General features: G+C 40.6%; 2 protein-coding genes and 1 pseudogene across 2 annotated transcripts in view; 2 read left to right on the plus strand and 1 right to left on the minus strand.

The window, feature by feature from the left end:
• Positions 1-7839: 7839 nt before the first annotated feature.
• BVES (blood vessel epicardial substance) lies at positions 7840-37188 on the plus strand. Its single transcript, XM_021693550.1, has 7 exons — positions 7840-8065; positions 11970-12094; positions 14912-15099; positions 15819-15927; positions 22022-22189; positions 23130-23271; positions 37064-37188. Exons 1-7 carry the CDS (start codon positions 7840-7842, stop codon positions 37186-37188), a joined length of 1083 nt encoding a protein of 360 aa, XP_021549225.1.
• A 22573-nt stretch (positions 37189-59761) lies between these two features.
• LIN28B (lin-28 homolog B) overlaps positions 59762-72089 on the minus strand; it is a 125297-nt gene continuing 112969 nt past the window's right edge. The window contains exon 4 of the mRNA XM_021693543.1: positions 59762-60131. Coding sequence (XP_021549218.1) covers positions 59762-60131 — 370 coding nt within the window. The remainder of the gene's footprint in view (positions 60132-72089) is intronic.
• Positions 71168-72089, plus strand: part of LOC110583139 — a 46105-nt pseudogene continuing 45183 nt past the window's right edge.

Consider the following 72089-nt stretch of genomic DNA (forward strand, 5'->3'; position numbering starts at 1 on the left):
GAATCCTCAAGCGGACACCATGCTTAGTGCAGAGCCCGTCACGGGGCTGGATCTCACCACCCTGAGATCATGACCTGAGCCGAAACCAAGGGTTGGATGCTTAACCAACTGAGCCACCCAGGTGACCCCTTTTATTAATTTTTTTAAAAAAGGAAAAGAAATTTAAAAAGTCAATGAGGTTGGTTGTGAAACTGGTCAATGAAAAATTTGATGAAACATTTAATGAGAGGAACTCAGGTATAGAAAAAGTCTAATTAAATCATTGCTTAACAATCCATGTTTGATCAGAACTGTCTGCCTTGAGACCATTCCAGAAGCAGCTATCGTCTCCATAAAATAAGATAATCTACACTGATGTCAACCATGGGCAGATATAGACATGAAAGACAATGCTACATACTTTTAAAACCAGTGACTCCCTGAGGTCTTGTTTCATTTTCACAAAACTTATTCTATCTGAACTTTGAAATCTCATTGAGGCTTTGTCCAAATAGTAAAAGCAGTCTAGGGTGCCCATAGAGAAAGGTAGAAATAATTATGTCAATTTAAGCTACGTGAGCCAGAGGTTTTTTTTAATTTTATTTTTAATTTTTTTAAAGATTTTATTTATTTTTTGACAGAGAGAGAGACAGTGAGAGAGGGAACACAAGCAGGGGGAGTGGGAGAGGGAGAAGCAGGCTTCCCGCAGAGCAGGGAGCCCGACGTGGGGCTCGACCCAAGGACCCTGGGATCATGACCTGAGCTGAAGGCAGAGGCTTAACAACTGAGCCACCCAGGCGCTCCTAGAATTCTCATTTTAAATTTTATAGAGCTATTATTCATATGTCAGTGATAAGAAACTTACATATAAAATTATGTTTTAATCCTAAAATGCATTATAGTGAGGCTTTTGGGTTTAGTTCAGTCTCCTCTTTCTATGAAACGCAGACTCAGAGAAAACACAGACTCTATCAAATGCCAGTTCTCAAGTCTTAGGATTTTGACTCCACTACTCTTTTCATAAAAATATACAATCTTTATATGATTTATAGGCCGTACAGGCATCTTATTCTGCTAGGTAAGGAATGAGTGTGTCCTATAACTGCTGACTCCGTAACCGTACCTCTGGAGTCTGGCCTTCCCATCTGCAAAAGCCAGAACCTGGGCTCTACTGTTTTAATAAATATGTTTTTAAATTACTATAAAAGTAACATGTAATCATTGTAGAAAATTTAACAGAAGGAGAAGCAGGAGGAGGAGTGGGAGGAGTTGGAAGAAGGGGAAAGGAAGGAAGGAAGGGAAGAAAGGAGAAAAAAAAGAAAAATCATTTACAACCTCACCACTCTGAGGTAAGGAAGGTACACATTTTAGAGCTTATCATCATGGATGGTTTCTAATATTCTACACACTCTTGTAACTTGCCTTTTTCTACTTAACATCTTTCCGTGGGAAGCAGTGTAGCTAGAAAGAGAAGGTAGCAGAAACTTGTAGCTAGTGGACAAAGGTGCAAGCTCTGGAACTAGAATTGCCTGGTTCACGTCCTGGATCAGCTCTGTGGCTGTGTGACCTGGAGCAGACAGCTCCACCTCTCTGTGTCCTCAGTTTCCCATCTATAAAATGGTGATGACAGTAGTAACTATTTCTTCATAGGGTCCATTATGGGGATTCAATGGCTTAATATATCTAAACCACTTATAACAATGCCTAGCACAAAAGTATACTCTGTATCAGGGGACAAGAGTAAAGAACTAGAAAGTAACTATTTTAGCCATTACTGGGCTTATGGTTTCTGGTGGAATCCTCCACACTACCTTTGTGGCACGAAAGCAGCCATAAAAGAGTGAGTATGGCTGGGTTCCTATTAAACTCAGTGGACACTGAGTTTGAATTTCATATAATTTTCACACGTCATGACATATTCTTCTTCTTTTGATTTTTTTCGACTGATAAAAAATGTAAAAGTCATATTAGCTCTTGGGCTGTACAAAAATGGACAGTGGGCTGAGCCTTTATACCACAGTTTACCAACCTCTGTTCTAAATAATAAATTCACATTATTATATTTCTAATATTTCTACAAAACATTTTTGTAAGTAGACTCCAGGCTCGACATGGGGTTCTAACTCTCGATCCCAAGATTTAGAATGGCAGGCTCTACTGACTGAGCCAGCTAGGAGCCCCTCTACAGCTTTTTTTTTTTTTTTTGGGCTGCTTAGAACAAGATTGTTTGGATGTTCTATAGTTTACTTAGTCCCCTATGGTTAGAATTTAGCTTATTTCCACTGTTCTTTATTATAACCTATTCTCCAATGCATATCCATGCATAATCTTTGTGCACATTTATTATTGTATCTACATCTTAAAATGTATTTAGTGGTAGCTACCAATTGGCTGGCAGAGCACCTAGAAAGAAACAGACTCTGAAGAAGTAGCCCTGAAAATTAACCTTGTTTAGTTGTAACAAATTTCAAACATGTTAGAGAAGGAGCTTATCAGTATAATGTATATTCATATACATAGAACTTACTATGTACCACATCCCATTCTAAGCCTTTTACATATATTAAATCATTTAGTCCTCAAAACACTCCTATGAGACATAGGTGCAATCATGATCGTTATCATCATCATCCCCATGGTACAAAAGAGGAAACCGAAGCACAGAAAAGCTAAGTAACTTTCCAAGGTCACAGATAGCTGGTGGCCGAGACCGGTTTCAAACCCAGCCTGTCCAGCACTAGGCCCCATGTTCTTGAACACTGTGTGGCCCTGCCCCTTCCCTGGAGGGATTTGGCGAGTGTGCACTTCCAGGTACCTACCTGATAAATGTACCTGTTGTCTTTTTCATGTTTAGATCATGTTTGGCATGCACAATCGACCTCATACTCTAATATTCGGCACAAATTGTATCCCACAATGGGACATTTCGAGTGGAAACTGAATGTCCATCTAACCTTCTTCCTCTTTTGTCCTCCAACCCTTCCCCCCATGCCAACTCTTCATTAATTTGCCCTGCATTTCTTACCCAAAATAGGTGTCCTCAATGAATAGTAAAGATTGATTGGAGCATACTTTCATATCTTGTTTTCCAACTTATGGTCCCAAATCTACCAAATTCACTTGGCAATTTCTGGTGGAGCTTCGCTTTAAGTGGAGGGCCCTGAACCGCCACCGGAATGCACATTTCGGATAAGTACCCTCCTTCTTTGAAAACAAACAGTGGCTTGTGTCAAAAGTCTCTCCCGCGTGGCCCCCGCAGCAACGGGGCTGGCTTGGGTGGCTTGTTCCGACCCCTAGCCGGGTTCCCGAGGACGGTGTCCTGCGTCAGTGTGAGCCAACCCGCCAGCCTCCGCCGCAAGGCTCGGAAGCTGAGTTGCGCGCTCTCCTGGCCCTTCCTGCTGGTGCTGAGATGCGAGCGAGTGTCCCAGAAAGGAGTTATGCAAGTGGGTCGTTCGACTTTGAGGGGAATGAAATTCTAGTTCTCATTTTTATCCTGCTTTATCTCCCTGCTGGGATCCTACTGCTGGAGTTATCCCCATGGAGATGAGCCACCAACGCCGCTGGTCCTAAGATGTTGCCCGCCCCCCCCCTCCACGCCCCCACGGACGCCCAAACAAGGACAGAATCGAGAAGTAGAGAGAAAACGGGGAAAGAAAAAAGCGGGTGTTTCAAACTGATCACCGTGGTGCAGACGCGGCGGGGGAGCTGGAGCAGCCGGGCGGGGAGTTGGGCGGAGGCCCCGGGCTCCGCCCGCCGGGGGGCGCCGGGGCGGCGGGCGCCTGCGCGGTGCAGCCCCAGCCCGGGCAGCCACCGTCGCGATGCCTATTTTAGTCAAAGCCGCTGCCGGCGCGGGGACCCGGCACCAGCCAAGGAGGCTCCGGACCCGCGATCCGCTGAGGCTTTCGCCTCGGGCGCCCGTCGAGCCGCCGCGTCGCTGTCCCCGCGCCCTGCCACTGTCTCCCTAAACTTTGGCCAGCACCGCCCAGGTTCGGTGCCAGGGACAAGCCAGGTAAGGAGCGGGAGGCGTAGCTGCCGGCGGCTCCCCCCGCGCGCCCGGCTATTTGCAGCCTCAGGCTCCCGGGGCTAAATCGGGAAGCAAAGTTGGACCGCTGCTCCGCTGGGAACAACTTTGTCAGCCCCCGAGGCTGCTGCGGGTTCTCCGCGCCCGGGCCGCCAGGAGCCCGTGCCCTCTCCTCCCTGGTCGAGCCCTCGCGGGGTTCCCTGTTCTTGGAAGCCGCCTTTCTCCCGCGTCAGGGGTCCACCGCCACAGACCCTCAGGTGTCAGCTGTTGCAACACGGGTCTGGCAGCGCCAGCGGTCCCCGGGCGCTCCAGCCCCCTCGGGTGCCGGTTCCCGCGCTCTGCCTCGGGCAAGCCATTGGTGAGCTCGGCATCTCCTCCTCCGACTGGACGCCCGGGGCTCCCGGCCCCTAACCCACTAAAGGCTCCTCCTCGCCCGCTATAGGGCCGCCGGGTCTCCTGCTGAGGCTGCGCGCCGCCGGGCGCACTGTGTGGCCTGCCCCGGCCCGGCGCTGGGATTGCCAGGTCGGGCACGGCGCTCATTGCACACCCCTCGTGGCCCGAGCGTTCGAGTCAAGAGGAACAGTAGACACTGATTCTCCTTTAAAGAGCGAGGTGAGCGGGTTCCCTGGGGAGAACCGATGGCTGGGGAACCCGTGAACCTCGCTACCCGCCCGCGCCCTGGTTTCTGAGGCATTGGGAAACGTGTTGTAGGTCAGACACGTCCCAGAAACTGCTTGCTTTGAAGCAAGAATGAGTGCGAGAAGACTCTTGGCAACGTAATACCCTTTGCCATTCCGCGGATGTACAAAGGTTCAGTTCGATTTACAGAATGAATCAAGTCTGCCAGCACGACTTTTGCTCATTGCTGCCTTTTCATTTTTGTAATTTGATGAAGGGTTAATGTTAGTTTCACCATGTAGCTATTTAATCCTACAGACACCTATTTGGAAAGGGATAGATAAACAGGACTTTACCAGAGCAGGTAATTAAAGGAATTAGACTCTGAAGAACTAATAGGAGAAAGAAAATTTCTCTTGATTCAGTCAAAATTAACCTGAACGTTTACCAGTTTTTCAGTCTAGCCTTCCTCCTTAGACTCATTGTGGATATAAGGATAGTTCAGTGTAAACGACTTAAGTCCATTAAAAGTGATCAAAGGGAGCCGAAACTAGTAAAATCCAGTCAATATAATTGACAATAGGTAACTGGCATTTCAAAATTGACATAGAGATAAATACACATAGATAAATAATAGACAGATATACAAATAAATAATAAATTATATAATAAATGTATTATACAATGTTAGCTATTCTACTAGCTGTAATACATATAGAAAATAAAATATGTACATAAATACCTATATCTTTAATAAGGTGTGGTGCATCAATATGTTGTAGGATGATCCCACCTTTTAAAAATTCCTATTGCTGGGGCTCCTGGGTGGCTCAGTAGTTAAGCGTCTGCTTTAGGCTCAGGTCATGATCCCAGGGTCCTGGGATCGAGCCCTGCATCGAGCCCCGCATCGAGCCCTGCATCGGGCTCCCTGCTCGGCGGGGAGCCTGCTTCTCTCTCTCCTACTCCCCCTGCTTGTGTTCCCTCTCTCACTGTGTTTCTCTGTCAAATAAATAAATAAAATTAAAAAAAAATTCCTATTGCTATTTCCCTGGTTTTTGTGTCAGTAGATCGTAGTTTTCCTATCATTTCTCTTGGAGCAGAAGTTGGTACCTTTAGTGCCACTTGAAGAACTTTTAAAAGCCTGAAATTGAGCTAGAGTGGATTAGTTGGTAATACAGGTGTAACTGGGTGGATATGAAGGGGAATATGTATTGACTAACTTATTATATAAATGTGTATTAGAGCCTCAAGCTATTAAAACTTGAAGGGGTTTCAAAGACCATCTAGTCCAGCTACCTCTATTCCCGGGAAGAAGCCGACCCAAGGAGCGGAAGTGACTTTCTTTAACTTATGTGGCTCCCCAGGGCTTTTGGTATAGAACTTGACTTTCTTAGTCCCCGCAACGCTGGGCACTTTCCTGTCTTTACTACTGAGGTTTGGAGAGACTGAAGTGATTTCTAAAAATGTTTGTCATGTCTGTGTCCCTTCTGTATGGCTTTCACCTCTGGCATTCTCTGCAGAGTCTAGGCCTTGGGTATACATAGATGAATATGACATCACCTCTGCCTCATAGAAAACACAGGATAGTTAGAAAAGCAAATAGGACAATGGAAGTAGAAGCACATTCTAAAGTGCCATAGAAATGTAGTTATTATTAGTTTAGGTAATGCTAATGCATAAGCTGACATTGACACTAGTTTGTGAGTGATAGAGGACCTTGAATATCATTCTCCCTCCTGCAGAAATTATAGGATTAATTCTCATTTGGTCCTTGAAAGCAAACTTTATAAATGGAATTATTCAAATAATGATACCTCTCACCCCAATAGGCTTATATTTTTATTGATTTAAACATTTGGAAAGTAGTTGAATTTATGTAGTTTCTTTCCTTTTTGCAGAAAATCAATATCTAAGTCAACTATTTATCTTTATGAACTATTTCAGAATTATATGAAGAGATATTTAATTGACTCAATCATTTCATTCATAGTTTGTAATGCATGGACTTTTTTTTTTTTATCATCTTGAGAGATGTAGTATTCTTTCAGATTTGTCTAATAACATCCTTTCAAAATGCCCAATCTATACCAATTATTCTACCACCTAAAACCTTTACTTTGATATGATGAAAAAAAATGAATGGAAAAATAAGGTTAATTGTGTGACCTTATTATGGAAAGACATATTATTAGATTAAATTTAAAGATTTTTTTGGTCCCCATTTGGAATTCTTTTTCTGAAATGGAATAATTCATATAATCTGTAAACCTACGTGGTTTTTTTTGTCAGAGACCAATTTGTATAGTTAATAATAGAAAGAGTTTTTTAAGAACCAGAGATAGAGGACAGGTAATTTAGTTAGGAAATGGTGCCACTTTGTGTTAAGGTTTAGGTAAGTATGTGCAAAATGTGTACTCTTTGAAATGTATTTGCTACAGATTTTAATATTAAATAGTTGAATGTATATTCATTACCTCTCCTACATATAAGTAAACCACAAGTTTACTACTTTTTAATTCGTAACGTGCTACCTAGTAGAGTTTTTATGGGAAAGAAAGTAGAGATTTAAATTGGATAATGGAAGGAAGAGTAAATTTTGTATCTCTCTGCGTATATATAAATGATTAGTAATGTATTTATTATGTGTATATATGATAATAGAGAATGTATATACATATGATACAATGATTTAATGATAGTATATAAATAGAGCCTTCTAAATATCCTAAGCCTTCAAACAGTAAATATGAGAGGGTTAATTTTTTTGAAAGTACTTAAAAAATCAGTTTTTCCAATCCTTTTTTCTGTGTTTGGATTCAGTGTCATAGTGAGAATGTGATGGAAGACTGTAATTGCTGTGGTTTATGAACATTGGTGATTGTCTTTTAGACTAGTTAATTGCTCGTTCCTCTTTCCCCCACCATGTATGTTTATTTGCAGATATATATATCAGTGAATAGTTGTGCACTATGCTAAATATTTTATATATTTCATTAGAAAGTCAAATGAGGTATTACTATCATCATTTAACAGATAATAACACTTAATATGTGACTGGTAGGGTTCAAACCCGGGTCTAATTCATAAGCACCAGAAAAGTCTATCTACCAACATTTAGTTCACAGAAATCATTTCGATACAATGCCTTTAGGGGTAGTAAGGTACAGCTGCCATTTTTATGATTGTCCTCTTGTTTCTTTGTTTTTACAGGGATTTTCAAGATGAATTATACCGAGTCCAGCCCATTGACAGAATCAACTGCAATAGATTTTACACCTGAGTTAGAAAGTATCATACCTGTGCCTTCCAATGAGACCACATGTCAAAACTGGAGAGAGATACATCACCTAGTTTTTCATGTAGCAAATATTTTTTTCACAATTGGGTTGGTTATTCCAACTACTCTTCACCTTCATATGATACTCCTTAGGGGAATGTTAACTATAGGTAAGAATACCTACCTAATCAAGACGTTTGTAACTTCTCTGGAACTGGCATCAGATAGGCTTTGTGTTGGGGGCTTCAGGGCATTTCTTGTCAGGTCTATAGCATACCAAAAATATAGGTCTCTGTCGGCAAATTAGCAGTACGTATATCAGGTAACTTGCAACGTAGGCCTTTACATGCCCTTATTTATTTTAGAGAAGACTGTGTGTGTTTTCTTTTTTTTTTTTTTTTTTTAAGATTTTAGTTATTTATTTGACACAGAGAGACAGCCAGAGAGAGAACACAAGCAGGGTAAGTGGGAGAGAAAGAAGCAGGCTTCCCACCGAGCAGGGAGCCTGATGCGGGGCTCAATCCCAGGACCCTGGGATCATGACCTGAGCCAAAGGCAGACGCTTAACGACTGAGCCAACCAGGCACCCCATGACTGTGTGTGTTTTCTATATTGTTTAGATTTTCCAGATATCAAAAACTCCATTTGTATGTAGGAGTGTGTGATCCAAATCCTGGTTCCACCACTTGCTAACTGTGTAACTGGGGCAGGGGATCGAACCTTTCTACCCCTTAGTTTTCCCACATGTCAAATAAGGGTTAAAATAATACCACCTCCTAGGGTTGTTGTACGAATTAAATGAGTGTGTGTGTGTGTGTGTGTATGCACATGTGTATGTATGATATTTGACTTCTAATAGTGCCTGGCACATAGTAAGTACTATCCAGTCTTAACCACTATTATTTAAATAGGCATTTCTTATGGCCTATAATGCAACACTGGGAACAAAAGTAATTTCCCAGACACCATAGTTCAAATAAAACTTTTTTGAGGGCTCCAGTAATCCTGATGAAGCAGGTTAAATTGATTCACATCAAAATGCCAAAACAATTGAATGAATTATTTTAGCCACTGATTCTTGACAAATTATGCTCTATGTGATTGTTTCTTTGGTGATTTATTTATTCAGGTGCATTTTTGAGCACCTATAATTTGTCAGGCAAAAACTGAAGAAGGCAGTGTCCATCTTTGAAGAAGATACTTTTGGGGGGGGCTGGAGAGAAACAGATGGGCAGTCATCCGTGAGGTGTTGGATGCTGTGATGCAGGTGTGCACCCAGGGCCAGGGAGAAATAGAGAGGGTAATAGGCTCAGCAGGAAGGCAGAACAAGGTCACACTGAGAGGATGACATTGGAGCTGGCTTTTGGAAGGGTTTCTCTGTGTGTGAATGTGTGTGTATCCAGGTAAAAGGTGCAGAGGAGAGGGAAATTCAGCATATTGAGGGAGAATGAAGAGTGACCCATTATGTCTGAAACACATGAAAAATGACAAGGAATGTGCAAAGTAAAGCCTGGAAGTGAGAGACAGGCTTCCAGTTATGGAATGAATAAGTTATGGGAATAAAAGGCACAGCGTAGGGAATATAGTCAATGATACTATAATAGTGTGTGGTGACAGACGGTAGCCACGCTTGTGGTGAGCAGAGCATAATGTATTGAGATATTGAATCACTATGTTGTCCACCTGAAACTAATGTAACATTATGCATCAACTATACTCAAAATGAATAAACAGTAGATAGATAAGTAGATAGATAGAATAGGAAGAGGCTGGAAGGGAAGATAGAAGGCAGCTTGTGGGACTTCTGTGTTACCTCTGAGTCAGGTAGGGATTGCAGCAGGCATTACAGTGTTGAATGAAAAACAAAACAAACCCACACCCTATAAAAAGGCAAAGGCTAATTATAAATTTTTCAAGATTTTATTTATTTATTTGAAAGAGAGAGAGTGGGGGCACGCACAGGAGCAGGGGTGGGGGAGGGGCAGAGACAGAGGGAGAAGCGACTCCCCGTTAAGCAGGGAGCTCAAGGCAGGGCTTGATCCCAGGTGCCAGGATCATGACCTGAGCCAAAGGCAGATGCCTAACCGACTGAGCCACCCAGCACGCTGCTAATTATAAATTTTAAGACACAGTTTTAGAGGTAGGACAGACCAAGGAGATCATCTAATCCGACCAAGAAGAAGCCTGGAGAAGTTAAATGACTCATCCAAAATTAAGACGGAGAGAATGTGGCCAATCCAGGGCTATAATTCATGTCCTCATGTTCCCAGTCAGTTGAAGCATTGTTTTTCCCCTGTCTTCTTTAAGTAATACTATTTTAAAATTCAAAAGAATTTGCTATGAAATATTATTTTAAAAACTTATAAAGTTTTACATTTTGGTCTGCTCAGATGCCCCAGATCATTCTGATGAAATAAAAATTGCAAATGGATAACTTTTTAATGTGGGAGGTTAGCTTTTATGTGCATGTATGTTGTTGATATATTTGTATCATATTGATAATTTTATTTTAAATTAAAAATGTATATTGACTCTCCCACCAAAAATGGATCAAAAAGAACTGGGATATTTTTCCTAAAGTGAGAGAATTGATAAAAAGCAAGATTTCCATAGGTGAGTGGAAAATCATCAAATGAAAAATTCAGATGGCTAGAAAATTTTGGTAAAATATTTGGGTTCACCAATAATCATGGAAATGCAAAGTAAAACACATAATTCCTCGGTATCAAATTAAGACTTTTCAAATTTTGTAATATTAACAACTTGATAGTGGCATTCCCAACTAGTAGGATTACAAATAATCTATATACCTTTGGGAAACAATTCTTCAGTCTCATCAAAGCTATAAAGTTCATTTCCTTCACTTACTGTCAGGTAATCCACCCTAAGGAAATAGTCAGAAAAACATTAATCTTAATGTATAAAGATGTTTTGGCGATGTATCAAAAATTTACACCCAAAAAATCTCATCTGTTTACCAGTTGGGAAATGGTTAAATTAGGGCTTAATCAGTTACAGTCATTAAAAACTATGTATATGAAGAATTTTAACAAAATAGGGAAATTACCACAATAAGTAAAATAAGTAAAAGTGGGTTTTAAAAATTTTATATACTGTAGGTTTGCCATCAGGTAAAAATACATCAAGACAGCAAGGAAGTATTAAATATCAACAGTGGTTTTCTCTAAGTGGTAGGTTTTTTTCCCCTTTAAAAAATATTTTCTATATAGGGCGCCTGGGTGGCTCAGTTGGTTAAGCGACTGCCTTCGGCTCAGGTCATGATCCTGGAGTCCCTGGATCGAGTCCCGCATCGGGCTCCCTGCTCGGCAGGGAGTCTGCTTCTCCCACTCCCTCTGCTTGTGTTCCCTCTCTCGCTGTGTCTTTCTCTGTTAAATAAATAAATAAAATCTTTAAAAAAATATATATTTTTTCTATATAAATTTTCTGCAACAAAGCACATTTTTCTTTTGTGGTAATAAGATAAAAAACAAAATGGAACTTAATGTGATGTTTGGCTTAGGTATTTTTTTTTTTTTTTAAGAGAGAGAGAGGGGGGCGCCTGGGTTGCTCAGTTGGTTAAGCGACTGCCTTCGGCTCAGGTCATGATTCTGGAGTCCCGGGATCGAGTCCCGCATCAGGCTACCTGCTCAGCAGGGAGTCTGCTTCTCCCTCTCCCGCTCCCCGCTCTTGTGCTCTCTCTCTCTCACTCTCTCTCTCAAATAAATAAATAAAATCTTTTAAAAAAATAAAAAAAAGAGAGAGAGAGTGCACTTGCACAAGCAGGGGGAGGGGCAGAGGGAGAGAGAGAGAGAATCCCAATCAAGTTCTATGGGGTGTTAGGGTTGGGGGGGGGGGGAAGTGCAGGAGTGGGGGAGGGGAGTGGGGTGTTTTTGGCCTGAGCCAAAATCAAGAGCCTGACGCTTAATCAACTGAGCCACATAGGTGCCCCTGGCTTAAGTATTTCTAAAATGTGTCTGGGGTTTTTTTAATATATATACAGAGAATAACAAATTCATTAAGCTACATGCTGACGCTATTCCAGACATCTAACACATTGACTTTGTTATTCAACAGGATGCACCCTTTATATTGTCTGGGCCACTCTCTACCGATGTGCCTTGGATATCATGATCTGGAACTCTGTGTTCCTGGGTGTCAACATTTTGCATCTGTCATATCTTTTGTACAAGAAAAGACCGGTAATTACTAAAATTCATTAATAAGGAAGAGATTTTAAAGTCAAAAAACTTTTAAAGTGCTTTGTTCAGACTTGAGAATGAACATCTAACATCTTTAGTCCCTTTAATATCATTTTTCTGATTTTGTTTATGTATGTCTGAAAGTGAAATATTTGAACACCATGAACTTTGTTCTACAAATGAGTCTTTTTAAAAGATGTATTTATTTATTTTAGAGAGAGAGTGCAGGTGGGAGGGGCAGAGGGAGAGGGAGAGAGAGTCTTGGGCGGACTCCACACTCAGCACAGAGCCCACGCAGGGCTCCATTCCACGACCCTGAGATCAAGACATGAGCCGAATCCAAGAGTCGGGCGCTCAACCAACTGTGCCACCCAGACACCCCTACAAATGAGTTTTTTAAACTTTTTACATCATTAAGACAATTTAGACATGAGAGGACATTTTTCATCATAGAACTTCATTATTTCTTTTGTCTATTGATATTTAAATGTCACTTGGAAATATCTTTGCCCAGCTGTAAAATTAATTACTCACAGGCAACTTCCTTGAACATACTAATGATTTACAAATAGTTCCTGCTATTTTGTAAATGTAATGACTTTATTTTTTTCTCTTTATGCCCAAAATTTTCATTTAAGGAAATCGTCATTTGGGGAGGGTTTTGCCAAAACATTAGTATTTAACTTTTTTTTTCAACTCTGATTTATCTTCTTGTGTTTCTGGTCATTCTAAGACCAAAAAGATGTAAATAGGATAAGAAAGCTGTGTGACTTCTAGAAATCCTTCCCCACATTGTTTACTAATGGTTCAAAGTACACACAATTATTCAGTAAGGTAAAGGGCCTCATCTTATATTCAAAGCCAGACATGTGCACAGAAAACTATTAGAAAACAAGACATTTCACAGGAAACAATAATTTGAATGATATAAATGATACATGTAATAGGCATTCTACTAGATTGTAACCTCCTCAAACGTTGCCACCCAGTCTGTTTTGCTTACTGTATTAGTTTTCTCTAGGTTACCCCGTGTAATAAACAACCTGAAAATCTCAGTGACAAATAACAGTGACAGGCCCTTTTTCTCACCCACCTTATAGGTGGGCTCTAGCAATTGTGTGTCAACTGTGATTCTGTGCTGTGTCTTCATTTCAGGGTCTCTGCTGAAGCAGCAGGTTCTGGTTAGACATGCATTCTTATGGCAGAGAAAGAAGTACAAGAGAACAAAAGAGAAAGACCTGGTGTCTCTTAAAACTTCTGCACAGAAGGAGCATACGTCACTTTTGCTCACATTCCATTGGCTAAAGCAAATGACATGGTCAAGCGTGATAGTGTGGGAATAGGCTGGGGTAAGGGGATGGATAATCCTTTTACAGGGGATGGTAGCAGCAAATAGTTGGGAATGATATCATCTCCCACCTTACAGTTGTGTTCCGCGTTCCTGTCAACCATGATTGTCACATAACGAGTGCTCAAAAAAATATTTGATGAGTGACTGCTTTCACAAGAAGAATTAAGAAGGCTTCATGAAGGAATTGGGACTTGAGTTAAGACTTGCAGAATGAGCAGATTATGAATTTGAGTCAATAGATCTTTCAGTTCCAGTGTTCATTACCAGGCCACATTGGCTAGTGTGTATCTTGAAAGTGGGACATATTTGTGAATCAACTCTTTTAAACACTCGTTACTAGCACTCTGAAGTAGAAGAGGTAGATGGTAGTGATAATGAGGATTACAATTTCTGAATATCAGAACTTGCTGGAACCCCAAGTTCTGAACATAAGGTTCAGAAGTTGCTGATGTGATGATGGTAGCAGCATCAAGTAAAACACCCACACAGTATCTGTGCTTTTGTTTCTTCTCACATTATAAGCCTACCTTTTTGAAAAATATAAATGCTGCTTCTTTGTTAAAATGAAAGACTGCAAGAGCATTGCAAAGGCTATAGTGACGTCTGAGTGGTTATCGTTTTCTGGATCTATAAGCTTTATGGTGTGACTGTCAGAGATTTCATTGGGATGGACGATCATTTGAACCCCAAAGTTCATTCCCCTGCTATACAGTTTTCCCAGACTAATGCTGGGCCCAAATATGGCGTGTGATCTGGGTCTTGTCTGACAGCAGAGGTGATTCAGCCATTTTGCTTTTCCCTTCCTCCAGTAGCCAGACTTAATTCTGTGGCTTCTCATTCTACAGAGTAGTTTACTTTAAGATGAAATTGCTGCATAGAAACCCTTTTACTCTCTTCACTTGGCTTCAGAATAAATAAATCAGAAGCAATGATTGCAGCTGTGGATGTTTGTTTTCCTAAATTGATGTATTAAACAATACTTACAATAGGCAAAATGCCTAATGCATGTATTTTCATAAATTTTTCCCAAGTTGATTCCTACTTTATGTGTTTATTGTTTTGCTATAACATTGAAAAGTTCACGTAATTTCTTTCTGTGAAACAAAATTGTTATAAAGACAAAAATGTTTCATGTTATTTATAGGAAATGCTAAGATTGGAAAGGTCTATGTTGTGGTTAACGTTCAAAACCTCCACAGCTGTTCTGCAGCGCATGGGAAGAGATGTGATCAATAGTGCAAATCTTTTCCATATGCTCTTGGAGTTGTTTAACTGCAAAAGTGCCCTTTGAGCATCTAAACTTCTGTCCCCACTTCCTGTCTGGGTACAAGTCCATTGACTGAAATGCAGAAGGGCCACGGTGCCTCTTGCAGATTTGTTTCTTCTCAAACCCGTATTGAGACGGCAGAAGCCAGTGTTTCGCTGTTGCTGTGTTACGGCAGCATCCGGTCATTGCTGCATTTCAGGTAAAGATTGAGAAGGAGCTCAGTGGCATCTACCGCCGATTGTTTGAACCACTCCGTGTGCCTCCAGATCTGTTCAAAAGATTAACCGGCCAGTTTTGTATGATCCAAACCTTAAAAAAGGGCCAGACGTATGCTGCAGAGGATAAAACCTCAGTTGACGACCGTCTGAGTATCCTCCTGAAGGGGAAGTAAGTGCTCTCCGGAAATTGAAATTCCCAGTTCGCCTTGAATCTTCGCATGTCCCCTGGGTAGGAAATGACTAGAAGGGAATGATACAGATCATCAGGTCACAGAGTTTGTTGGTGAAATCCCATGTTACAACTGTATTTTCGAATACTACCGAGTAACAGGTTAGAGTTACATAGAATTGACTACTCTGAATCTTGTGGATGTTAGGATTTCCACCTGTGAACACTTTGAACCTTTATTGACCCTTTTTTTAAAGTTAATGAGTCAACATTGAAGTAGGTTTGAGTTAGGCATTAAACTTCCAGAAGCTTGTGTATGTTTCACAGGTGATTTATTTTTGAATATCACAAAAACATAACTTCTAGGAATATTAGCCTTCTGAGGAGAGAGCCAGTATATACTGTTCTGACATAATTATTAATACCAGCCCTTTCCTTCTCAAAAGTATCTGATTTTGAGTAATAAATTTATGGTCACTCTAGCTATATGAGCAGTGATAACCATTGGAAGGCACATGTCTGCTCAATAGTGGAACCTGTCTTTTTTTTTTTTCTTGTTGGTGAAATTTATATTGAAGTAAATATTTATGCTTTGAATTATGTTTGTCCTCTGTGGAGTCTTTAAAACTTTAGTACAAAATACCAACCCATTAGATTAAGGATCGTCATGTTATTTGTGGAAATACTATGCATTTATTAACATTAATTTCTGTTATCAGAATGAAGGTTTCCTATCGAGGACATTTTCTGCATAACATTTACCCCTGTGCCTTTATAGATTCTCCTGAATTTAGATCAACTCAGATGCACAAAGGTGAAAAATTCCAGGTATGTTTCATCATGATTTTCAGAAGATTGGAACTAGTTCGTGTCTCATTTGATATTCAGAAGATATTAATAGAAAAGGGATTTATTGAAAAAAGAGATTTCCATATGGTACATATAGCATGATCCCATTTTCATAAAACTTAAACAAAATAGTATCTATGCATGCATAAAAAGAGGTCTAGAAAGATATATCCTACTTTGGCCATAGTGTTAACACTTATTTCTAGGTTGTGAGTTTGACTGTTTTTTAATTTTCTTCCTTTTGGTTTATTGGAATTTTTATAATTTTTCTGTAGAAAACATATAGTGCTTTGATTATGAGAAGAAAGGAAAATGTCAGCTGTGGATAATCAGTGTTCCTAAAACATGTAATTCGTTACTTTTGTTGGGAAAAAAACAGAAGCTGGCTTTACCTTAGAGATCTTCTTTTGTTAATCCTTATGAAAAAATTAATCACTTTACTCTTTTATTTTTAATGAATACTTTAAGGGCAAAGGATGAAGTTCTTCATAGCTGAAATTCGCTCCATTATGTGGCACTTTGTTTTGATTCTTTCTGTAAGTGTCCAGCCCTCCTATATTATTCCCCACTTGACTGATAGGAAAGTAACCAAGAAAATGGGTGAGAGTTTCCTTTGCTCTCAGCCTCTAGATAAACAGCAGTAAGGAAATAGCCTGAGAAGATCCTGAGCAAGAGTGTAAATGTATAGGTAGGAAATGGAATAGGAGGGATGTTAGCACCTGAGGGAGGAAATGTCAGTGTTTCTTGATGACACATCTTATTTTTGAGTCCCATTTTGAGGCACCATACAATTTGGGAGGCCACATGAAGATAAAAGGGAAAATTTACAGACATACGGTTGAGTTGAGTTGAGTTTATATACGATGGTTGGGGCCCTACCCCACTCCTATTCTGCCTGAGTAGCAGGTCTGATGAACCACACAACCTGGGAAAGTTATATGCATTTACTACAAGGTCTCATGTAAGTTCATTAACTGGGTGTAGTACTGTTCCCAAGCAGGCTGAGGTTAAGAGACACAAGTGGAAAGCTAATGCTATCTCGTGGCTTCTCGAATTTACACTCTCACCTTGTGTTTGTGAGGGTCAGCTGTGCACTGAGACTTATGTTCTTACTGTACCACCATCTACAAACTAGTACAAAGCCACTTCTTCCCTCTCTCCTTCTTTCCTCTGCCCTCCTTACAATTTCTTCTTCCAAAGCCCATTTATCTTTTGATCCGTTTCTCTGTCTAGAGTAGCGAGGGGTGTTGCACAATAACTCAGTCTCAATATAACCCCAAAGAGACTGGAATTTGGAGAGGGGGTGGAAACTGAGCCCCCTTTGTTTCTAGAAACAAGCGCTCCCTGAGAGGCCAGGGATATGAACAGGTACTATCTTTTCCACTGGACTTCAAATTATATTTTGATTAAGTTAACAAAAAGGAATTCCTACTACGAGCTGCAGTTTCTTCTTGGGGACTAGGGGTTGGGATTTGGTAGTTGAGAAATGTTCCTGAAAATTGCTGTGGCTATTCCAAAATCATGGCCCAGATCGAGGTAACGTAGCTGGGAGAGGATATTTATTCAGCCTTTCCAACACCAGTCACCTTTTGTCTGCGCAGAGTGTGGTGTGGCGTCTTCTGATTGGTCAATGGATAAAAACTACTTTAGCATCGTGGAACCTGGGTCCTGCACAGTTGGAGCAGGCTCCATCAGAGCAAACCCTTGGGAGAGATTGTGTTTTGATTGTTTACAAAATGTTCCCATTGACAGATACTCAAGAGTAAAAATAGCCATTGCACATCTGTGTAGAAGTACATAGTGCCTCTTTCTGAAGCAAGTTCCCAAATGAAACATGCCACCCACTCTAACGTCTCACTGCCTGTGCCCATAGCAGAGGACATTTGAAAGCGTCAGTGGTCAGACTTCCCCACCTCCATGCTTTTCACCTGCTAGTCTCGTTTCTCTTTAATTCTGAACAATTAAAAGTGTTCTGACAAGGAGCTCCTTCCTTCAAATTTTTATTTCTTTAAATCATCTTTGGTAGAATAAGGTGGAAGGAGAAAAGAAAGGCAGGTGGGCCCAATGACCGTCGCTCGAGATTGAACAGCAAATGCCGTTTGGGTATATGTGTGATGATTACGACAGGCGCAGTGACCGGGCTGAGAAACCGATTGTGAACTTGGACTCCCAGATGCCTGAGAGGCGCTTATAGCCATCTTGGTACTTACCCACCAAAGTTGCTGCTTAGAACTCTTGATAGAACCTTGGGTATCTTTATTACAAAAGGTGGAAGTAGTCTTTCGTGTTTGCTTTCTTTTTCTTTGTGCCGTTGTTTTATGTCAAGTGAGCTTTACCATTTTCCCATTTATCTTTTGTATTCTATCTCCCACTATTGCTTGCCCCTGGTTGGTTGCACGTCCTGTGCTGTGAAGTCTGAAACCCAAAGCTTTATTGACGTTAAGGGAAGAAGAATGTCTTGGAGATCCCAGCCCTCATGAAGTAAATGAGCATTAAATTTCCACCTGTGCTTAAACCAAACCTGATCTTGGTGTTAAGTAAATCTTTTGGTTAAGCTGTGAAGCACTTTAATCGGCCAACTTTGACCCTACTGTATATTAGTGCTCTGGAGAACTCTAAGCATTGGTTGAATAGAGCAGTCCTAGGACATTTTTGTGTTCCTGAAGTGCGAAATGTTATACGATACATGAAGAAAATAACAAATCCTCCCCTGAGGACAGTCAACCAGTCATATTGTTGAGCTGCTCTTGCCAATCCTGGCACATTTGGCAATTCTCTCAGACACCCTTGTTCTTGTGTAATGTCTTCCCATTCTGTGAAGGTGTAGAATTTAAAGGGAGGGACAGGCCTAGTGCCTTGACGTAATCAAGGCAAACCTGATCACAAACACTTAGTCCAGTTCTCTCACTGAAAGAAATCCTTTTGTATCTCCCAGTGCCATGTTTGCTTTTATTTCCTCAGTAAAATTCTCCAGAGCTGAAGCATGGCACTGCTGAGGTACCCTAATGACTTAAGAAGCAAATTTATTTTACAGAAGCTTTAAAAATTCTTATATTGCTTTATAGAAATTCCTCATTAAAATATGTTTTACTTGGCTGTTGTGACAGGAAATCATTAAACACAAATGTCTATTTGGCAGAAATGAAGCATTAGCCATCGTGTAAAATGACCTCAGTCAATATGCTAACTCCCTACTTCCAATTAAATGCCTGCACTTACGGACTTGCAAGTTACTCGTACATACTGTAGGTATAGCTTATTATTTGAATACTGTTGTTAAATCTAAATTTAATAATAATTTAAACAGGTTTAAAGCATTCTTCAACCATCAATAAGAAATGTATTTGTTAAGCAAATGATAGTATCAGAAGTGTCATTGCCTCTGTGGAAACTTGAGGTTACTAGTAGGAATGGTTGAAAAGAAGTTAAATGCATTATGTGTCACCTAGGTACAATTCCTTTTTCTCCTGGATGACTTCCAACTCCTCTTTTAACTTCTTCCCCATTGCACATGGCTTATATGTGCACGGATGACCTCTTTGCCAAATGAAGGCACCTCCAACTCCTAACCCGTTCTTCAGTGCTTGGTTACAGGTCTATGCCATAGCGAGTACCAGTGCTCACCTTTCTCAAATTACTCCTGTAGAATATTATTCAGCTGTCTTGCATTTATTTACCCATCTCAGTATTTCTGGTAACTCCTCAGTACTGACTTGACCTTATACTTCTCTTCTTAAAAAAAAAAAAAAATTGGGGGATAGTGAGGGTCAGATGTCTTTACTAATAAGTAAAGATCAGCTTCCTCCACTAGAATGTAGGCTTCATGACATTGTGTTCTGCAGTTCTTTGTATGAGGGACTCTTGATGGACTCTGAGCCGACCTTGTGGTCACTTAGCCAAATTACTTTCAATGTGATCGTGTTGCTGAATATTGGACACATTGGGTAGGGTTTGGCTTGGTGGGAAAATATGTCTGGGCTGGAAGTCAGAAGTACTCACTCCACCACTAAGCAACATGTATTCATGAATAAGTTTTTGGTTCTTGTCATTTGGCATCTGAAAAATGAGGAAGAATATTACTTGCCTTATCTGAAAGGCAATTTTGAGGCACTTACAGATGTAAAAACACCTAAATGTTTAAAAGTGCGATACATATGGGCGCCTGGGTGGCTCAGTTGGTTAAGCGACTGCCTTCGGCTCAGGTCATGATCCTGCAGTCCCTGGATCGAGTCCCGCATCGGGCTCCCTGCTCGGCGGGGAGTCTGCTTCTCCCTCTGACCCTCCTCCCTCTCATGCTCTCTGTATCTCATTCTCTCTGTCTCAAATAAATAAATAAAATCTTTAAAAAAAAAAAAAAAAGTGCGATACATATGTAAAGTGAGTGGGTATTATGTGTAACTGTCACTCCCTGGAGATTCTCTACCACATGCCCCTGTTCTATATTTGTCGAAACACTTATTGCCACCTGAGGGTATTGTATTTTTTTATTTATTATCAGCTTCCTTCACTAGAATGTAAACTTCCCAGGGCAAAGCTCTTGTCTTCCTTGTTCACATTATAATGTCAGTGCCTTTGAAAGTGTCTAGCATGAAGTAAGTGCAGCACAATGTATGTTGAAAGAATGAGTAGAAATTAGTTTTTTATGGAGTCATAGAGCGGGCGATGTCTTTCTTGAATCCAAATGTGTTTGTTTTGTAGATTCCTACTCTTAATATTTGTTGCAAAATATTAAGTGCAAAAATTTTTTTCCAGGAATACTGACCCACTTTTTTAAGTAGCCAAACCCTGTAATTTGCTAAAGGTCAATTTTCAGCTATTGATATTAGTTGCGAAACTGGGTTTTCCATTTTCTCTTTTAGTAGACATAAATACCCCTTCACCCTCAAAACTAGGTTTAATTTTGTGACAAGCCAAGGGGAAATGGTGCCTTTGGAAATATTTGCTCTGAGGCTCAGATAAAGATTTCATGTTAATTAAAAAACCCTTTATGAATTTACTTGGGCAGGCATTGGGTTTAACATTGAGGATATAAACATGGATTTTTGCCTTCAACAGTATTTGTGTTCATTTGTTAATTCCTTTGTATAATAAATGTACACTGAGCACCACTCTGTGTTGGAAGCTGGGCATTCAGACATGAAGATGCAGAGTCCCTGCCCTCAGAGTGCCCGGTGGAGACAGATATGTCCCCAGATGAGTGTGGGTTCAGTGATTTGAGTGCCACATGGAGCTCAGCGGAGGAGTACTCATTGATGACAGGGGACCTGCATGGGAGGAAGGGCTTCCTGACACTGAGTTGTGAGGGCATAACTCCTCACTCTGGAGAAAGGATTTATTTGAAGAATCTTGAGTTCTGTGCAGTGCAATTACAGGGTTTTCCACTTCCCTGTGGAACAGTGCTCAAGGAAAAGATATGGTTTCCCAATTCTGAGCTAACTGGGGGATCTCTGTGTGAATCCCCAGTACGCTGGAGCTAATCCTGAAAGGTCACATTCAAGAAATACCTATGACAAAAGGACCGAGAGGAGGACACTCACTAGCCATATTCCTCAGTTAATAGCCTGGATTCTAAAACCAGTTCACATGAGTCCGTTTTCTCCTTCTCTAGTATGTGTTTGCAAGGCTGGCTAGCAGAATGTCCTTCATCTATAACTCACCTCAGGGATCTTACCTCAGTTCTTTTTCCTGAAGCCATATTCTTAAACCTCTGTTGTAATCATCAGGGTGTAAAGAAATATTTAACCATAAATTATATGTCTAATTGGAACATTGGTCTAGTACACTCTATAGCACCAGACCTCACACCAGACCTCACAAAACAGAACAACAACAAAACTTGGAGAAGTTGCTTTTGGTCTGCAGATTTCTTGGTTTTAAAATGATTTTAAATATGATTTTACAATAGCTATAGAAGCTTGTGTGTATAGATCTTGCTTTAATTTAACTAATATGACAAATCATTGCTGTAACAATATCCACTAAATTATTTTACTCTTCTTTCCCCAAAATTATTGTAGTCATAACTCATAAACATAGATATACTTTTTTCTTTCTATGTCTGTCTCTCGGGCAGGTCACCATCATTGCAGATGATAACTGCAGATTTTTATGCTGGTCAAGAGAAAGATTAACTTACTTTCTGGAATCAGAACCATTTCTATATGAAATATTCAGGTATCTTATAGGAAAAGACATTACAAATAAGCTCTACTCATTGAATGATCCCACCTTAAATGATAAAGTAAGTACTTTTTCCGAGCGTGTTTATTTTGCTAAACAATTCTGTATAGTGAAGTATACCTCACTTTATGCAATATATATTTTTCTGAATTTTCATTTATTCATCATATGTTAAGTAAGGTGGGGATGCTTGTAATTTAGAGACCCTCCAAGGGAATCGTTTCTCAAGAGCATGGAAATATTTTGTAATTATTATATTTGTCATTACCTAGTGAGGTGTCTGTAAATGTCAGGGACCTCCATTTGTGATGATGTGGTGCTGATCTCTGATAAAGAGTCTTTTAATCAATCTAAGGAAGATGGTACACAAGTTGGAGGCATGGATGGGGGACGAGGAGGTCAGGAAGGTAGGGTAGCGGGAGGCTGCAGACTGAAAAGCACTGGCAAACTCCAGTGAGCATGAAGTTGGCATTTTAGCACTGGTGTCTTCCAGTTTTGGACATCCTTCTTGTCAAGCCCCCTTCCAGAAAGCCCATAAGTGACAAGAGAGAGAGGGGAGGGAGCCTGTGGTGATTCAGTCAGGAATTTCAGAGCCGTATGGATCTTCTCCAGTTTGCAATGTGATCTTCATTTCCCCACATGTGCGTAGAAGGAAATTAAAATGATGACAGAAGAGAAATTGCAGACCATTGTTTCCGTGATAAGTACCGTTCTCCAGAAACTATGCACATGGGTGTGTGCTCTCTTAAAGTCCTCTTGTCTAGGCCATTTATCAAATCAGGGTGGTGCTTATTCAGATTAATAAATAAGCTACCGAGTGTATTAAATTTTTGTAATGTATGTGTAGTGATAGCTTATAATAAAAGTTATAGCTAACATTTATTGGCCACTTACTCTGTACCTGGTAGTTTTTTATTTCAAGGAAAAACTAAATGCTGTTTATAGGGAATATATGACCTAAGTTCCATAGATCTCAGAAATCTTAAACCTTTGCTTTGTAGAAGGCCAAAAAGTTGGAACACCAGCTCAGCCTGTGCACACAGATCTCCATGCTGGAAATGAGGAACAGTATCGCCAGCTCCAGTGACAGTGATGATGGTTTACACCAGTTTCTTCGGGGCACCTCCAGCATGTCCTCTCTCCGTAAGTTATCCCAGACTGAGAGTCCTCCAGAATTCCGCCGGATGTCATTGGAAATAGACAAATGACAACCGTGATCAGAAAAATAGCTTGGCAAGGAACAATTGGGCCACCCCAAGGTATCAGCAAAAGTAACAATTTTTTCTCGCTTTTCCTTGTCCATGTTGCCCCTCAGCTAAAAATCCAACATGAGAGCTCTTATCCCTCAGTCTGAACTGCAGAAATTGTTGGCTTGTTTTGCTGCACACTCTTCTTAAATACTGGTTCACTGAGATAATGTGAAAGACTCCATATGGTCTGCTGGGTATTCGGCTTTGTTGCTTTCATGATTTTAGTTCAAGTGAAAGCCTAGACCCAGCAATGGGAATGAATGAATGAATAAATAAATAAATAAATAAATAACACAAGATAACCCCTTTTATTGGTGAAGATTTTATTGGCATACTGTGGTGGTAAAGCAGACAGGAAGCAGGAATTCTTGACTCTTGCTCTCTGGAGATGATACGTGTACAACCTCTATGGAAATATGACCTGTCTATTTAAAATTTAATGCACACACCTTTTGACACAGAAATGTCCCTGCTAGAGTTTTACCCTATGTATATGCTCTTGGGCAAATGATACTGCATTAAGTGCTGTTCATTCCCGCATTTTTCCACAATTGTAAAATTCTGGGACAAACCTAAATATCCATTGGAAATAAAACTGGTAAATAAAATTTTGGTAAAAAAGAAAATGATGGGAAATAACTGCTGGGTGTTTTACTGCTGACTGGTTATCTCAGTGTGAGCCCCAAGAGTTAACAGGTGACTGGGTGATAGAATGGTCCTGAAGATGAAGGAGACCACCCAACACCCAACACCCCTGTGAGTTACCTCATTCACACACACACCCACTGAGAGGCAAGTTTTCCAAGATTATCCTATGGGTTAGATCATTTTAAAACATTTTAAGTAAGGAACATTTTAAGACACATAAATTTGAAGATTAGTAAGTGAAAGGAGAGAAACTAAATTATTTTAAGAATTATTCCAAGAACAATAGTATAAGAAGAACTTTGAACAAATTCATCTGAAGTAGCAAAAAGTTAGTCAAATTCTCCCATTGCATAAAATAAAAAAACTATTAATGTTTCCAATTGTATGTTGATCCGAAGAAACTTTTAAGGAAATACAGGTACACATTCAACAATCCTAAATGTTTATGTAAATTATCTTGTAACTTTGGATGCTTTAGATAAATTGGATTAAGGATGTTAAGTATTACATAGTGTAGAGAGGTTGGAATTGGCAAAGCAGTGTAATGGGCGTAAACTTCCAAAGCAAAGTCTAGGCATAGAAATGTGTTGTGGACCCAAAGGAGATTTCAGGAGTAACACAAATGAGAAATGGGAGATGGCTGTATCTTATTCTAACATAACTTTTGAAAGTCCAGACTGAGGCTGACCAAACTCTGCAATCTGCTAACATATCAAATGCATTATCTTGTTGAAACAGTTTGGTGGTTACTAAGCATTTTCAAGTGGACCCATCTTAATTGCATGTATTGTAATTACTATACTAAGAAAGGTCAGCAGAAAGGGAATTCAACAATAAGTTTTTGTTTTCCTACAGTATTTTATTGCATAAGCCACGTCTTTGGGGAGTAAAATAACATTTTAGAAAAAAAAGTTTGAGAGTGTGTTGTTTAACTAGAATAAAAGCACCTTTTCTAGATGGACATTTGTCCTGTTTGTGCCACCAGAAACCTATATTACCGGGTGGATTGATCACCCATGTTGTACGTACAGGCCTGGGTTCAAATCTTGCACTAATGATTATTCGTTGTGGATCTAGTCAGTGTGGGTTTGGGTGTGGGCATGTGTGAATTGTGCAACAAAGCCCTGCTCATACCCAATTCCCTTCCACTAATCCCTGTTCTGAGTTTCTTGGCTTCACTCCCTGCCGTTTAATGAAAGACATTGGCCCTTGAGCACCGCACTGATATAATTATGAATTATTTAATTCATCCTAGCATGTGATTCATCAAAGACTAGTTGGTTCTGGTTTCTCTTTCTTAGGTTTTAGCTCAGAACTGAAGTCTGAGGCTTCCGTTTGTTTTGTTTTGTTTGCCAGGGCCATCAATACGCTGTCTACTTGCCCATACTACAGATGACATTTCTTGTAAAACAGAGAACACAGAACCAGTCTCGTAAGACTCTTAGGCTGAAGTAACAAAACTTACCACTTTTGGAGCATGTGGGAAGTCTTAGTAAATGCGAGGTCCCTCAAACAAGCGAGCTCTTTCCATTCTGGGTTTCGACCGGCCCTGGGGGGCGACTATGGCGGTTCCTCTCAGCGGTGGAGGCAGCTTCATGAATGCTAAGGAGAGAAGGGGACAAACCTTTATGGACAGTAGTCACTATTATTTCTCAGGAACTCTGGACGTAATCACATGTAGTCTTTAATCCTGCGCGGAGAGCTATGCTGGGTTTTGCTGGAGGACACAGCACCACCGGCCTCCCGGATCTCTGGCTGTGACCAAGGGGCTGCTTTCTCGCGCATGTGCACGCTGCGTGCTACTCCAGGCCCATGTCCCCCTTCGTCCGGGATGCCAAAGAGTCCCCCTCGGTCTGGGATGCCAAAGAGCAGCCCTTATTCGGATGGCTGCCATTCGGGGCAGAGGAAAAGACAGTGATGGCAGAATTATGTGACGGCTCTGAAAGCTCCCACTTAGAAGCAGCGCATGCGGGGCGCCTGGGTGGCTCAGTCGTTAAGCGTCTGCCTTGGGCTCAGGTCATGATCCCGGGGTCCTGGGATCAAGTTGTGTTGGGCTCCCTGCTCGGCGGGGAGCCTGCTTCTCCCTCTGCCTCTGCCCTGCCCCCTCCCACTCGTGCCCTCTGGCTCTGTCAAATAAATAAACTAATAAAAACTTAAAAAAAAAAGCAGCAGCCCGTGCCACTTCCTCTCACGCCCACTGGATCAGAGGGGTCACTTGGCCAGAACCACCATCAGCAGGTGGATCTTTAATCCTCCTGCAGGGGCCTGAGGAAGGAGGGAAAGCAAGTATTTTGACAAGAACATGGATCTACCTTAGTGAGTATTACTGCATTTTACACCTGAGAAAATTAGGCCTATGGATGCTTATTCACTTGTTCCAGTTGCACAGGGAGAGGCTCTGGGATACAGAGCTAGGTGTCCTGTCCGATCCATGCTGTTTGACCATATTGCCTCTTGGTTTTAAAAAGAAAAGACAAGAAAATGTACATAACATTTGATTAGTGCTTTATAGTTTACAAGTTACTTTCACACCCATTCCTGCATTTACACCTGACAAGTCTGTCAGCAAGGCACATTCACTATTATTATTATTTACCCCTTTGCGGATGAGTCCACCTGTACTCAGTACACAAATCACTTCTTTCTCCTACAACCTACCTCATTGGAGAAACTTACCCCCCCCACACCCCATTCCTCCATTATGACCAAGCAGTGCTGCAGATAGGTTTTCACAGACCCGTTGATTTCCATTTCAATGAAAATTCTTGCCTTATTCATTGTATGGGGGCGGGGGGGGGGGGGGCGGTTCTACATAGGAGCATTTAAATTATCCAGTAATGTCCTCTGGTCATTTAGCATTTGGTTAGCTTTCACTTCGCCTCATATGTCCTTCCAGAATTACAAGCAATGCTGCTCTATAAGAATTATATTTATTTTATATATTTTCCTAATTAAGCAAGTTTTACATTATTCATTCTAGTCATCAACTCAAATACAGAAGTAGATTTAAATATTAAAATCCATATCAACATTTCCCATAATTATTTTTCAAATCAGGATCAGCATGTACCCATTCCATTTGGTTGAAAAGTCTCTGAATCTCTGGGCTCCCCTTCCATCTCTCTTTCCGTGTGTGTGTGTGTGTGTGTGTGTGTGTTTGCATTTTTGTTTTGTTTTGTCTTGTTTTGTTTGTCCTGTAGAAACTTGATTCTTAAATGTAATTGTGCATATGAATCACTTGGAGATTTTATTACAGATTCTGATGCAGAAGACTGGGGTGGGACCTGGCGTCCCCCTGATTAACAAGTGCCCCAGGGGTGCTGATGTGGCTGGCCCCTGAACCATGCTCTGAATAGTGAGGAGTAGGAGTCCCTCCCTACAGTCTGGAATTTTGCTGAGTGCAGCCCCATGGTGGTTGCTTGTATTTCCCATTTACTGGTAGGTAGATCTCCAGGCTTGCGTAGATTCTGGTGAAGGCACGAAAAGAGATTGCTGCTGATCCCATTTCTTACGTTGTGCTCTATTTTTTACGTATATCACATGATGCTAAGTCCAGAGCCAGATCTCTACTCTTTGCTGCACAGACTCTGTATTCCACGTCAAATTATCATCTGAAGACAAGAAAGTAAACTAATGAGATAGTCCGAGAAAAATTGCTTCCTTCCTAATTATTCAGTAGCCCATAATCCACTTAGCTCCTTTTCACTTTCCTGTGGCTTCATTTACTTGTTTCGTGTTTGGAAGCGTGATTGTGAGGCAGAAGGACCAGAAAGGATGGGCCGTGCTGGGCATGTGGGAAGGATTGCGTGCCCTTCTGTGGCTATAAGCTCCCCTCTCTGCTCCTGCCCCGTGGTGCTCATCAGACTGCCTTGCCATCTCCTCCTCCTTATGAGGTTTAGCTCCTACGTGTGCTGTAGAAAACACACACGCATACAGATTGATCGGACTTGGCAGGTGCATCACTGACAAGCAGTCCCGGGCACAGGCGTCGTCATGGCAACAGGAGGCCATGTTCTGTTTCCTTAAAAGTTTTGAACTTTATTTTAGTTAATTGGGGTTAAATAACCTATTGTTGTGGTTGTTTGTTTTTTTTTAAATCCTGAGGTTTTATAGGCAATGCATTCTGTTGGAACTCGTCTTTGAAAGCTTTTGTTAGTTTAAACCATGTATTTTTTTCAGAAATTATAATTAAAATGTATGACTTTTAAAGACACTATGAAATATTTAGAGTGAGGTTTTTTTACTGAGAAAAAAATCTTTTCAAATGTTTTTTGTTATTAATGTCAAGATGGCATTCTGGACGATCTCCTAATTTCACGTGACCTAGTTGCACAAATATGCTTTAAGTGAGCTTGCATCTGGTTAGTATTCTAATCTGCAAAGACGAGCAGCGTATCTGACATAATGAGTTTCTGTCAGCTTTCTTGCCCATTTATTTACCTGGAAAGATACAAAAACCAAGACGGCAGTCTCAGTTTCAAGGCTGCTTTCATGAAATAACCTGTTCAACTCAATTTGTATTCCATTAGCCCTACGAATAGCAATAGACAAATAAACAACAAGCTTTACGTGAATTATCTGGAGAAGTAGAGAGGAGTTGGGGACAGGCAGCAGGAATACTGAGGGAACAGTTCTCAGATCCACCAAGATGGCTAGAGAAAAGCAGTGCTCCCACTTTGTATGTAAAGTAAGGAGCAGCTGAGGGAGGCTAAGTATTGGGGTCAAGGCCACTGGGCTAGCTCTGAAACAAAGAAGTGTTGAATTTGTTATAAGTTCTTGTTTTGCTTTTTACCCTATGGATGGATATCCATATCCATTTGGGAATGTAAATTTGGTTAGGGATGTTCAGCCCCTCCTATCGCAGCTGACACATCCTGACCATGTGCATTTAATCTTCACACCCACCCAGTCAGGTTGGTGTGGTGTTTTCCCCTTTTAGGGTTGAGAACTAGGACATTTATTTCCTCTGAGTCCCTGGTCCCCCAGCCAGTAGGGCCTGTGCTCTCTGTCTCCAGAACTCCTGTCATCACCAATCCGTTCACTGCCTTCTATCCTCAAAGTGTTTTCTCTGTAAAATGATGGTAAAGGGACTTTATACAGTTATACATTTTTTTAAAGATTTTATTTGTTTACTTGAGAGAGAGAGAGAGAGCCCACAAGTCGGGGGGAGGGGCAGAGGGAGAAGCAGGCTTCCCACTGAGCAGGGAGCCCGATGCAGGGCTCGATCCCAGGACTCTGGGATCCAGTCCTGCGTCAGGCTCCCTACTCATGAGGGAGCTTTCTTCTTTCTCTCTCTGCTCCTCCCCCCCCCCCATTTTCTCTCTCTCTCTCTCTCTCAAAAATAAATAAAAATACTTTTTAAAAAATTAACAAGTTTATATACACACAGATAACGGATAGTAAAAAAAAAAAACAAAAACTTTCAATGAAAAGAACTAACCCCCTCCAATCTAATTGCTCACTACAAGCAATCACTTTGGAACAATTTTTTCCAAAATGCTAAATACTGTCCTATTATTTATTGATTTATCCACTTAACGTTTATCTACTACCTAACTTAACTCCCTTTTAACTTCCCTTTCCCCTTCTGATCAATTTGGTGATATCGCTAGTTTTTATTCTTTTATTATTTACCTTTATAACATTAAATAATATACTTAAACCTCCATTTTGTTTTCTGTCTGCAGCAGTTTTAAAGGTGAGGACATTAGCCTCTCTACCCTTTCTTATTCTTTCCCCTTCTACCTTTACATTGTTGTAGGTCTCTTCCTTAACTTTTAAACAATCAAGATTGATAACAAGTATATTCTGTTATCTCTTTTTTTCCAAAATATTTTTATTGTCATAAAATACATGTAACATCAAATTTACCATCTTAACCATATCTAAGTGTACAATTCAGTGGTATTAAGTACTCTGTTCTTTTTTTTGTAACAACAGTTAGGTCTTCCTTGCTTTCTCTATGATTTGTTTTGCAAAGCTTAAGCAAATAAACAATGTTGACATTATTTTGCTTTATTCAGAACCAAATAGTGGACTGTGACTACATTTCTTTCTTTTTAGTTATAAAGTCATGATTCCTGTTCTGTTCAAAGAAGACTGTTTCTAATATCAAGTACAAATGGATTCTCCTTTCATATACAACACAAAAATCATGCCACAGTTTACTTCATACTTGACTTTACTTTTTTTTCCCCCGGAGGTTTTTTATTGTCTTGCTTTGGGAGCCATTTTATTCACCATGTCCCTAGTATCTTGTAGTTTCTTATTCATTCTGTCTTTTAATTGAAATCCAATTTGTTCTTCTTAAAGTCTTGGAGCAGTTGTTTCTTTTTTGAGCCATGCCTTCTCATACTGCTTTTTGTCTTTATAGATATTTCTAGTTGCCTTTTTTCTCTTCATCCTTGCATTTTTTTTTTCTTATATCTGTAGTCTCTCAGTACATCAATTCTGTGTCCCGTTTATCTTAGAGACCTTCCTCACAGAACCTTCCATTCTCCTATCTCATCCTGGGCTAGTTGTTGTCTGGGTCTGCGCACAGCTACAATCCTGGAACTGCCTTCCGCATTCCTCTGAGTTTATTCGCCATCCCCATGATGTTACAGGTTTCTCCTTGTGGGCAGGAAGGGGCTGCAGGACTTCCACTGTTCCTCTGCTGCTCACACCTATTGCCAGGCAGCTCAACACCCCGAGCACCCATGTGGGTAGTTACCAATTGATCTAGAAATGACCTGTTGGGCTAGAGAAAACCTCCTCATGGGAACCACTCACCTCCAACCTCTCTATTTGCCATAATTTGTACATTTCTTTGGTTGAGTCCCTCAATGCTGGTGCCTTAGTTTCTCTAAGGGAAATTAAGGATAAAAGCTATATCTACCCTTCATCATTATTTTTCAGAAAGTTTCAATCCAAACTCAGTCTCCTCAATTTAAAAAAATCTTATGATATACATGGGCAAGGCAGGAAAAGGGATGATAATCCTCTCTAACAACGAAGCCATTAAATCCTTCCCTATCCCCATTCATCAAAAACTGTATAATCTAATTAAAATTCTAAACCCTTTGTAAGGTTTTTAATTACTTGCTAAAGCATTTGGCCAGATGGTTAAACATTAAAAAAATAAGAACACTTTGAAAGGAATGAGGGAAATGTCATCAAAGTTAACAGAATAAAGGGGAAAAAATCATATAACATTATATTAGATAGTTTACCAAAGTGTTCCCCCTTTATAAAAAATGTGTATCTTAAGCAGAGAGAAAAGTCACTTGACAAATTTCATATCGTGATATTCTATTTATTGGGAGATCAAACCTGAGATTGCTTATTCATTCTCTAGAATGGGGGTGTGACCTTCACTCTGGATTTAAGCCCAACAAATATGTCTGTTTACTTTGACTTCTAAGAGACGCCCTGGGGCCCTCATGTAATTAGAAGCACACTGAAATAGAATAAGCTTAATAAGGACAGAGTTCTGTCAAAGGAAATTTCTCTTAGCTCATTTTTCACTACTCTGGATACTAGAATTTTGACTGTTAGATAAGAGCTCCACTAGTCTGAATGTAAAAACTCTTCCTGTGGTTCTTTGACTCGGGACCTTAGGAAGACAGGAAAGGGTCTGGTGGGGCAGGCTAAGCTTGTCCTCACAGAGGCCCACGACTCGCTTGCCCTGGCAGGCAACAACCTGCAGCATGCGCAGTGGGCCTCCATACAGACTCCTCCTCAGCGAGGAGCCAGCACCAGCTGCTGTCCGAACAGGACTGCTGAGGAGAGACTAGACTTCCCAGGTCCAAATCTTCCAGTGGGCGTCCACAGTGTTGTCACCCTCTATGATCTGACAGGAGTGGAAGCGTCCACTGTTTGGTTCAGGGCTCTTACTGCTAAGCCTCTCTCTTCTACATGTGCTCAAAGCTCCTATTTTTGAGTTTGAGTTTTTCTCTCTTCCTCTCAGGATTACTGTTCTCTCTCTCAGCTGAACACGCCGAACGTGGTGTACAGCTCAGAGGAAATTCTGCACTGCTGACTGTGCCTTCTCAGGGCACTGGTATCTACGGGAGGGATGTAGAAGTCTTTCTGACAGAAGATTTTTTGCCACTTGGTGTAATATGAAACATCCCCCAGCAACAGTAACTCTCGACATAACCGTTTAACAATTTCACACCTGATAAATCTGGATTGCGGTTCAGTCTGAGACTATTTGTTTTACATACTTTTATAATAAACTGTGTTAATTGGCACCCAGAGCCAAGAAGGAGATAATTATAGCTAATAGCAAAAAATAATGCTAATTATTTCTTCTTAATTATAATAAATACCAAAGGATATAGTTAACCACTTCTGTTTCCCAACTATAGAAGTGGTTTTAATAGAGGAAGGATAGAAATCAGCTTTCTGGAAAATTTATGGATATGGAATTATTTGCCTGCCTAGAATTTGGAATAAGTGAAAAGTAAAGCATCATACAGAGGTCATGTACCCCATAGTAATAACCTTGAGGGACAAAAGTAATTTGAAAAAGCACTTAACTAAAGATAAGTTCAATTTCTTCCTCTCTCCTCTCCTCATGCTCTTACATCTAGGTAGGTTTGGGCCTTCTGGGCAAATTTCTGATGATGCATCACTGCATAAAATTAATGAAAAACCAGGCAAACTTGTAGAAAGAATTTATTAATGTTCAACTTGGGAAATGTAAGATAGTTCCCTTGAAGCAGAATATGCTCTCTTCTTTTTTTATAGTTTTGGGGGGTTTTGTTGTTGTGCACACTCCAGATTGGGCTTAGATTTATTAGTGGACAAAGAAATTGTTTCTAGCAGCATAGTGATGGTGACTGAGTCTTTCCACCGAACCAGCAGGTGTCTGGTCAAAGTTGGAGAGCATCAGATCTAGGGCAAGTGAGTTCCTGCTCCTCAGAGTCTGACTTTCTCCTGGCCACAACAGTGACAGATCCGCAGGTAGACCAGGTGACCATCACCCTTGGCCTTCAGGGGTACAGGAGGCCCAGGCCAACTGAGGTTGGGACAAAGTGTGGGCACTCTCTGCGACCCTGACTCCTATGGAGGGGTCAGGCAGCCAGCCGGCACCAGGTAGCTTCCAGTGGTTACCAGGTAGGCCCAGTTCCCGTTGCCTTCCAGTGCATCTGCTGGGGGTGGGGCGGTGGGGCGGAGGGAAGGAAGGACAGCAAGGCGCTGCTGTGGGAACTGGGACCAGAGGGGTCTGTGCACTCTAACCCAGCCACGAAACCTGAAAGGAGAGTGAATCTAGTATCCTGTGCAAAGAACGGTAGCAGGAATATGCAATCTTGCCTGGCTGTCAGGGCCCGCAGTCTATCCTGCCAGAATGGGACCCTGCCGAGGTGGCCCCCTTCCTGGTGAGGAAGGCGTTTGAACACCACAGCTGCCCCACTCGCCTTTCCTTCACAGGCTCTCCAGGTTGTCTTTGCTTTAGCTTCTGAGTATAAAGCAGAAAAATTGTATGGATGTGGTGAGCACGAGTTGCTCTGAAAAGTGCACTGAGTTCCTGAGAAACAAAATAAGATCGAGTCAGAGACTTTCAGTTCCCCAACATTTAACCCAGCCTCTGATGCCTTGTCATCACTCAGGGGCACTTTTTGCTGATTGGATGAAAACTTCGTGGCCGGTGATGATACGGCCGAGCCTACCGATGTTTACTTGAGGGGACGGCGCTCTTGCCCATGCTGTATGCACTCCTATAACCTACTGTCATATAATTGAAGTCAATTATATGACAATGATTTCCCCAGGGAACATGACACAGCATATAGTAATAACAGTCCCTTTTCAGAGTGAGGTTTTACTGTAACCTGAGACCGCCTGCACATGAGAAATACAGGTGGGGAACTGACCCATCCGAGATGAAAGGGGATGGCTGTGTGTCTTTCCCTCGTCCTCAGGCTCAGCCTTCTGAAGGCCTCATGTGGAGTTTCATGGACTAAGTAATTATTTTCATGTACTAAGTAATTATCAAGGACCTGGCTACATGGGGGCTACTTCTCAGGACAGGAGAGGGTGTGGTTACAGCCCGCAAGATGCTCATTTTCCAGTAAGGGACAGAGGCAGGTACTTCTGATCACAATGAACTACAGAACGAGTTGTCGGTCTCTAGGGAATAGAATCTTTCCACATAAGGAATTAGGGAAGACTCCAGATGAAGGAGGTGGGGTTTGACCTTGACCTTGACCTTGAGGAATGGATAGGAATTTGATGGGTAGGGATGGGAGTGGAGAGGCCACTCCAGGCGAGGAGAAAAGCAAGAGAAGAGGGAAAGGATGAGTTGGATTTGGGGAGCAGTGAGTTTGCCAGAGGTTGGACTGGAAGAGGAAGGAGGCCCGACTTGGAGACCCCTGGGTGTCACCCCACGACTGTGAATGACTCCCACACCACTGTCTTTTTAATGCTATGTAGGAAGCACCACAGCTCTTCCTTGGCCCCGGCAAATGTACTGGGGAACAGACAAATTCTTTCACAGAGAAGTTGAAAGTCCTTGGAAGGTTTTCACCAGGTCATTTCCAGTTGTCGTGGGTCCTCTCTTCATTCTCTCTCAGTGGGAAAATGCACCGATTGGTGATGGAACTGAGAAGGCAAAGAACTTCTGACCCCGATGTAGATGGCAGCCGTAGGATCCTGTTTTGATAGATGGGCTAAAACCAGAGCAATGAGTCCCACTTCCCCAGTCAAAATAAAGTGGGTGTGTTTCTTTTACGGGTGTTATACAATCATGTCTGAATGCTCTACCTTATTGATTCAGTTTAATGCTCTTAGACATGCCATCTTGTTGTTTGTTCGGAGAGTTTTTATCTGACTGCAAATACTCAGCCTGAGTTAATGTTTTATGAGGCTCAGTCATAACTGGAGGCTAGACATATGACGGAAGCCATGGCTATTTTTTTAAGACAATTTTGCTGCACATGGGACCGTTTCGATAGAGAAACATAAATCCCCATTCAAGTACAAGTCCCGCTTGTTTTTATTCGCCATTCCTACCGGTGATCATGAATTTTAACAAATTTTCTAATTACTTAGTCCATTGCCCTCCATAGACTGTATTAATAACTCGTTTCATTAACTTACAAACTGACAAAATGACTATTGCATCCCGGGCACTGAGGTAAGAACTATACAAACAGTCAGCCACTTAGTCCTCTTAACAACCATATGAAGTAGATAAGAGCATGCTTCCTATTTTACAGATAGGGAAATTGAGGCAGGGAGAAGTGAAGTAACTTGCCCAAGCTCACACGGATTGTATTCGTTGCCACTTGAGTAGACATGCAAATTGGAGGTTGTGGTTGGTGGTTGTGCTCTCGCCTGCGAGAAAAGGCTCAAAGACTTGCCTGGATGATTCTGCCGCGCCGTGCTGCTCCGTGACAGAATTGTGTTCCTGGGTCCTTTTAATAGAGGCTCATTCTCTACAGTTGATGTCCGTCGTTGTCTTTCAAGAAACTCAGTATTTGAACTGATTGTAAATGCTTGAAAGTGAACAATTTCCATGTTGGCACAGCAAACACATCAACTATACCAAAGCCCAGGCCAGTCTAACTCATATCTATCTTTTTTATGTCGGAAGCTGTGGCTGTTGGGAGCAGCATCTGCCCGAAGCGTGCCTGGGACCATGCAGTTCGTAATAAACATGGAGCGGCATTTTCTGTGTGCCCAGCACCCTGCTGAGTCCGTGACCCGGTTATTGTGTTTTATCCCCCAACAGCAGCACTAGGTGGGCCCTGGGATTATCTCCCTCCCTTCTACAGATATGGAAACTGAGGCTTAGTGATGGAGTGCGGATCACACAGCTAGGGAGCAGCAGAGCAGGGTTTTGAACCCGGGAGCTGTGTTTTGCGCCTGGGGCCTTGAGCTCGGTGCGTGCTGCCTCCCCTGGGGCTGTGTGGCTCTGCAGGTCCCCTGCCCGTGCTGCTCGCCCACAGCATCTGCTGTCAGCAGGGACTAACAGGTGATCTCTGTAAAGTTCTTGTAGCAGTTCTGCTACGCATCTTAGTGGGGTCCCACTACCCCCCTGTGCTCTATACCAAGTATTTGAAGAGTTGGGTTTCAACCATTGTTCTTCCATTACCAACCTTACGCCGGGCCTGAGGTCAGTATTTGCTGATTGACCGATTGACGGAATACCATTCTGCCCTGTTGGAGGGCAGCAAGGGCACCACGTGGCTGTGGGCGGGGCAGACAGGGACCCTGACAGAACGAATCCTGACATTGAATGTGGGAACGTTGTGGAGGGGTGTTTATGCTGTCCTGGGAGCTGCTTATCAAGCACTTGAGAAGTCTATGTGCCCATCTATAGTAACTTCTACTCTTACTTTTAAAGCACGTTTTTTCTCTTTATCGATCGTGGTGTCCCACGCATGAACAAAGGGGGGGTGGACCGAGCCCTTTATCACTTGACTCCTTGGATATAAAAGGCTTTAGGGATGTTCCTGCCCCCTCTGCTCCTTGGGGTTGTATTTTCTTCACCTGGCTTTTCCTTCCTGTGTGCCTGGACTCGCCCCCCTCCCCTCCCCCCCTCCCTCCCCCCTCCCCCTCTCCCATTCCTCCCGCTCCCATATCAGTCCTGGCAGTGACTGGCCAGTGGTGGTGCTACAGATGGTGTTAGCTTCCACAGCTTTAGGACGGAACTCTTCTTTAGGGAAATTAGGAGTTCAATCAGCTGTTGAGGAACTGGCGTCACCATGTATGCTATTAATGCAGGAACAGGCATTCTGAGTCCTAATCAGACTTTAGGGCAACGCAACCCACTGGAAAGTGCATATGTTTGAGAAGCTTCTATCATCCAAACGTGTGCACTGGAATCCATTCCATGTCTGTTCTCAGGACTGAGAATCATTTCTTGACTTCGTCATTTTCTTGAAATGCTGAATTGAAAATACAATATTTAGGGAAATTGCATTCCTGGTGCTAGCGATAGAGTCCCAGAGAGTTTTACTTTCCAGCTGGAGTTTCTCATTGATACATCATACCAACATCAGGGCAGGCTGGACATTAAGTGGTTTTCCTCTCTGTGTCTTTGACAGATGTGCCGTCCCCACACCAGCGGGGCTCCACCAAGATGAAACCAATCGAAGAAGGGGTGGAAGATGACGACGAGGTCTTTGAGCCCGTGTCTCCAAATGCACTGAAAGTCCATCAGTTGCCTTGATCAGAGAGAGAGGTCAAGTGACCAAGATGGAAATTGTCTTGAAGAGACCCTGAAAATACCAGCACTTCTTCATGGCTTTTTGATTAGTCTGCTATAGCACTGATAGTCTGAGGGCAGGAAAGTGAGGGTCAGAAAATGGGAAGGTTATTTGAGCTCTCCTTTTATTAATCAGCTTTTTAAGCAATTATTTTACTGAGCCTTCTGACTAAACCTAGTTCTATTTTGAGATATATATTTTCACAGTGTTTTCTAGATATATTATTGTTTTAACTTAGCACTCTGTCAATGCAAATGCCTTTTCACTTATTTTTTCTGAGTTGTGGTTCATTTTTCTAACGAATAGTTTTTTCTCCACTGTGGCAATGGGGTCGTCCATTTGATAGTCTTAGCAAACAGGGTAAGTTTGAAATTGAGGTTGAGGTATCATTAAACAGGCAGGGAGTCTCAGGCCTTGTTCAACTGAATTTTGAAGCTAGAAGATTATAAAGATGTGATTTGGCTGGTGTTTATTCTCCCAGGCCAAACACATTACTCCACTAGATCACCTTACTTATTTGGGCATTGTGTAGAGAGCTGGATAATGAGCAAAACTCATCAACCTTTGCTCACATTACCCTTATATTATGCTGTGTGTAATCGCGTCTGGAAACCAAAGCTGGAAAGATAACAGATGGAAGCAGTTCTGAATTTAGCTTGACCTGCAGCAAAACTCAGCTCACCTGTGATTTGGAGCCATCTTGTCCCCACACACCCTGGTGTGGGGAACACTTTACTTGGGGTAGGGAGTCAAGTGATTAAACAAGTGTCACAGAAGGAAGTGAGTGAAAGAGCATTTTCATCCTGTGGTCTGAAGTTTCAGGCGGTTCCTCCAGAGCCATAGGTGTCTCCTTAAAATGTGTACCAAATACCCAGGGCCAGGTTCGCAAATGTAAACACAGCTTTGGGGGCAGTTTCCCATAAGCCATGCCATGGGCACCCAACCTAGATGTTGCTGTGAGGGCCTTGATTGTAAATCTCTCTTTCCTACTGGAATCATGTTTCAGGAAACCGGGGTATTCGGCTGGTGGGAAATGAGAAGTTTGCTGAAATCATCAGTCAGACTGGTCAGGGTGACTGTGGCACTCAAATGGGTGAAGCCCATTGATCGACTATGCTATATCATACATCACGCTGATTTTATTTTATCCACTAGAACCAACTTGAGTCAGTCCCCTGTTATAGTAAATGGCTAAGAAAAGTTCCCAATGAAATTACTTTCAGGTAAGGTGAGCCCAAAGCAGCCTGTCTTGTCAAAAGGTGATTTCTGTCAGAGAAGGTTAGATAAGCTACTCAAGGGTCACCTCACTTTCCTAAATCCATTTTAGGCTAATTATTTTAGTAATTTCACTTGAGTTAAATTTACATGCTCGGTCACTCCTAAGAAAATTTCCACAGACTGGGAATCCAGCTCCTAACATCTTTATCAGATGTTGCCTTATTAACACCACAGTGAAAAGGCTGATTTCACTTCACGATTAGCGTGGCCTCTTCAGTTTCCTAAATTATAAATTTATTTGGGGGAAATGAAACACAGGTGAATGGACTTAACCTTGGCTTTAAGACTGTGAAGATTCATTCGGTCCCTTGCTGTGCCTGAGATCCCACGTGCAGTAACCATAACGTAATGGAGCTGGTCCTGCGTCCTCTAACTGTCTGGGTAGGGTCACGTAGACCATTTAGTTTCCACATGCAGAAGACTAATTTACAAAATCACTCTATAGAGTAATTAGATACGACACCCTTCCCTGAAGAGAAAGTAATTTTAGATTCTGCTGAGGCCACATCTTCAATGTTCTGTGGATCCACAGAAGCTTGGGGTTTCTTAGCCTGACCCACCTTCTGGTGTGTCTCACTTTGCCATGATGAGACAGCGGGAAGGGTCCTCTCTAACGATCCACATGCATGTGTTTAGAGGGTATTTTCTGCAGCGCTGGGAAGAAACATTTTTAAAGGCACGCTGCTAAAACTTGATCGGAATTCATTTACTGTTTTTATTAAAACCCATGTGTGTGTGTGCACGCACGTCAGTGTCATTCATAATGAAGATTGTCATCTCAAGCTTATGAATCTGAGAAGAGCCATGTAGCCTGAATGGGAAACATGAAACTATTTTTAAATACACATGTCTAAGGAAGACAATGTGGCTGGGAGGAAAGGAGATGCAAGCCACTGAGTAGCCCTCCCACGTAGACTTGATAGCAAAGAAGCAGATAAGAAAACAGAAAAGAGTTTTAAGTGTAAGATCTCCTATGGTTGGCTCTGAATTCATTTATACAAGTGAACAAACGTATCTTTGTGTAAAGGCATAAATACATGGACCAAAAAAAAAACATGTTTGCTGCCAAAGCCACCAATACGACGCTTCCTGTGCTTTTTGGTGTTCACTTAGCTGTGTGACCAAGCTTCAGAAAATGATCTGCGAAAATTATTCTATATATAACCCCACATCTACTAGGTTTAAATGTAACATCGAGTCTGTTGTATGAATCAGGATTGTAACATTTATACCAGAATGTATGCATCATTTGTAATATTTTGAAAGCCCTCATATTTATATTTATAAAATAATAGCACAGATACTAGATAGAAACCCAATGATGTTTATATATCTTAAATTAGTAATAATGGGTGCTATATAATTGTCAGTTACCACCCGTTGCTTTCTGGGATCTTTTTCACTGCTCCCTATGGTTCCGTTGCCCTTTCACCATCGGACACCTTTGTGCTTCGCTGCCAATAGTCTGCACCCTGGGAGACACCGCCTTCCTATCTGGTTTTCCTTCCACATGTCTGAAGCTTTTCTGGTTTTATAACTTGGAACTGCCAATTCCTGCCTCCCAGGTCCTCTCCTGGCCCCAAAGGCAGAGCCCTCTTGGATGCTGGAAAAAAATCTTTGGGGAAAGTTGATGTGACCTACACATTCTGCCCTGTCCCTGGTGCACCTGGGGAATGACTCCAGCCTCCAGGGAAAATCATCCTGCCAGCGAGTGGGTGGCACCCCCAGCAAGCGCTTGGGCGTGCGGGTCAGCCTGTGCTCGCCCGCCCGGGTGCTGTGTGGTGCCCTCCTCCCTGTGGACCCCAGGGAGCAGCTCTGAGGATTCACATTTATTTATTTCTTGTATCCATTTCTTTGGACATTTCTAAAGCTGCTTTGCAGAAACCTCGGACCTTGCCATGCCTCTATTTCCCCTCCCTTTTTTCCAACCCTGGTTTCCCAACCTCATTTTTTAATTTTTTCCAATGAGGGTGATAGAAATTCCCACCTGTTTAATTGCAATTCCCGAGGACCTGAAAGGACAGACTAGTGGGTAGGGAACTCGAGGCTGCAGTGTGCAAACACTTCAGTTTTGCTCCAGGGATGACACATTTCCTCACGGACAGCCTTTCTTTGCTTCTCCTGGGAGCCCCGGATACCCTGTGTGTAATGACATATTGTGTCATTTCGGAAACCTGCTTTTAGGTACTATTTATAGGTGAATCTGTTATACTTGCAACCTAGTTTTAAAGTACATGAGGATTTTATGAATGCTTTATACAGACACATTTATAGGAAATTCATTCTTTCTGTTTTTAGGTGCCATTGACATTGATACCATTTACTTCATAATCAATTGAAATTTTGTCCGAATAGAGCCTTATAGTTGAAAATATCTTCATATACTGTCATTTGATCAAATAAATTTCTTACTTAGAAACTGCATATCTGCCCTTCATTCCTCTTACATATAGCTAGCTGATTTGCTCTGACTCCATGCCTAAAGGCGGGGGTTAGTTCATTTACCCTCAGGTTGTGGGAGTTGCTCTGGTTTACAAAGGGGATGGTCTTGGGTCAGTTCCACTTAATTTCAAAGCTCTGCCATCTTGGCTGCCTTCGGCCATGACAAGAGGCAGCAAGACAGTCTTGACTGGATGCAGCAACTGAGAAGCCTTCCGAGTTTCACTGTGGGGCTATATAGGTTTCAACTTTTTATTCCTCCTCATTTGAACATTCCCTTCTAGTTTCATAAGGTTTAACAACACAAGGAGTCAGAAGATCTCCCCTGGATCTATTCTGTGGTGGGAAAGAGGGACCGTCTTCCCATTCTTCCATCATCTGTCCTAGAAAGCGGAACGGGAGTTTGAGAGCACATCTCTTGTCCCTTAGTAACAGGTCCTTGGCACCCAACAAACTTGTCCTGATCAGCCCCAGGACCAGACCCAAATGGAAGGGGCATCTTATACTGCCACAAAAAGAATTAATTCTGTCGCTTAATAAGCCATGTCACCTAAACCTAGAGTCAGGTGTTGAGCCCTGAACTTCTTGCTGAGCTAACTGTGGAGCAGTTTTCCCTTTCCTTTTTTATTTTTATTTTTTGTTAAGATATTTATTTATTTGAAAGAGAGAGCACATGAGTGGGGAGAGGGGCAGAGGAAGAGGGAGAAGCAGACTCCCCACTGAGCAGGGAGCCCTACGTGGGGCTTGATTCCAGGGTCCTGGGATCATGACCCGAGCCAAAGGCAAACGCTTAATTGATCGAACCACCCAGACGCCCTTTATTTTTTATTTTTTTATTTTTAAGTAATCTGTACACCCAATGTGGGGCTCAAACTCACAACCCTAAGATCAAGAGTCATATGCTCCACCAAATGAGCCAGCCAGGCACCCCAGCTTTCCCTTTCCTAAGCCTGTGATGTGTGACCTAAGAGTTTCCGTCTATGTCCTGTTGGGGGTTTCCTGTGAACTACAGCGCATCATAATAGCACTTAGCCATGATAGGACTCAGGCATGGGTTTGTGGGAGCAGATGTAGTGAGGGAGAGAGCATCTCAGAGATCTCTGCCTCCAGTTCCTACTGGTGATTCTCTGTCTAGGGACATGGCACAGGACCAGGTTTGAGCAGAAAGACCAAGTACACTTTTGTCATGATGAGTCTGAGAGGCCTTTGAGAGAGCAGAGAGATGTCAAGTAGATAGTTGGATAAGTAAGTCTGGAACTCCGTGGAGGGCTCTGGGCTGGAGATACAGATTTCTTTTTTTTTTTTTTAAAGATTTTATTTATTTATTTTACAGAGAGAGAGAGAGACAGTGAGAGAGGGAACACAGCAGGGGGAGTGGGAGAGGGAGAAGCAGGCCTTCCGCCGAGCAGGGAGCCCGATGCGGGACTTGATCCCTGCGTGGCTCAGTCATTAAGCGTCTGCCTTCAGCTCAGGTCATGATCCCACTGTCCTGGAGATACAGATTTCTGAATTAAAGATAGCACCTGTGAGCTTGACAGCTTCCCAATATATAAAGATTTTTCTGATAAGGTGTGTGCGTGTGTATGTGTGTTTGGTGAGTGGGACTTTTTTTTTTTTAAGATTTTATTTATTTATTTGACAGAGAGAGAGAGAGAGAGAGAGAGAGCGAGAGCAGGAACACAAGCAGGGGTGTGGGAGAGGGAGAAGCAGGCTTCCTACCGAGCAGGGAGCCCGAGGTGGGACTCGATCCCAGGACCCTGGGATCATGACCTGAGCCGAAGGCAGACGCTTAACGACTGAGCCACCCAGGTGCCCTGAGTGGGACTTTTTAATCTCCTATTTTGAAAAGGTATATTAACATTTGGAAATCTATAACTCAGTGAGCCAGTATTTTTTTTTCCTTTTTAAAAAAATTTTTTTAATTTAATTTTTTTTAATTTATTTATCTGAGAGAGAGAATGGGAGACAGAGAGCATGAGAGGGGGAGGGTCAGAGGGAGAAGCAGACTCCCTGCCGAGCAGAGAGCCCGATGCGGGACTCGATCCCGGGACTCCAGGATCATGACCTGAGCCGAAGGCAGTCGCTTAACCAACTGAGCCACCCAGGCGCCCTAAAAAAATTTTTTTAAAGATTTTATTTATTTATCTGAGAGAGAGAGACAGAGAGCACAAGCAGAGGGAGAGAGGGAGAAGCAGGCTCTCCACTGAGCAGGGAACCTGACGTGGGGCTCGATCCCAGGAGCAGGACCGAGCTGAAGGCAGACACTTAACCAACTGAGCTACCAGGTGCCCCTCTTTTTCCCTTTTTTTAAAAAAAGATTTTATTTAAAGAGAGAGCAGTCACACAAGTCGGGGAGGGGCAGAGGGAGAGAACCTCAAGCAGACCCCAAGTGGATCCCAGAGCCCAACCCCGGGCTCGATCCTACAAGCCAAAATCAAGAGTCCCTGTTCAGCTGACTGATTCACCCAGGCGCCCCAGTGAGCCAGTATTGTGGGTATAAGACCTGTTCCAAGTGCAAAGGGGTTATTCATAGGGTTTCATATTCCACCCTGCAATTAACCTTTAAGAAACTATCATTTGTTGAGTTTCCTTGTATTATCGAGAATATCCATAATTACTTCTAAAGGATACTAAAATACCCCTCCATTTTCCAACTACATATCTGTGTGAGGCTGGTTTGTCTTCATATACTTCCACCAGAATGATGCAAAAGCAGATGTGAGAATCCAGCTGTCTTCTAAGTCAGACTTTTAAGAGATTTGCAAAAGTGTAAAACAATGCCACTCTTCTTGCTTTTTTGATTTTGCTTTGTTTTATAAATAGCTGTTTTTCAAGAAAAAGATGTTCTTTATAATAACATGTAATGGAGTTATTATTACTATTTCTAAATGAAATGATAAGCATCACCATCCTCTAAGCGCCTCCACACCTGGCCTCAGGGGCTGTCTCCTGGCTCCTGCATTAGAGCCCTGGTGTCTTTCTTTGCCTCTAGCCTCACCTTTGCCTGTCAATCTTCGTGCTGCTACCAGAGTAATGTGACCATTGGAAAACAGAAACGAGGACCTACAGAGAAAAGCCTGCATTCCGGGTGGGGCCACCAAGCCCTTCCAGGTCCACTCCCTCTCCCTCTGCACCCTAGCCAGGGCGGTGACTCTTCGCCCCTCTCTGAGCTCATCACACACTCGCCAATCTGCCTGAAATGCCTGATTTTCTTGCTGGGGCAGCGCCCTCAAGATAAACTGCCCCTCGCAGCTGAAGTGTAGCACCCTCTGCCCAGCTGGTCCTTCCCACGTCCCACCTTCTGCCGTGTGCACCTGTCGTGTGCTGCATCATGGCCGCAGCAGAGACTTTCGTTCAGATTCTCCAGGTCCTTTCAGATCGTCGTCGAATTTGACCAAGCCCTTTCCTTAGCCACTCAGTAACTGAACCCTCCGCCACGCTGCCGAGACAGGTGACAGGTGACAGGACAGGTATTAGCTTTCCCATTTTACATGGGAGGGGAGTGCGGAGAGGAGAAGGGACTGGCCCAAGGTCCCAAGGCTGACATGTGAGCACACAGGACCCAAGGACACGTGCTTGCTCGGGGCATGTTCCTAGTTCCACCTTACAACTCTGAAAAATAATTTTCTTTCCAGCGATGCTCTTCCTCTACTCCTAGGCCTTGTTCTCATTCCACTTTGGTGCCATTTTCACAGTCCCAATGTTGCCCTATACCAGCTTCCTGCGGGTTGCTGGATGTCAGACACTGTTAATATTTCCTTGCTGTTTACCAGGGACAGAGATATCCCCAGTGATTTTGAAGCTCTCCCAGCCTCCTCCTTCATCCTGTCATGAGAAAATTCTCCTTCAGCTTTTAGCAAAGGCCTTCTATGCTTCTTCCCCTAGCTGCTGGTCACAGCTGCAGGTTCCACTGTAGGACTGCACGTGGCTGGCCCACCCCTGCCCCCGCCCCCGGAGAGCAGAGAGCGAAGCGTGGTTGGGGGGATTTGAGGCTCAGACTCCTTGTGTGATGGGCCCACAGAACAAAATGTGATTTGAACAGAGCTAAACTACCTCACACCTGATAAAGGGAAGTCCCACAACTATACAACGGCTCTTATAAGGAAGACAGCCTTGAGGGGGAAATGATTATAGCCACTTACTTCTTGGTACCCACCTGCAGGCGATGAAAACTTACAGACAGGCTCGTGCCTGTTGGTGGTTACATACAATTATGCCATTTTTGCAGAGACTGGCGTGAACACGTAGTCCCTGCGAAGGAGCTCAGACAGGAGACAAACCTCAGGCCCGACTGTCCAAAGGGCTGATGACACTGCACGTGAGACAAAACAACCCAATATTTATCTGTTCTGAATTCATTTCTCTTAAAAAATCATGTTATCTTGGGGACCTAGCTAAACTTTTTCAGTGTGCTTCTCACTATTTTTGTTATTCTTATCTGATCTCTTAATGCTCATTGGTATTGAAATGTTTTGCTCATAAAAATAATTATACTTTACATTTTTTGTACATGTATTATATAGAGGCTTTTTTTTTTTAGAAAAGAAAAATTAAAAACTGATTCTGAGGGGTGCCTGGGTGGCTCAGTCGGTTAAGCGTCTGCCTTCAGCTCAGATCATGATCCCAGGTCTTGGGATCAAGTCCCACATCGGCGACTTGTTCAGCAGGGAGTCAGCTTCTCCCCCTGCCTGCCGCTCTCCCTGCTTGTGCTCTCTCTGTCAGATAAATAAATAAAATCTTCTAAAAAGAAAAACCGGATGTTGACCTTCAAAATCATCTATCCTTTATGTGAAAATGTGGGTCTTAGTTACATGTTGTGCCAAACAGATTTCTTATCTCTGTTGTTCACCTCAACCTCCCTCTTAGCTCATGGCAGCTTGAAAGCACTGGACTGTCTTGCCCTTCTCCTTGGATGGGGATTTGAGATCAGACACATGCAGTTCTGAACAATGCCTCTGATCATGGGATCTTAGGCAAGGTGTTAAACCTTTTAAAGCTGCTATGTCCTCATGTGTACACTAGAAATTTTCCCAACACATAGCTGGCACTCGGGAAATGTTCTCATCCCTTTTCCCTCTTTAGTTATCAAGTTGAATCCTTAAGGCTTCTGGAATCTTGGCAACCACAGTCTTTGTAAGGAGCCAGGGGTCCAGTGCCAGCAGGACCTGAGGGACGGGCAGAGCAGGGAACTGTTACCACGGCCCCTTCTGCTTACAGCAGAAATGACTGAAGGCCCAGAAGCCCAGCGCTCAGTGTCCCTGGACACGTTTGGCTGGGGCAGAGAGAAGAGCCCATCCTGACCTCAGCAAGTGGCCCCAGAAAGCGGTAGGCAGGGGAAGAAGGCTGTAGGCACCTCTCTATGGTGGCCAGTGGGTGGAAAACACTAGCGATAGGTTAAATGATTCTTTCCATGAGGTCCTTCTCCAAGAGCCTTAGGCGCTGGTCAACATTTAACAAATTATTCGAACTAACAACCTTTCTTAACTCTCCATGGTGACCACTGAACTGTGAGCAGGAGGGATGGACATGCATGGAACACATTATGGGCAAGTTCTGACAATAGGAAGGATGGAGAGAAGTTTATTGCGACCCCACAGAGTGTGGGAGAAGGAAGAGTTCTCAAAGACTCAGGAGACTTTTATTCCTGATACAGTTTGATTGCTAAAGACAGTTTGATTGCTAGGACATCGGGTAGGTCACATTACCTATTTGGATCTCAGTTTTCTCTGTAAAATGAGGTTACACCAGGTGAGGACTCTTCTGGCTCTGTTGTCCATAATTCCAAGCGTGTGCCCTTCTTAAAGGCTGATATGGCCTATCCTTGCTTCACGTGTCCTTCATTATCCAGCTGAGTCAGGGATTTTTTTTTCCTGGTTGAGGATGATTTGGGGGCTTAGGCAAACTCTCAGCAGCTGTCTCACCTCTGGCTGTCCTTCCTACCCAGGGCAGTCTCATCCTTGCCCTATCCTTCACAAATGCTGTGTTGGTTTGAAATCATGAGAGCATTATCAATACCCAGGACTGTGTTGGGTCCTTTCATCAGCAAGCATTCAATGTTTCCTTTTCTACCATTGAAAGGTGTTCTTCAGAGTTCTTATCAAAGCAGGTAGCTTGCTGAAAAACCCCTTCTTGAATGGCGGTGTCTGAGGTTTTCCTCCAAAGGGGACAGAACTGTAAAATTTCAGAGCAGATAGAGTATGTAAATTTCAATGAGTTCTCAAACTTGAGCAGGCATCAGAATCACCTGGAGTCTCCTTAAAACCCAGCTTGCTGGGCCTCACAGCAGTGTTTGACTTAGTGTATCTAGGGAAGGGCCCAGAAGGCTGCATTTCTAATAAGTTCCCAGATGGTGTTGACGCTGCCATTAACATGACCACACTTTGGGTCCCCTTAACTAGTCCAGCTCCCTTATTAGCAGACAAGGAGACTATGGCTGGGAATATCGAGCCCAAGAAAAATTAAATCCAACTACTCTCATTCACTACCCAATGGCTTTCAGTCAAAAGCAACTTTTTTCTTTTGGCTGTAGACCAATAGTTTTCAAGCTTTTGATAAAAAAAAAAATCACTTAGGGCACCAGTTTAAATACTCCAAGAACGGTTAGGTACTGACTCAATATACCTGGGACAGCGGTTCTTCACCTGCTGCACATCAGCATTAGAAATTCTGACGTCGGGGCGCCTGGGTAGCTCAGTCGTTAAGCGTCTGCCTTCGGCTCAGGTCATGATCTCAGGGGCCTGGGATCAAGCCCTGCAGCAGGCTCCCCCTGCTCAGCGGGAAGCCTGCTTCTCCCTCTCCCACTCCCCCTGCTTGTGTTCCCTCTCTCACTGTGTCTCTCTCTGTTAAATAAATAAAATCTTTAAAAAAAAATTCTGATGTCCACAGACCTGTACCCCTGAAATAAATAATACATTATGTTAATTAAAAAAATTCTGGTGTCATTAATCCAGGTGTCGGGATTCTCAAAAGCTCTGCAGATAATTCCATGGGTAGTAAATGGGAGAAGCCTGGGTCTGGAGGAAGTTCTGGGCATCCCAGGTGATTTGGGTATAGCTGGGGCTGATCCAGATTTTGTAGGTAAATGTTTTCCTGGTCTTGCCTCCTGCTTTAGGAACCATAAAGAAGCAGCAGTTGTGCTAGTTTGGGGTTTGAGGAGCGAACGGTAGAGGTGGGCGGCATTGATGGAGAAGATCAGACCAAAGCAAACGTAGGCAGTCTGGGTGGTGTGTGATCTTTTTTTTTTTCTGTGTATGTCAACATTTATTTTTAAAATATTTATTCTCTTTTATTGAGATATAATTGACATATGACATTATATTTAGTTTCAGGCATACAACATAATGATTCCATATATGTATATATTGCGAAGTGATCCCCACAGTTAAGTCTAATGAACAACCGCAACCACACAGTTTTTTTCTGACTTGTGATGAGAACTTTTAAGATTGACCCTCTTAGCAAATTACAAATATATCATTAACTATAACATATCATTAACTATAGTCACCATGCTATACATTACATCCCCAGGACTTATTTATTTTATAACTGTAGGTTTATATCTTTTTGACTACTGTTGGTGTGTGATTTTGACCCTTTAAACTCCCTTAGTCACCTTCCTGGCTCCCTGTAGCTTCCTTCATAATACCAGAGTCAGAAAGAAGCTTACTGCCTGCTTCTGGTGTGTAGAATGAGAGAATGCTTTGACTTTGACTTCTGAGGTGTCTCTTCTAGCTCCAAGACTCATTATGTGACCTGAGCAGTCAATGTCTTCTCCCTAAGCCCATCTATAATTCTTTGTAATATAGGAATATTAATATCTGCCATCTTTACCTTAGAAGGATTTTGCGGGAACACAATTTAAAGCACTGTGGAAACTATAAAGCACTGTAAAAATGAAAGCTATTATTTTATTAACCAGTGACGCATACACGGAAGCTTAAGGTGAAAGAAATATCTCTTGACTAAATCAGACGTGGAAATTCTCTTGGAACTTGTACCTAATTTGTCCTTGCTTCTAGGTACATCTATTCAAATCCAAAACCCAGAACATCTGAGTGTACGATCATGTGAGCATTTTAACAAGATAAGTTTCTTCTCAGATAATGGAAAACAGACCTTTTTAAGGATGTCTGAGAAGAACAACATCCAAGTTTTAAGGAATAAAATCCCAACTAAAAATTTTAGAAGTCTTGTATTTCTTATAGCTTGAAAGGTGGATGAGGAACTTATGGGTTAATAATGCAGTGTGTGTATTTAATGCAGTATGGGTGTTTACAGTTTGGAAGTGTCTTATGGCAAGAGGACCTAGAAGTGCTTAGATAAAATACTTTGTCCTAGACAAGTTACCGACTGTCAGTACCCGTTCAGCATCATGAACTCTGACAGCCTGTGTTTTCTGCATAAGAGCCCATAAATTCATCACTCATAATTACATATTTTTCCTGGGGGGAATTTTCCTAGGTAATTTATCAATCGTGAAATATTGAGAAATCCAATAGTAGCTATGAGGCAAGGTAAAAGTGTTTCAGAAAGCGAGTGAAGAGTGCCCTCTGGTGGTATTATGAAGCAACTGACATGCGTCAATGCTCGGTCTTTAATCAGAATTATTATAGTTCTACAGTCAGACTTTCATCCTAACCATAAGAAATTTTGACGCTTTCAGCGATCCACTGTACAATGGACTACATTAGGACATGCTGCTTATATTGTGTTGTGTTATGTCATGTAGGTTATCTTTTACAGAAGCCCTAGGGAAAATTTTAGTTGGGACAGTGCTCCATTAAGAAATAATTTTTAATTAAAAAGAAGCACTAGAGGTTGTTAATATGGCACTTCCAAATGAGATCTCTTAAATAATTAGATCTCGGCCCACAGTTGGTTATTGCTTGTTTTTTGTTTTGTTTTTGGGTGGGCCTGGGGTTTGCGTTGGAACATTTAGCCATTGTGATGGGGTTCTAATGGAACATGTTGAATCTTTGGCAGGTTTGGGAAATAACCACCTGGGATAATCTGGTGTGATTCTAGATGAATACAGAATATTGGGCCAAATGATATTCCAGGGTCCCTTCCAACCACTCAGTTCTATGTTAAATTTTCCCTAGCAACTGATGTGTCTTCACCAGTTTATAAATGTCATACAGTATTTATACACAAAAAGAAAATGCGGACCGAGGGAAATGGAGTGGGCAGTGACACAGCTCCAGACTGCTTCAACAACAGCTCCTCGCATTTCAGGCCCTCCTTTGTAGCTTCCAAATGTTCCACCTTGAGAAAGTTAATTATGGTCATGATTAGATTCTATTGTTTTTAACGGATTGTTTTGGGTGAGTGGCCAAAGCAACTTTAACACAGGACTAGCTAAACTAAAATCTGGACTAGCTAATGAAAATTAATTGTACAGAACTAATTTCACACAAAAAAGGGGGGGGATTTGAAGAGCCGGTGTAGAGAGAACTGTAATGGCCTGAATATGTGACATGATGATCTAAATGAAATAAGCAATAAACAGAACTTGAGATACCTGACATGCTAGTAGTGAAGCCACACTTCTAGAAGAAAACACAGAAAAGCAATAAGAAAGGACCACATATCAATAATACATCTATTTGAACCAATTCAGATGTAAATATGGTTTGATTCTTAAGTTGTCTTTCCTTGTACTCTGCAGCATTGCTGTTATGGTAACACGTACATGTGAGTCCAGTTTTCTTGACAAAAGAGCAAAACTAACCATGTCATTCGGGGTATAAGTAAAAACCCCAAGGTTGGAGTTGGTACTTTTAAAGAAATTTTAAAGCCGGGGCAGGCAAGTAACTACAGAGGCTAAGCAGCTTAGAAATTAAATAGAAATGGGGGTCCTTGTCCTTCAGAAAATAGCTAGCATCTTCAAGAAACTTTTATTAATCTTAGAAACAAAGTACACACATGTATCCTAGATAGGAAACTTTTTAAAGTGAAATTTTGTTTTGTTTTTAAAGATTTTATTTGAGAGAGAGAGAGAGCACGTGCGTGCACAAACACAAGTTGAGGGGGGCTACGGGCAGAGGGAGAGGGAGAAGCAGACTCCTCGCTGAGCAGGGAGCCTGACTCGGGGTTCGATCCCAGGACCCTGAGATCATGACCTGAGCCGAAGGCAGACACTTAACCAACTGAGCCACCCAGGCACCCCGAAATTTTGTTTTAAGAAACATGCAGCCTCAGAAACATTGACCATTTTCCAGATACCTAAAACCACTTCAGAAAGTGTATGTGTGTGTGTGCGTGCGCATGCGGGATGGGGGGTGTGGGTGGGGGAATGGATTATAAAGGGTAACATGCTGATTTCTAAATTGAGGATGATTTGAGTAGCAGTAAAAACTTAAATTTCAATTGTTTCTAGAAAGTAAAGCAGACAACCCATAGTTTTTGAGAGGAAAAAAAAATTTCATGAAAATAATGAGAAAACAAGAGCAGAATATATCACAAAATGATAGATTGTGACATAAGCAATTTTTTAATTTAGTAGCCTACCAAGCAAAAGCTTCATATAAAGTTTCAAAAAGCTTATGTGGGGCGCCTGGGTGGCTCAGTTGGTTAAGCGACTGCCTTCGGCTCAGGTCATGATCCTGGAGTCCTGGGATGGAGTCCCCCATCGGGCTCCCTGCTCAGCAGGAGGTCTGCTTCTCCCTCTGACCCTCCTCCCTCTCGTGCTCTGTCTCTCATTCTTTCTCTCAAATAAATAAATAAAATCTTTAAAAAAAAAAAAAGCTTATGTAAGAGGTAAAAACGGGGGTAGGTAGTACAAATGTAGCATTCTGTGTACACATAAGGAAAGCCTAGGATTCTGGGGCTTTCTATTATTCTGCCTGTTCTTTATTACAAAAAAGGAAAAGAATTATTAATTACAGAAGCATCCTGGACTCCCTATATTTCAGTTGTCAGTCTCCTATTATCATTTAAAAACTATAACTTCATTCTTTTCCCCAGTGTAACTCCCTGGAGAGGACAAATGCAGTGAACCATGCTTCTCCAAATCAGCACTGGGGTGCGCCAGCATAAAATACTTGTGTATTTCTGAAGATTTATAAATGTTCAGATCACCTGAAGCCACAGCTTCTCAATGATGCTCTAGGGAGCTCTATTATCATACAAAATTATCTTTGTGCCCCTCCCCCCAAATCACTTAGAGTCCTCCAAAATGGCAACCAAAAAAAGTGGTGAGAGGTCCTTTCCCCCATGTTCTTTCATGAAAGTAGTTCCATTCTTAGGCAGTCTTCTAGAACCTTCCATCTCTCTCCCCACTGGATTCCCTCTGCCTTCAAGTGTGTACTTGGTATCCTTAAGAGTAGGTAACAAAGTCATGAGAAGATGCTACTAAGGTATTAAAGCAAAGGGTTGCCTTTCCCTAGTATTACAATCAATCTATCTTGTCTTTCTGCCTTCCTGTCTGTTTTATTGTCAGATTCACTAGGTTTCAAACCCACAATGAGGTATTGGGAAAGATATCCACCTTCAAGGATAAAAGCAAAGAGCAGAAGTCCAACAGGGTTTCTAGCTACCATTTTAGCAAGAAAGTTGGGAGGCAAGACTATAGTAACGTAACAATTTCGTTAAGGAAGCAACTTTATAATAATTGTAATAATTTTAACACTTACAACTTTTCCATATTATTTCTGCTATGTGGTGAACTTCCCCATTATAAAACAAAACAGTAAACAAAAAAAGCCAGTCAATTTTTTTTCATCTTGAAAAATTCTTAATTCTTACCTTTCCTACTTGCCGAATTGTGATTATTCTCTCCTTCATTCCCATTTCAAAGAAGTGGAATTGAGTGTGTTGATTTTTTTTAAAACCTCTATAATTTCATCTGTGTTGCTCCATTAAAATTGTTCTGTCCATCAATCTGGATACTTTCTATTGACTTGTCTTCGTTGTTCTGTTGCTTTTAACCTACTGTCATACACCCATCTGTTGAATTCTTATTTTCAGTTACTCTTAATTTTTGGTTCTAAAATTTGACTTTTATATCTTCTCTATTTATTTACCATAGTTATTTTTAAAGTCTTTGTATAATATTTGCACTAGCTGAGTCACCTTTGTTTTGGTGTCTGTTGTTTTCCTTGTTTCCAGCCAATTGGTCCTATTTATTTGCATGCTTCATACTTTTTAATTGGATGTTGGACATTGTCGCTGAAAATTTGTAAAGGCTCTGGATAATATCTTCTTCCAAGGAGGGTTGTTTTCTTTTGGTAGGTAGATAGTAGACCAGCTATCACCTTAGTCCCATCCAGGGTTCATTTTAGGCTTTGTTAGGGCTGGTCTAGTTCAACTTTGCCCTTTTCCTAGTGTAGGATCTGTACTCTTAGGGCATGACCATTATTCCTAGGGTTTAGCCTTTCTGAAATCCAGATACCAAGCCTAGGTGTTTACCAAAGCCCATAAAACACCGAGGCTTGAAATTCAATCTCTGTTCTTCCAGCTCTGGATGATGAGGAGAGCACCATTCACTCCGTTCGCCTCCCAGCCAGAGGCTGGACCAAGGTGAGACAAAGGAGGTGCTTAGAGCAAGGTACCATCCTGAACATGAACACTTCTTTAAATTTTACACTCTAAGCACCTCTTGCCTCCTAGTTGTGGCCCTGAGCTCATTAGCTGCAGTTTTCTGCTGAGTTTTTTTATTCAATGGCTTGAAAGGAATCTGTATAAAGATTTCGGGGAATCCCTTCTCTGTGACCCCTCCTCTCTGGGATTGGTCTCTCAATTTTCTGTTGTTTTGGCGGTTGTGACTTTGTTTCCCCAGCTCAGGAAGAATGCCACTTCCCTTTGGGGTTTTATCATTCCGTGGTGCCTCAGGGAACTGGAAAGTGGGGAAAAGCTGGGGGTAAATGGGATGCTCACCTCCTATGCTTCTCCTTTCTTTCGAAGTTGGTGGCCCCTCAAGTTCCCAGATACATTGGTTGACTTCCAATGTCATTCATAAAGTTTGTTCATAATTTATACCACCAAATTCACCTCTTCACTGGTTGACTGAACATGAACTGCTTAGTCTTGACTCCGGTCTTTTGTTTATGCTGTTTCTTCTGTCTCAGACTCTCTTCCTTCACCATCCACACCAAGCCCATCCCTCCCGCTCCACCTGAGTCTCATTTCCTCAAACCGCACATGCAATTATCAAAGACGTTGTTTTTGAAGAATTTTTACTGATAGGACACAACATTTAATGATGTTAATGGGAAAGTATAAAGTTCCTAATCCTATTTAATAAAACCTAATTTTATTTTAAATCTATATATTAATTTATTGGAGAGAAATTAGAAGAAAATTAAGAAAAAATATTAATGGTTATTTCTAGGTGATGGGATTATATATTTTTCAGAAGGTTTCCCATATTTGAAATTGATTAAAAATGTCATTGGTTATTTCCAGGTGATGAGATTATGTACTATTTTAATTTTCTTTCAAGGCTCTCCATATTCTTTACAGTAAAGTACAATGCTACTTATGTAATATACTTTTTAAGTAATAATTATCAGTAAAACATTTATGCAATCACTCTCTCATGAGCATTCATGAGATATTCACATCCTACAATCACTGCTGCGCAAGGTAGAATACTTAATACTACTGAATTGGACATTTAAAAATGGTTAAGATGGTAAATTATGTGTTTCTTACCATAATAAAAAAGAAAAAGCAGCAGGAATCATAGTAGACACCACACACACACACACACACACACACACCCAAAGAAAAAGAAAAAGAAAGGAAAAGTGAATCATCCAGGTGTAGAGTGGAAATGAAAATGAGTTTAATTGTCAGACTGGTCAATTTATAGAACACAACAGTTTTATCAAATTGTTTTCATAGTACGCTAATACTGTATACATAGTTTGATAAATCTACATTCACATTTTAGATATTTGGTACTTGTATAACCTGGCTTTGATTGTCCTTTTCAAATACTTTAAAATGATTAGGAAAATATTGTAGGAAAATTCTAAAATGGTTTTTCCAAAAGGGTTTGAACATTTTTGTTTTCAGGCCACTTTTCATGGACTACATGAAGTATGTGTCTTGACTCACATGCTTGCACACTCCATGTTAGCTAATGCAGGGTGATTCCTTATGAGGACAGGACTCACCTTTCCTCATTAGTATTTAGACTGACTTTATTCACCATCTGTATTGTCTTAAGTTCCGTATTTATAATCACCGATATCTGAAGGTTATGTTCAGATAGGTGTAGATACTGCCTAAATGGCCTTTTAGCCATTCTTTTAATTGAATGATCATACAAATCATGAAAAATCTCGAAAAGTCATCATAAATGCCAACGCTATACGTTTTATTTTTTAATCAAGTAGTTTTTTAAACCTCAAAATATCCATAATTGACAGGATAAGACATTAGGCATGAAATGAGAATATAAAATCCATGGTCTGCAGAAAGGCAAACAGTACTCTAGTCCATCCAGATGACTGTACATGAGTGAAATGCCATTCCGAACATCTACTCCTTTTTTGTCCTTTAAAAACATACAGTTCAAGTGTTTTTTATTTTCACTTGTAAACAACATGAGCCAAAATGGACAATGAGGTAATCTAATTACTACACAGGATAATTTAAAAACACTAGATAAAACACCATATTAAAGACATACAGAAATCAGTGTTCACTTTGGTCTCTAGTATGGTTAGAGTTGTTAATACCAAAAAGCAACACGTACTAATTAAAGCCAGCTTGGTGGTGGGTGCCAGTGGTTGACAGATACTAAGTAATTCAAGAGGTAGTCAACACCAACATTTTCAAGCTGGTAACACAAGTGTTAAGCCACAGATGTATTAAATATTGTAATAGTTTCTCACGGTACAGTACTTTACCATAACTTCGCAGCTTTGTTCCACACATAAAATTTAAGAACGATTCACAGGTCCACCTCTCACTCTAACTGAACAACTATGACACAGATCACACAACCACCACATCTTAAAGAGGCTGCTGACAGCCATGTAAGACAGAACTTGATGCTCTTCACGAGTTGTTCTTTTCTAAAACAAATAAATCTCATTAAGACATCTAGAAAATTAAAGTCAGTGCAGCTGCACTTGTACACACTTTCCCAAATTTTATAACCAAAGGGGAAACACACATATATATTTTATGATAAACACTTCTTAGAGAAAACAGATAAATTAATTTAAATTAACTTTAAGACTTAATGAGATTTCCCATGTCCTGTATAATTCATCTTACAGTGAATGTTACAAAGTCTATTAACACTTATGGGCTTCTATTCACAAACTAAATACAACTAGCAGTAACTTGGGGCCACTCTGGTGCAAAATAAAACTGGGCCAGAATATTTTAGAATATTGGCATTAAAACATCCTATGTGTATAGATGGATCGATGTTAATAACATGGTGTTTCTTGATTTTTTTCCCTACATTGCACGCCAAACTTCCAAGTCATAAGCAGGTAAAAATCTTTTAAAATGTTTCAGTTGTAAAAAATACATCCAAAGTCTTCTAGTAAAGACTGGAAATGCAAGTATAAAAAGGTTTCTACTATAATCTGCCATGTAGTAATAAATAGCTCCCAGGGCTAAGAGACTGGTAGCGCATCTTTCTTAGGAATTACATTTGTGTTGACATGGGGGTGAGATCAAGGGGCAACTAATTCACAGACCTCCTGCCCAACCCATTAGTAATCCCTGTAAACTGATGCTTCACACAGACCCTTCTCCTCAGTAGCTAGAAATGGCATTGCACGTTTACTCTATATTCACTCCTTGGCAAGCCAGCGCTAGTTAGTTATGTGCCTACGGCACATAATGCTGAACTATGCCTGGCCTCAGGGCAGCACAGACACAAAAATGGAGACTGGCATCCTTTATACTTTTGCCCAGCATAAATACACTCATACACCAACCTCTTCTCCTGCTACCCCTTCCTGCCCTTGACCTCTGGGCAAAGCAGCTATTTCCAAGATCGCCTCTGGGTTTTGTTTTGCTTAAGTGGAAGGGTGCCCATAAGTCTTTAAATTAAATACATGATAACTTTAAAGAAATGCTTGGAGACTTTGCTAACTAAGTGAGATGCATCATTATTCACAAGTGTTAGAAACATATAGTTGTGAAATGCTATCTATAATATAGATTAAAAGGTTCTGTACCAGAGAATTATCAGCCACTGTAAGGCTGGAGCAGCATAAAGGTGTGCTATGCATCAACTATGAGGTAGCCTTTTGCTGTAAACAGAATATTTCACCCATGTAAATGGACATGTGCTCACATCAGTGATATTCACATATGCAAGGAGTTTGGGAATTTTGCTTTAGCGTACTTTTCACGGGAAATAAAAATAGGAAAACTGGTATCTGATATTTGGAAACTTTGATCAAACTCAGAGGTAGTTATGACTAACATCAGTACATAATACTTATATAAAGGTCTAAGTTATTTGGTTTGTTTTGAGTAAGCAGGACTGTAGACTATTCTGTAAAGAAACAACAACATTATATGGTATGTTCCCTGAGCAAAGTTCTTTGTCCTGAGTATGTTATGTAATAGTGATAATATTTTTATATAAAAAATAAACCCAGCTTTTAATCATAAGATAGGTTTGGTATGTGCTCTTAGTTCAGTCTGGTAAGATGCTTAAAATGATTTTAAGTTGCACCCATAAGGTCCAGTTATAAAATGCTTTTTTTTTTTTAACCATGATCTTAGCTCTGAACTTTTTATATGTAAACAGGGAATGTCCAATTCTCAAGTCCATAATTTCCTATGTCTATAAGGTCAAGGAACTTTGGTTTGAATTTTCAAAGTGACTTATTACGTTTTGCATTTTTACCGTTAACCTGCTTATTTTGCCTGCTAAAAATTAAGCAATGCCACTTTGATTTGTCTACATAATTTAAATAAGCTTACAATCCTCACATAAGGCAAGGAAGTACTTCTCTATAGCTATATATCACATTCAATATCGTCAAAGGTAAGCTTTGCATCACAGCACACGGATATTTCAGAATACACCATGGAGAGTCTCACAAACACTGTCCCGGAATTCAAGCTGAGCGATAAAGGGCTGGCGGCCCAGCCTGAGGCATTTCCTCCTGATGTGGGCTTGCTCAAACAGCAGGAACTGTCTAATACCCCCCAAGGCAGGACAAGTTGGGGAGGGAGCAGAAGCTGCCCAGCAGAATAGGTCTCATTTGACTCATGCTCTTCTCTTCTTTTGATTATCTGAGCTTACACCAACAGGCTCATACGAAACCTTGCTTATTGCCAATGTTAAGCATTTTAACTAATTGGTACCTTCTTGGAGATGTTTCAGAAATTTACCCATAACATCTAGAAACCAGGAGGACACCAACTTTTTCTTTAAATGACTGAAACCTAAAGGGACCAATACGAGGACAGGTCCCAGGTTTACTCACATAACTGAGGACCAACCTGAGAAGCATCTCTAACCCCATTACTGAATGTCCAACCTAAATCCACCATGTCGGTTACTTCAGCATGAGTAATGAAGGGAACCTCCATCAAATTCATCTTAATGTATGAAATTCCTGTCGCTCTCTGGTGGGAGAGGCTGGGCACCTCCGCCGCAGACCCATCACTCCAGCTGCCTGCCACCACTGCCACCAAACGCTGCACTTTTCAATATCCTTCACAGGGCAAACGTATTGGGCAATTATGAACATGCACTTAATTTTCATTCTCAACCCCAGTATTTTATTCTTACCTGTGCTGTTTTTAGAAGCAAGTCAGATAACTCTCTAGGGGGGAAAAAACAGCCACCAAAAAAATACACCAAACGACTGGAGCTTTCCTCCAAAGTCTTCAGTAGTAAACAAGGAGGCCCCCTGCTCGAAGGGATGGTTTGGACTGACTTCGTCAAGGGAAGCTGCTGTTGCCACAATCCCTTCAAAACTTCACAACATGTAAAAGATTATAATGAGCTGGTATCAAAATACCACTGAAAACAATCAAGAAAACAAGTCACTACATTTATACATTGCCCTCCCCCTTCATTTTTCTGAATAGGCATCTAATTTACAATCAAAACTTATGAATTAAAAACATGGAAATATCGGCACAGAAATTACACATTCATTGTCTTTTTCTGGAGTTATGTATCCCAGATTCAAAAAAGCTTATAGCAGTCAGAGGCATGTGGAGTTAAGGTACTGCCTTCAATGGGGGTTGGGGTAAGGGGGAAACACCCTATAGATATCAAGAAAAAGAGGCAATCCCAAACTTGGGAGAACTGATGACTTAAAACCTTTAGTACCATATGATTGGCAGCTCTGAGATCTGAAGTAGCCTTTGGTTCACACAAAAGGTAACAGTCATGTTTTTATTTTTATGTAATATAAAGGGAGTGGTATTTCAAGAAAAAAAGACTCCAGGGGTTATCTTTGAAGCCATCTAAAATGCTTCCTATGGGTTTTCAATTCTTGGGGACGTCCAATTCCGTGAGGGAGGGTGTGTGCTTGTATCTATAGACACACATACAGAAAGACAAATGCGCGTTAGAGATGTGTCTACAGTCCTATACCGACTCCTCCGACGCACACACACACTCAGGCTCTCTCCCTCTCACACATGCACATACAGATACACATAGTATTTCATTCTCTGGATAACATAAAACATGACACCCTGCTCAAATGTAATTTGCTTAGAGTGATTTGTCTGTTTAAAAAAATTCACAGTTCCTCAACAGTAGTTAAAAATCCCCAGTCAGCTGCTGCTGTGAAATACTGCTCCCCTGTACTTGCATGAGGTAGACTTCCCAACCGGGGAAAGAAAACGATACATTAGGAAGAAGCGTTATGTCTTTTTCCTTTTTTGAACAGAAGGCCCCTTTTTGCTTGGTTCTTCCGGCGCCGCGGAGGACTTCGCCGAGGAAGCTTCTTGAGATGACCTGCCTGGCCATTCTGAGATCTCGAACCTCGCCTCCTGAGGAAACGGCGGTGACGTGCAGCCGTGCCCTCCGCCCAGCTCTCGAGGAAAGGTCGAAGTGCATGGCGGGGCTTCCGCTTCCTGTCTTCCCTGAGAACTGGCGGGCGGCTGCGCCACAGTCTTATGTGGGCAGTTTGCCACCATGTGCGCGATGCTCTGACAGTAATGGCACTTCTTTGGCTGAGGAGGTAGACTACATTCCTTAGCATGATGATCAAGGCCACCACAATTGTAGCATCTGCAACAAGAATAATGGAAACGTCTCAGAAGCGGGGAGCATGTGTCATAAAATGCGTTCTAAATCAAAAAAATATATACAAATTGTCAATGAGATCAGCCTATTTTATTTTTTTAAAACATTTTATTTATTTTTGACAGAGAGAGAGCACAAGCATGGGAAGCAGCAGGCACAGGGAGAGGAAGAAGCAAGCTCCCCGCTGAGCGGGGAGCCTGATGTGGTGCTCGATCCCAGGACCCTGGGATCACGACCTGAGCCGAAGGCAGACGCTTAACCGTCTGAGCTACCCAGACGCCCCGAGATCAGCCTATTTTAATGTGTCCTCTTAATAAGTATGTAATGCTATCTTTTTTTTAAAGATTTTATTTATTTGTCAGAGAGAGAGAGCGAGCACAAGCAGGGGGAGCGGCAGGCAGAGGGAGAAGCAGGCACCCCGCAGAGCAGGGAGCCTGATGCGGGGCTCGATCCCAGGACCCCGGGATCATGACCTGAGCCGAAGCAGACACTGAACCGACGGAGCCACCCAGGCGCCCCTGTAATGCTATTTTTAATCAAAGTTGCTTCTAAGCCCGTCTTCACCAAAATGCTCTAACAAAGTGATAAAGCTAGCTGTGCTAAACACAACAGTAAATGAAAAACAAGAGTACTAGTCTAGTACGAAACACTAGTCACTTCCATATAGAAATGACTTTTTTTTTCAGACTTGACAGGTTCTTTTAAGAGAACAGTGTAGTCCACTAGAGGGCAGCCGGTGTCCAACAAAAAACAACCAGCTAGCTTTAAAAAGAAGTCAGTTAAAAAATAAAGCTGTTGACACATAGTAGGCACTGGCAATGCACTCCGCAATTAAGAAAATTGTAGACCAAATTAAATTTCATTTCTTTAACATCTCTTTGCGTGTTATGTTGACTGTGGAAACCAGTTGAACTGGAAAATTTTTTTCCTTTGTACAAATTAAGTAATGAAGTGCAATTTGATATATAAGAAGTCAGATGTCTATGGTGAGTGATATCTGGCAAATTACCAAGTAATTTTAGAGCAATACAGTAAGTATCTGAATCAGAAGAAACTATAAAAAGCTTCTAAATACTTAGATTGGGTTAATAAAGGTAGCATCAAGTTCAATGATGGGAAGAATTTACTTTCTTTTCCCTCTGTAAGAAATTAGTTCTCCTTTCGGGTAAATTCTTCTAAATTGAAATAAACATAAATCTACCCTTAATATTTGAATACACACTGGGGGCTGGCTTTGTATGAGATGTCTGAAAATCTTAGTTTCTAAAAGCTGAACAAGTAAATTATTTGGGAATGATGTATTTGCTCAATTTCAGTCAGATTTTCTTTGAAAATTTTACATTCAAAACAAGTGGAGAAAATAATATTGTATATACTTACAAAGGTTTTTAATCTACTTGTGGAGTACAGGATTTGCTTGTTTTGTCTCCAAATGAAATGTTTTAAGAGCTATTTCAAATTTATTTTAAAATACATTTATGACTCCCTAATTCTTAATATGAAACTCAGACAATAGGTCACAACATTTTTTAAAAAGATAGCAAATAAGTGGTAACAGTAAGCATCAACTTAAGACTATAATGACAGTCTACGGCCATATCACCCTGAACGCGCCCGATCTCATCTGATCTCGGAAACTAAGCAGGGTCGGGCCTGGTTAGTACTTGGATGGGAAGACTATAATGACAAAAAAATAATTATAATTAATTACATTTGTGTGTGTGTATGTGTGTGTGTGTGTGTGTGTGTGAAAGAGAGAGAGAGGGAGAGAGAGAATAGCAAGCTTAACAACTTATACTACCATATATTTCAAAGACAAACGACTAAGCTACTACTAACCTACTGAGCAGTGTATGTAGGATAATTAGTATTCTATTTTCTGGGTCAAGGTATGAAGAGTGTTTTGTTGTTGTGTTGTGTTTTGTTTTGTTTTTACCTGGCAGAAACTAGGGTAAATATGGCCTATTTCTTAAGTTACCAATATCACCTTACAGATTTTAGAATTAAATGAATTCACAAAATGGGCTTTTATTCTTTGCAATAATTAACAAGTATTTATCCCAGGGAAAAGGAATGCATCATATTTTCAAAAATTTAAGGGAAGAACAAAGAAACCACTTTTTCTGATTATTTATTGTGCAATTACATACCTTAATATAATAAATTAATGAAATAATATTACAATCCAGATTCAATACTGTTTCAGCCATGTGTTCTAAGAGATAATGCAAAATTAAAGAACAATACAAATTACCAACGAATGATTGAAATTCGGGTCCCCCAAATAACACACTCAAAAATGGCATCTTTGAAAAATATAACCATATTACTTATCATAATATTTTCCCACATAGTTCTCTTCTACAATGGATTGAATTCTTAAATTAAATTTGCACATCTATAAAATATCTCCTTTTGAATTAAATTCACTTCCTTGAGGATAACATCCACTCAGGAGCTCATTGTCGAAGAGGAGAAAATAGGTTAAAGCCTACAGTAATAGAACAAGCTCTCCTGCGGACACATCAATTTCATCCGTCACTGTGGTATGCGCTGTGTTATCCAATTCAGGGATCCATTTTGCCCACTCATTTACCAAGGGCCTCATGTCAGGATTCCACTTTTACAAATGGGGTCTTCCATCATATTCTGTACGTGCACTTTCCATTACATTTGGGTTTTAAATGTTATTTTTAAGGATACTGTGTAATTTTTTGTTTCCTTGCATTTTGATCTACTCCTTTAATTCACTCTCCTAGCTTTTCAGATATGTGCTATCATTAGGCCAGACTGTCTTCCACACTGAAAAGATTTGCATTCAGTGGATATGTGCTTAGTCTTAAAAGGGGAGGAGTGGTATTTATTCTCCTCTTCTATTTAATCATTCAGTGTCAATCACGCTTACTAAGAGTGCAGATCACACCCCATTATGAAACCCTGTCCTTCCCCAGGGACTGACACCAAAATGGAAATGCTAAGCTACCTTTCAGCCCACAAATGATACCACACCACACACTCCGTACAAGCTCTATGTGGTACTTGTCTCCTTTGTTCAGTGTCCACACCTCTCCCAATCAGCTAGCTTTTGTTAGTTTGAATGAATTTTACATTTGATGTGAGCATAAAAATGGCATGTGTGCCCTTGTATAGTTACATGCTTAAGAAATATAAGGACCCAGACTCACAGGCAAAAGACTACACATGAAAAAAAACTATAATCATACTTCATTATACATTCCTATAGCCAACCATAAAAAGTAAAATCGTTCATGGTAAGTATTTTATAAAATGATGAACCAATGGCACAAAGGATATTTTCTCACCTATTAAAGTAAAATAAAAATGTTCAGATTAGTCTCAGAATTTTATCAAGTTCTTTGTAAGATTATAAATACTTTAGTTCTAATGAATTAGCACATTCTACAGATATTACTTATTTAAGATGCTTTTGAAGATGGAAAATAATTAAATTGGAGCCAATTTTTTAAAAGATTATCAAAATAAGATGAACATTTTTAAATGAAATGAGAATGCCAACAATACATATAGCAGGATAGAAGCACCTAAAATGGCAAAATAAATAAGAGCAAATCCTAAATTTAGGGCTTCAGAACTATGTAATTATGTAATGAAATAAGTAATTAGGGGGTCTTAATAAACTAAGCCCAAACAACGACATTAGTTAAGAAGTTAAACATATACAAAGTTCTGAGGATTCCAAAACAAAAATGAAAATTCTCATTCTGAAATCAGATTTTAGATCTGCTGTGACCCTTCTAAAAATTCTCATTTTTGAGGTCCAAGTTGTAGAATAACCAAATTATATTTTCAAATGATAGTAGTAACAATGGTTAGGACTGAGCTCAATTGAAAACCACTAGATTAGAATATGGATGTTAATTTTTTAATGATACCTGAATGATTTAGATGAAAGAATTAATCAATTGTATGTTCTACCTGGATCCCAAAAGTGATAATAAGTTGGGGAGAGGGGTGGTACTTCACGGAGAGCCAGCTTTGCCTGTCTAAAAGTGTAACGGAAAAAATAGAAGTTAGGTATTTGAAAGTGTTAATGTCTTAAGAATTTATATGGAAAATTAAATCTACATCCTGGGGAGGTTGAAGGCACATTAAGGATAAGTGTACAGAGATCTGTAAGCTTCTCTAGAACAAATACTGAGACAACAGTGAGTCAAGTATTATCAAGTATCAAAGTATGTAGTACCCAGAAAATAGGAAAAAGAAGTGCAAGCTATGGGCAGGAAGAAGGGGTGAAAACAGAAAAGAGGACATAAAAATCCATGGAAAAGAAAGATGTGAAAAACAATCAAGTTTCCAAATGGGAGAACAGAAAAGTCAAAGATTGGAAAGAATTCCAGAAACCAATTTGGAGAAAGGATAACTGACTCTTTGAAGAGATTGTTTATTAATCCTGATACAGTCCAACTAAAATCCAGAAATGATACTAATGACATTCAAGTCTATAGCTTTTTATTTTATTTTTAAAGATTTATTTATTTATTTTAGAGAGATAGTGTGAGTAGGGAGAGGGGCAGAGGAAGAGAGAGAGAGAATCCTCAAGCAGACTCCCTGCTAAGTGCAGAGCCCCAAGGGGGGCTCGATCTCATAACCCTGAAATCATGACCTGAGCCAAAACCAAGAGTCAGACGCTTAACCGACTGAGTCACCCAGGAGCCCCAGTATAGTTTTCGATTTTAGTATGTCTGACGCTGGTTATCTAATCCAATCGTCTGCCAATCAATCCAACACCTGGGAGTGTCAGATGCCAGTGTGGGAGTGGGAGGGAGGTGGATGGCAGAAGTGCCGTCAAAGAACCCAAGAAAGCTAAAGAAAAGGAACAGATCCAGAGTAGCTTTCGATGAGAGCAATCTCCCACCCCATACCTCCTGAGGGTCATAGATTCTTCCAGAAGGCCCCATTTTGTTTTGATAGCGCCCACACATTCTAAATTTACACCTGGGTATAGTTTATTCACTTCACAGGATCTGCTCCAACATACCAAGAGGAGAGTTAGAAAACTTGGATGAATCACAGAGTTGGAAAAGCCTTTCAATAGTGCACACATTTTCAGATCTCTATCAAAGCAACCTATTCTTGATATGGATCTGTTTCTTGTATTTCATTCTTCTTAAATCGACTCTTAGGACTGTAAGCCAATTCAGCAATAAAACATTTTAGTAAGGTTAATTTTTATATATTTTTCTTAAGTACACTGGTAAAAACATTGAGTTTTTAAAAATACTGGCTAGCAGTGATTTATGATTTTAAAAATGTTTCTTATGGAACAAATATATATTTAACACCAAAAAAAAAAGTATTTGTATCTTTTGAAATACAGAAGCCAGTATCCCCCTAAATTACCTTAATTCATGTGAAAAATAAAATGAGCTATACAGAGTAGGGCTGAACATGCTGTTAACAGATTTAAAATAATAACAGAAATAATAAGAGGTTTAATTCATAAAAAGCTTATTATGTTCCAGACACTGTGCAGAAGGTTTCTAATGTGTTACATAATTTAATCCTCCCCCAAGCCCTATAAAGTAGGTACTACAACATCTCCTTCGTGTTGATGAAGAAACTAAAACTTGAGTTTACAAAGAAGGAAATTTTAATTGAAAATAATAAATTTTCTTTGCATTTTCATTATATGAAAAATTATACCCAACAATATTGATGTAAATTTTATTACATGTTAAGTCTAAAAAATTGAGTCCTGAATTTAAAACAGCAACACACACACACACAAACATAGATTTGAAATAGATTATTTCCCGTGATTTGGCTTACTGCTCTATCACTATGATAGGGGGATATGAGTGTCTCTCATTGAATGATCCCATTTATACAATGAAGGTTGGAACTAATTTAGTCCAGAGTTTTCAATGCCAATGCCCAGTTTTATTTCTACTCCTCTTGTACTTCATAGGTTGAAAATTTTTGTCTAAAAAATTAGTAAATAATTTTTCCGTTTTCCTTAATCATATATGTTTAAAGACTGTAAGTCAGAACTTCAGGATGACATGTTATATTCAGAGCTATCAAACCAACTCAATAAAATTCCAGTCAAAATAAAGAACCCTGACATTTTAGTTAGCCCATGAAGTTGTATTATAATGTGAATGATTTATTTAGGCCTTGAAATAAATACTACAATGAGATTCTACTGGTTGGAGTGAATGTAAACTGAGACAGCCTCTTTTGGAGGGCAATTTGACAGCGTTATTTCAAAATAGTACATACCCTCTCACCCAATAACGCCAACTCTAAAAATTTGCCTATAGAACTATTCTACTATATTAGAAACGTATTCTAATATAGTGTTGCCCATATTGGTAAAAAATAGAAAAATTAAATGATAATAGTAATACTAACAATAATAATAAATGCTTATAATCAAAACCGGGTGGTCTGCTATAGTCGATGCTCTTTACCATTGAGCTACAAACATATGAAAATGGAAAGAAAATTAGAGCCCACATATATTGAGAAACACTGCAGATATTAAAAGAAATGAAGTAAAAGAATGTTTTTTTAAATGAGGTAGATCCGTATGTATTCAAATGGAAAGATCTCCAAGAAATATTTAGCAAAAAAAAAAAAAAAAAAAAAAGCAAACCACAGGATAACACATAAATATAGTATAATACTACTTATGTTTCAAAAACACTATATGGTTATAGGTAATTGTATGCATTTTTTCAAATGCATGGAAAAAACACTGGAAGGATAAACAGTAAATTAACAGGGGTTACATCTGAGAAGAGAGATGTAATATGAAGGAGGACTTTCATGCTTACTCCCTAATTTTTGTAGTTTCTTTTTTATTTATTTATTTATTTTTTAGAGAGAAAGGGAGTGTGAGTGGTGGGGAGGGGCAGAGGGAGAGAGGGAGAGAGAATCTTAAACAGGCTCCACGCCCAGTGGGGAGCCTGACCTGGAGCTGGAACTCACAACCCTGAGATCATGACATGAGCCCATAGCAAAAGTCTGACGCTTAACTGACTGAGCCACCCAGGCGCCCTGAGTTTCTTATTTATTTATTTTTAAGACTTTATTTATTTGACAGAGAGAGACACAGCGAGAGCGGGAACACAAGCAGGGGGAGTGCGAGAGGGAGAAGCAGGCTTCCCGCGGAGCAGGGAGCCCAATGCGGGGCTCAATCCCAAGACCCTGGGATCATGACCTGAGCTGAAGGCACACGCTTAACCGACTGAGCCACCCAGGCGCATCCCCGAGTTTTTTTAAATAACAAGAAAGAATTATATGTTGTTTGTGTAATTAGAAAAAGAGCAATTATATAGCTCCATAGCTCCACCTCCATTTTGTAATTCCACCATTATTACTGTTCATCACTGGACAGTGAACATGTATACCAGCAAGCAGTTCTAGAAGCATCTTGGAAGCTTTTAAAAAAAATACTTACCACACCTAGATGCTACTCCACACCGATTAAATTAGAATCTCTGAGGTTGGAGGCCCAGGCCTCAATACTTTTTGAAAGCTTCCCAGGTGAGAGTGAGCCGCTTCTTGAGAACTGCAGCTGTATGCAAACCCGAGTTAGCACTGACAACCTTACCAAGAGATCACTCATAATCCCAGCCATAAGGAATGTGGTTCAAAACAGAATAAATCTCTCCAAACACTGTTTCAACAGGTCACTGATGGCTCAGAAAGGAGAAAGGAAGGAAAGGAAGGAAGAAAAAAGTGTGTATGTATCTTATTTCCTTACTGGGAACGAAAAAGGATTCCCTAAAATTTCAGGTTGTGAGAGCACAAAAGCCCATCACCTTTTACCATCACTGATCCTTGCTAATTGAGGAAGCAAACCAGTGCAAAAAACTAGAGTTTAGCTTTAGGCGTAGTTTCTCTGCTTCTGAGACCATCATTCAATTCTGAGTTCATCAATCAAGGATGGGTTCAATGTGTAGGAACCCATGTCATCAAAATGGGTGATAATTTACCGCTCTTAATCAATTGCTACTTTCTCTTAACTTCACCATCATTACCAATTAACATTTATTGATTTCCCATAATAACTCAAGTATCCATCTTCTGTTGTTTGCATCTAAAATAATCCTCAAAAACATATAAACTTTAGTATAGATAGACTCCTACAAACATTTCTAATGACCAAGTTCTGTTGGCTATTACATAAAAATTACTTCCTTATGAATATAAATATAATACCAAGATCTCTGCTTTTTATAAAAATCTATTAGTCATGGCATTTAAAAAAAACTCAAATATTTAAGCTGCATTTCACCTGAAAGAGTGCTATTGATAAAGTATTTCTCACTCTGTCTTCTACACTTAGAGAAAAAGAAAGTACAGGATAAATGATTGAAAGAAAACTGGCTTAGTTAGACCATCTTAAGGATAGGTTTTCAGTATTTTTTTTAAAGCAAAATTTAGTCAGTATAATTGCCATTCAGCTCTTTCTGGTGCATAATAAATGGGAGCTGTCTGGAGGGCTCTGTATTGTCTAGTGCTAGTCAGAGTAAGGGTCAGTCTATTGTGGCATAGAACTAATTCTAAATTCTAAAATTGCTGGCAGTGGAGGGGCGCCAGGCTGGCTCAGTCAGAAGAGCATGTGACTCTTGATCCTGAGGTTATGAGTTCGAGCCCCAAGTTGGGAGTAGGAATTACAAAAAAGTAGAGTACAAAAAAATAAGTAAACTTAAAAAACTGTTGGCAGTGGAAATAAATACTTTAGGTCTCCTCCAAACTTCAGTTTTCAGACCATTTAACTAAACTGATCTGGGGTATGCACTGAGTTCAGAGGGTATTTTTTTACCTACCAACTATTGTTCTATCCTTTTTTATCATGTCTATTAGTGAATTCAACTGCTTCTAATTCCCATGTAATCATTTTCATAAATTGAAATTAAAAAAACACTTAAGAATATCTACTATGTGCAGGGAGAAAATTATCTGAGAAATAATATAAAAAGAAAATCCATACTAAAGGATGTTAAGTTTCCAGAATGAAAAGGAGATCAATTTCCCAGGGCAACCGATTAATTAAAAAAAAAAATCAACATAAGAAATATTTTATTTATATTTCAGAGCACTAGTAATAAGATTACAAAAAGTTTTCAGAAAGAGAAAATTATATCAACAGTAATGAACATTTGATGATCTTCAGATGTCTCAAGACTAATACTGGAAACAAGAAGAAAATTAAAAAGTGCCCTTAGCATTTTGGGGGAAATCATTTCCAACATAGAAAAAAATATACTGTAAATACAACTTTGCACTAAGATAGTAATGGAATGTAGGTAAATAGTGAGCTGAATGGTAAGATTTATATATTTACATATTTTACATTGTTTAATGTCTTCTGACTGCTTTCTGAACCATCTTATGTTTATTAGTTTTGGGACATTCTCTCTGATAAATGCCATGGTCTATCATCTGTATCGTAATGCCAGCCAAAAATGCACCAAAGCATCTTGAAAACCAGCTAAAATATAGTAATAGCTCTATTTGCAAACCTTTCATCATCTTATGAAAACAAAACGGTATGATGGAAAATGTGGGGGGCAGGCATGTGATGAATGGCAGCGCAGGGTCTCAAGCCAAAGCAGGGATGGAACACATAGCAGGTTTAAAGGAGAAGAGGACACGGAAGGGGAGAGAAATCACTGGAGAAATGGGGACAAAGGGAGCCTTTTTCATGTAAGGGCACTTCATTCAGGTATAATTATAAGCCAGACATTTTGGTATTTCATTCCATTATGGCTAGAAGTACTTGGTGGATTTTGTGGCAATCCCACAGAACAATAATCATTTGTTCAGAGTCTGCTACTTTGTACCATAGCTTGAGAAGGAGCATAATAATGAATTCTAGGTCATAAGTTAAATCTGTATTTGAGATACAAATGGTATCTCTCTTGTAGGTAACAAACAACATTCCAGACAGGTAATCTGTTCTGGCTAATGGAAAAGTTGAAAAACAAGGAGAAAGATGTACTTAAACACAGATAACTTAATGCTTTCCAATGTCTTAGAAGTAAAAGCAGTTTGTTATGAAATTGGACCCACTCTCACAGGCTGGACATTCTGTCAACACTGCTTTTATGATCCAACACAACTAAGGAGGAGTGTCCAGCTCAGGATGTCTCTCTCTCTCTCTCTCTCTCATACACGCGCGCACACGCACACACACATGCGTGCCATAAGCAATCCTATAGCGGAGGCGTGTAACCATCCAAACTGTGGATTTAAATGTATCCTTGTTGGAACCAAGTTCAGTTTATCTACCATATTTGGTCACAGTGACTTTTAGCTAAGAGAGTATTTTTAGCTTACTCCTGGTCTCAAATACAAAGGAAAGGAAAAACATTCAATATTTAACTAGAAATGGTTAAAATTGGGTGTCTGCTTAGATGGGAGAATCAAATTATAATATGCAACCTGAAAATGTTGGTTCATTTATCTATTATAGCAGTCTTGCTGAAAATTTAAAACCCCCAGGGCTGCTTGCTTTTCACTAGACCATTTCACATTGCCAGTGTCAGAGGTGTGACATCGGTCGTAAATAAGCATTGGTTCAGCCGGAAGAAATACAATTCCACTACTGCTTTTGTGTCAACTTTTATAAATGTTTTTTTTCCTTGGTCATCATACGATTTCTTTCTCTGGCTCTGTAAACCAGCCCTATTTTTATGTTATTTTACAAGTCATTCTTAAGTGATACCTTTCTCTTTAGGTGTACACTGAATTTTTTTTTTTTAACTATTAAAGCACAAGCAATCTTCAAAGAGTAGTTTCATCATGATTATTTGATGTGTGAAGCAATAATTTGTCATCTAGACAAATGGATGTAAACGTCAAAACAATACATGAAATAATTTAAATATACAATAAAAACACCTTAGGTAAATAAACAAAGACTACAGAATAAAAGTGACTGGCTCATATTTTATCACACCTTGCTATTAAAACAGAGAAGGAAGAGACAGCATGTACAGAGGTCAAGAATCAATTTCACTGGCATGACTGATGACCCGCACAGGAGAAGGTTAGATAATAGTTCCAGATTTATGCTGGTTGTTTGCAAGCTGGAGGCAACAAGAGGGCTAGATGAGAAGATTTTAGCCAAGTGAGTCATTATTTAGCCAAATGGGTTATTGAAAGCTTTGACATTTCTATGACTAAGCTACTTTTGGTGCAAGTGTCAATGTTGGTAGTATTTGAGTTTCTATGAAGATAGAGGGTTTAAACACCTTCCAATTGTTGTATTACTAAATTAATATTAACACTGAATTACTGCCATATTACTGAATTAGTAAGAAGTATGTGTAAACTTTCCATTTTTACAGTGTTTATATGAATAGCATTAAACGTATCTGTAGAGGGCTTGTTCTAGAGTATGTTGCTTGGTACGATCTATCCAAAATGTACCCTCAGGATGAATTCATGTGCAGGAGGCAAAAGAAGACAGTGCCAAACCATCCCCATCTCTACGGCTACTCAGGAATCAGGAGTTAAAACTATTCTGCTGAAATCACCAATGAAAGGCTTCTAAGGATCAATAAGTTTGATCTCCTGTTCCAGCACCAGCTAGTGCTGAGGAAAATGATGAAGTACAGATAAGAAGTAAATGACCTCTGTCCACTACCCCTCTAGCTCAACTGGTCTTTATGTTGACTATCTGTTGTCTTTTGCCAAGAATCAGCAGTTCTTAAATTGTTCATCATGTAGGTAGGTAGGTGAAAACTGAATGCAGAAAATTGCAACTGTCTAGATAACCTCCATAAACGGTGATATTATGTCTTCTCTGTATAAGTCTGATCTGGAAAATTAAAGCATAAGGTATTGTACGGTACTCTTGGCTTCATGGCTACTTCTTTTTTTCTCCTCCTTACTGGTTGCAGCTGCTCTTCATGTTATCAAGCTGTTTATATGAATAAAGCC

This window comes from Neomonachus schauinslandi, chromosome 8, assembly GCF_002201575.2.
Source record: "Neomonachus schauinslandi chromosome 8, ASM220157v2, whole genome shotgun sequence".
NCBI lineage: Eukaryota > Metazoa > Chordata > Mammalia > Carnivora > Phocidae > Neomonachus > Neomonachus schauinslandi.

Coding starts and splice junctions, on each gene's coding strand:
- BVES (XM_021693550.1), top strand. CDS start 7,840: ATGAATTATACCGAGTCCAGCCCATTGACAGAATCAACTGCAATAGAT. Junction 8,066..11,969: donor TAGGGGAATGTTAACTATAG/GTAAGAATACCT, acceptor GTTATTCAACAG/GATGCACCCTTTATATTGTC. Junction 15,100..15,818: donor AGTATCCTCCTGAAGGGGAA/GTAAGTGCTCTC, acceptor TTCTGTTATCAG/AATGAAGGTTTCCTATCGAG.